This window comes from Rhineura floridana, chromosome 6 (genome assembly GCF_030035675.1).
Source record: "Rhineura floridana isolate rRhiFlo1 chromosome 6, rRhiFlo1.hap2, whole genome shotgun sequence".
In the NCBI taxonomy this organism is placed as follows: Eukaryota; Metazoa; Chordata; class Lepidosauria; order Squamata; family Rhineuridae; genus Rhineura; species Rhineura floridana.
Genome location: NC_084485.1, coordinates 4,939,238 through 5,010,119, shown reverse-complemented (window position 1 = coordinate 5,010,119; position 70,882 = coordinate 4,939,238). Strand labels below are relative to the sequence as shown.

General features: G+C 48.2%; 2 protein-coding genes across 4 annotated transcripts; both read right to left on the bottom strand.

Annotated features, from left to right (window-relative positions):
* Positions 1 to 31,676: 31,676 nt before the first annotated feature.
* On the bottom strand, positions 31,677 to 33,677 carry FOXS1 (forkhead box S1). The gene has a single exon (XM_061630192.1). It carries the CDS (start codon positions 33,335 to 33,337, stop codon positions 31,886 to 31,888), a length of 1,452 nt encoding a protein of 483 aa, XP_061486176.1. The 5' UTR covers positions 33,338 to 33,677; the 3' UTR covers positions 31,677 to 31,885.
* Positions 33,678 to 35,977: 2,300 nt separating this feature from the next.
* On the bottom strand, positions 35,978 to 66,006 carry LOC133386977 (interferon regulatory factor 4-like). Of its 3 annotated transcripts, XM_061630824.1 has the most exons (9): positions 65,405 to 66,004; positions 64,886 to 65,111; positions 58,597 to 58,676; positions 54,237 to 54,351; positions 50,192 to 50,308; positions 45,908 to 46,303; positions 42,112 to 42,230; positions 41,145 to 41,323; positions 35,978 to 36,912 (listed from the first exon to the last, which is right to left on the bottom strand). In XM_061630824.1, the coding sequence occupies exons 1-8, from the start codon at positions 65,621 to 65,623 to the stop codon at positions 41,186 to 41,188; spliced, it is 1,410 nt and encodes a 469-aa protein (XP_061486808.1). In that variant the 5' UTR covers positions 65,624 to 66,004; the 3' UTR covers positions 35,978 to 36,912; positions 41,145 to 41,185. The 3 variants fall into 3 exon arrangements, with proteins under 3 accessions (XP_061486808.1, XP_061486807.1, XP_061486809.1); XM_061630823.1 differs by having other exon boundaries at positions 35,978 to 41,323; XM_061630825.1 differs by lacking the exon at positions 50,192 to 50,308 and having other exon boundaries at positions 35,978 to 41,323; positions 65,405 to 66,006.
* Between the last annotated feature and the right edge of the window lie 4,876 nt (positions 66,007 to 70,882).

Genomic DNA, 70,882 nt, shown 5'->3' with positions numbered 1-70,882 from the left:
GCTACAAGCTTGTGTCTTCAGTTTCCTCAAGGACCCCCGGTCCAGCGAACCTCAAAATTCCCCATCAGTTTTACAGTGGTTCCAATCCAATCTCCAAGGTCATTTTCAGAGAATTGCATTGGGTGATTGTCTTTTGGCCCCCTGGCAGTTGTGCTGTAGGGTGCCGCAGGGTACCATCTTGTCCCCCATGCTGTTTAACATCTATATGAAGCTCTTGGGAGCGGTCATCAGGAGATTTGGGGTGAGGTGTCAGCAGTATGCTGATGATACCCAGCTCTATTTATCTGTAATGTCTGAATTGGGAGAGGCCATGCAAGCCCTGGACCGCTGCCTGGACTCGGTAGTGGGCTGGATGAGGGCCAATAAACTGAGTCTGAATCCTAGCAAGATGGAGGCACTGTGGGTTGGTGGTTCCTGAGTTCAGATCATTGGTCAGTTGCCTGTTTTGGATGGGATCGAACTCCCTCTGAAAGAGCAGGTCCATAGTCTGGGGGTGCTCCTGGATCCATCTTTGTTGCTAGAGGCCCAGGTGACCTCAGTGGCTAGGAGTGCCTTTTACCAGCTTCGGCTGGTAAGACAGCTGCAGACGTTTCTGGACAGGGATAGCCTGACCACTGTTGTCCATGCACTGGTAAAATCCAGGCTGGATTACTGTAATGCGCTCTATGTGGAGCTGCCCTTGAGGTTGGTCTGGCAGTTGCAGCTGGTGCATAATGCGGCGTCGAGACTGCTCACTGGGGCAGGGTATCACCAGCATGTCACCCCATTGCTGAAAGAATTGCACTGGCTGCCCATTTGCTACCGGGCCAAGTTCAAGGTTCTGGTTTTGGCATACAAAGCCCTGTGCTGCTTGGGACCAGGATATCTGAAAGTCCGTCTTATCCTTTTTATACCCAGTTGATTACTGCACTCTGCAGGTGAGGGCCTCCTGCAGATACCATTTTGCAGAGCTTGGAAAAGTTACTTTTTTGAACTACAACTCCCATCAGCCCCAGCCAGCATGGCCACTGGATTGGGCTGATGGGAGATATAGTTCAAAAAAGTAACTTTTCCAAGCTCTGCTTATCAGGAGGTCCGTTCTCCACAATATAGGAAACAGACCTTTAGTGTGGCAGCACCCACCCTGTGGAATTCCCTACCCTTCAATATTAGACAGGCACCATCTCTGCGATCTTTTCGGCGCCTATTCAACACCTTCCTCTTTCAACAAGCCTTTTAAGTTGAGACCTTATCCCAGTCTGTGTCTGTGTTGGAATTCCTTTTAAATATATTTTTAAACCTTAAAAAAAAGAATATATGTTTTTAACCTTTTTTTTAAGAAAGATGTTTTGAAAGCTTTTTTAAAAAAATGTTTTTAAAGTTGTTTTGTTTTAATGTATTTTAAAGTCTGTTTTGTGATGTTTGATGTGTTTTTGGTGCTTTTGTTTGCCTCCCTGGGCTCCTGCTGGGAGGAAGGGCGGGATATAAATCAAATAATAAAAATATTAATAATAAGGAAGTGACCTTTTTCCTTGTAATCCCCAGCTTTGCCCATATTCCATGAGATGATTGAAAGAAGTGTGAAAATCTCTTTTTCAACAGTTCACTGGATTGGGGAAGCAAACTCTCCTGAAAAGTGTGTGTATGTTTTAGAGGGGCAGAAATTTCTCCAAAAATTTTGGGAGGGGGTTTCCTCTTACTTTCTTGAACCTTACAAGGTGGCCAAGGTTTACAGAGGTAGCATTGCCTCTCAATGCCAGTTACTGGGACTCAGAAGTTGCGCTCAGATCCTGCACCAGGCTGGTGGCTGCATGTCAGTGGGGCAGTGGAATCCGCTCTGGGAAGCACCTTGCAGAGCTCCCAGAAAGTTTGGACTAAAACCCAGAGCGGATTCCACTGCCTCATTGACATGGAGTCGCCACTGTCCTGCACACAGGCTTCCCATAGGCATCTGACTTCCCACTGTGAGGACAGGATTCAGGACTAGATGGTCCTTTGCTCTCATGCAGCCTCCAGGCTCTTTATACATGCTTCATTTTTTCTTTCCTTTTAAAGCTTTTTTTAAAGGCCCGCAGTGCTCACAGAGGTGCAGAGCTCTCTCTCTCTCTCTCCTGCTTCATGCAGGCTGCATTTCTTGAAATAACTTGGGAGCAACACCATTGTCACTCTTGCATCATGTCGCTCTCAAAGCATTCTGGGAAAGTGTGGCTGGTGGGAAGCAGCACAAGGCTCTCCTCCCATTTTCATGCTGCCTGCATTTCCTGGTGCGATCCAGGCAGAGAAAAAATTATTTATTTAATTTATTTATATCCTGTTCTTCCTCCCAGCAGGAGCCCAGGGCGGCAAACAAAAAACACTTTAAAACATTATAAAAACAGAGTTTAAAATACATTAAAACAAAACATCTTTAAAAACATTTTTAAAAAGCTTCCAAGACATATATTTTTAAAGGGTTAATAACATACTGTTGTTTTTGTAAAAAAGAAGACGGTTTAAAAACATATTATATATTTATTTATTAATTATTTTATTTCTATCCCGCCCTTCTTCCCAGCAGGAGCTCAGGGGGGCAAACAAAAGCACTAAAAACTTTAAAACATCATAAAAACAAACTTTAAAATACATTAAAACAAAACATCTTTAAAAACTTTTTTTTAAAAAGCTTTCAAAACATCTTGTAAGATTAAAAACATTTTAGAAAAGGTTTAAGAACATATTAAAAAGCAATTTCAACACAGACACAGACTGGGATAAGGTCTCAACTTAAAACGCTTGTTGAAAGAGGAAGGTCTTCAATTGGCACCGATAAGATAACAGAGATGATGCCTGTCTAATATTTAAGGGGAGGGAATTTCACAGGGTAGGTGCTGCCACACTAAAGGTCCATTTCCTATGTTGTGCAGAATGAACCTCCTGATAAGATGGTATCTGCAGAAGGCCCTCACCCGCAGAGTGCAGTGATCGACTGGGTATATAAGGGATAAGACGGTCCTTCAGGTATCCTGGTCCCAAGCTGTATAGGGCTTTGTACACCAAGACTAGAACCTTGACCTTGGAGAAATATTTCCCCTGGTAAGCAAGATTTTGGAGAATTTTCTCTCTTCCCCTCCCTCCAAAGAAAGCAGCAGAAAATCTGGAGCCATTTTTGCAGCAGGAGGGAGCAATCTAGAGGAATGAAGGGAAGAACTTTGGTGCTCAAGTCTGCTGGAGGCCCAGCTGTGCACTGAGCAAGCCTTCTGTCTTTGCAAAACCTGTTTGCTCCTGCCACACACTATGCTCAGTGGGCAATCGGAGAAAAGATCTGCAGCCATGTGAAGGGGGGGGAGCCGTGTGTGTGTGTGTGTGTGTGTGAGGACTACATCACTATTGCAAGGCACTGGTTGGCTGGCATCTTGTTGCAATGATAACAGCCCCAACTCAAGGGACTGTTTAAACCTCAGTCCAGGACAAGATTGGCTGCCAAGGAACTTCATCACAGACAGAAATGTCTTGGCAGCCATTCTCAGAAAAAGGCTTAAGTGCTCGGGCACTTTTAAGTTCAGAAAGAAAAAAAGATAGCTTGGGCTGACGTGGTGGGAGACATAACAAAATTTTGCATGGCTCAAAGAGAGAGATTCCCCGTCTCCCTTCCTCATAATGATAGGACTTACCCAATGAAATTAGCCAGCGTTAGGCTCAAGCCAGGCAACCTGATATACTTTCTCAGGCATTGCATAACTCACCTGTGGAACCCGTGGTCACAAGGTGTGGTGATGGCCAGGAGCTTAAATGGCGTGAAAAGGAGGTTAGACAAATCCATAGCGGAGCAGAGGTCTCCCGGTGTCCCTGTGCCAGGATAACTGAAAAATACCAGTTGCTTGGGAATAGAGAAGGGCGATGCCAGCTCTGCTTCTGGCTTTCCTAGTAGCACCTGGTTGGCCACACTGGATGCTAGACCAGACGAGCCTCACAATTATGCTGAGGAATGTTTCGTTATTAAACATTTTAATAAGTCTTTTAAACAGGCCAAATGCCTTATACCAGCCTTTGTCGACCTGGTCCCCTCCAGATGTGTCAGACTACAGCTCCCATCAGCAGTGTTGTGCTGTCTGGGGCTGATGGGAGTTGCAGTCCAAAACAGCTGGAGGGCACTGTGATGCCCCTGTAAATGTTGTACAGTAATTATGGCAAGTGTCAGTTTTGTAGGGTAAATGTGGTAAGTAGAGTGAGTGAGATGGGGGAGAGGAGTACATGTTGAGGAATGCTGAGCTGTGATTGGCTGAGTGTCTGAGTGGTTGAAGGTATAAATGACAGAATGACAGTTGGAGGTGGATTGGTTTGTGGTTCTGGGATTTGGAGGGGTGGATTTGCGTTTAGGCAGGCAGTGAGGCGGGTTTTAGGACTAAGAGATATAAACAGAAAACTATTATATGTAACCACATGCATGTTGACTGAACTAAAAGTAATCTTGTTTATTCCTTGTGTTATTAAATAAATAGTTTTGGTTTAACAACATGCCTGATCCTTGGCTGGGATATTGCAGGCCAGAAGGGTGGGCAGAGCAAATACCAAAGCTGGGAACAGTATTTATGGTGGCAGCGGGGAAGGGATCGCGTAACAGCAGCAGGTATCCAAAGCAACCCAGGACTGTGATCTTTGAAGGCAGAAAGATACAGGGGGGGGGTGGCCTGCAAGTGCACCCAGACACTACGTTGCAATCTGTGGAGGAGACTATGGCACAGTCTCTGGGCAGTATTGCGTTACAAAGTGTCAGGTGGTGGCGCCTAGTGGTGGGATCGTGAGGGACCTGTGATGGGGCCAGTGTGAGAGATCCATTACCAGACCAGACCCAGGGTAGGGGCCTGACAGGTACCAGCTGGAAGAAAGCTAGTTTACAATGTTTTATCTCAGCCACATGCACACCATACATTTATTCCACTATTATTCCACTTTAAGCAGTCATGGCTTCCTCCAAAGAATCCTGGGAAGTGCAGTTTGTGAAGGGTGCTGAGAGTTGCTAGGAGACTCCTGTTCTCCTCACAGAGCTCCAGTGGCTAAACGGTCAGCCCCTCTTCCCAGAGAACTCTGGTAATTGCAGGTCTGTGAGGGGAACAGGGGTCTCCTAACAACTCTCAGCACCCTTCACAAACTTCCAAGGATTCTTTGTGGGAAGCCACGACTGTTTAAAATGGAGTAATAGTGGAATAACTGTATGGTGTGAATGTGGGCCTTGTCTAACCCATCTTCTCTGAGAGGTGGGAAACTCAGGCCTGCGTTTATACGGCAAAGGTGTAGCGACACCACAGGGTCCTAACTGAGACACAAGAGTTATCCCCTCTGCCGTGGGAGCTGTGTTTAGGGGCTTGGGGCAGGGGAGGATCTCTTTAACAAAAAATCAATTGGAAAAGCCATGACATTATTATTTATTTATTACATTTATACCCCACCTTTCTTTTCATGATAGAAACCCAAGGCGGCTTATATATGGTTCCCAGGTGGTCTCCCATCCAGGCACTGACTGGATCTGACCGTGCTTAGCTTCAGGAGGGTACTGGCCTCATGTGCCTTCAGACCATAGCCTGGGCCTGACATAAGGTTGTGGTGCACATAAATACTCCAAAGTTTCCTCTGAAGGAGGAAGCAACCTTTGAGGCTCGCAACATTGAGTGGCTGCACCAGTCACATCATTTGAGACGAGCTCTGGTGGAACATCTCAGTGGTGCTGTAAATTGCTTGGCAAACTTGGAAAAAAGTGAGAAATCTCATCTACATAGGAGAAACAAAGGCTTCTCAGTGGGGGATGAGCAGGTTGGCTGGTTTTGCACACCCATATATATGAGCAAGTTAGAAAGCAGGAAGTTGCCTTCTACTGAGGCAGATCATCTAGCTCAGTACCATTGGCGGCTGGTGGCTCCATGTCAGTGGGGCGTGGAATCTGCTCTGGGAAGCACCTTGGACAGCTCTTTGAAAGTTTGGACTGAATCCCAGAGGGGATTCCACTGATCCACTGACATTGCAACCACCAGCCACCACTGCTCAGTACTGTCTACACTGGCTATTAGTAGCCACTCTCAAGGGTCTGAGACATGGATCTTTCATAGCCCTATGTGGAGATGCTGGGAATTTAACCTGGGGCCTTCTACCACTGTGTTATGGGCCTTCAGAGACAAGCATTAACTCAGGAATCAGAGTAAGCAAGATTATGAATGGGGGATTGTATGGGCCAGCTGCTGTAGCCAGACAGAGACCAGGGAGCTTCTCTATTCTCCTGCTGCTGTTGTTTCAGTCAGCTGTGCTATTTGCAGCTTGCACAGAAGAACCTTGTGGGGAGCTCCAGCAGGTGAGTTCAAGGAGGGTGAGCCTCCTAGATTTTCTTCCTGCATGGCAAGCACACATACCCCCTTCCATCTGATCAATACAGGAGTTATTTAGTGCTCTTTCCAGCCTGGGAATGTCCTGGAAGCCGAATCGCCGAGGCAACTGACCACCGTTCCATGTCACTCCAGAGGTGATTCTTAACCTGGAGGCAAGGAGGCACCTGCAATGCTGAAATGGGTCTAGAAGGTTGATTTGGTTTGGCTCATGTTTTAATGTGAAGCTACCTAATTTGTACTTCCCAAACCAATGCACGGACCTGCTCTTCAAAATCTGCACTTTTCTGAAGTTTGCAATGCAGTTCTCTCACCCAAACGAAAAAGAATAAAAATGCAGATATCAATAAAAATAACAAACAAAAATGTTATGGGGAAATTGCTTGCAAAAATGTGTGTGTTGGGAGAAAAAGAGACTAAAATGCCGCTGAAAATAATACGTAATCGCAAACTGATGCAAAAATGTTGGGAAAACAAGGAACTCAGAGAAGCAAAATTGACAAATTCTTCCATCCCTAGATTCTTCTTGTCTGGTCTTTGACTGTAATAAACTTTTACTTGCTTACTTACCTAGATTCTTCTTCCTATCTACGGATGGAAGAATCTGTCAATATTGTCAGAAAGTGTGGGGGGGGGAGGGAGAGTGGTGCATTTTAAATGTTGCTATTTATAACCTATTTGAATATGCCATCTTTCCTTTGGAAAATGTCTGTAGCTCAGTGGTAGAGCACCGCCTTGCCATGCAAAAGGTCCCAGGTTCAGTCCCCGCCATCTCCAGGCAGAGATTGCTGCCTGAAACCCTTGAAAGCCACTGCCAGCCAGTGTAAACAGTACAGAATTAGATGGACCACTGGTCTGACTTGGTACCAAGCGGCTTCCTATGTTCCTCCAAAGAGCTCAGGGTGCATCCCATTTTGAGCTCAAAACAACCCTGTGAGGTAAGGTTAAACTGAGAGAGAGCAAGCAGGGGGCTGAATGTCATCCAGGATGATTTGTGGCAGAGCAAGGATTTCAATCGAGGTCCTGCTGATATAGGGCCAACAGCGTGTATGGGCTGAACCGTCTCTTTCTGAGGAGCGTAAAGTTCCTGCTGGTGGGTGCGTGGGTGGTGTAGAGGAGGCACATAGTTTTACTGCTGCGCTGACCTCTTTGCCCTTTTCCACATCCTCCCCATTTCCAGCCCTCTGTGACTCAGGCACCTTTGCAGAGGAGCAAAATACTTAAAAAAAAAAAAACCCAAACACATCAACGTTACCCAGTCCCTCTGAATGGTGCCGGCACAGTCAGACTTGGCGCCCTGACCAGGCCTGTCACTTTCAACATATTTCAGACTCCCTTTCACTGACATTGGCAAAAAGAAAGTCTCTCTTTCCACACACTCCCCCATCAGATTCCAACTGAGGAAGGAAAGTGAGTCAGGGACCAACCTGGCCTTGCTGGCAGCATTTCCCAGGCCGGACAGGGACTGTCCAAGACGAAGACCCAACCAGACGCCAAGTCTGGCAAGGAAGGGCCACCGAGACGTTGGCTCTGCATGGGGACAAGCGATGATGCCAGCAGATGCTTCATGGTACCAATGTGCTAGAGATGAAGCACTAGAAGAGGGGAGGCCATCTAGGGCAATGCTTGGGTGGGGGCGGTGGTTTTGCTTCAGCAGAGACATACCTGCCAGCTTTTGGAAAATCCAAAGGGAGAACAATTATAAGCTCCAAGCCAGAGAAGATATTCCGATAATTGCATGATTGAGATCCCATCCTGAAGTGTATTGTCTCATGCATGCCCCAAAGTGGGAAGTCAATTTTGGGACCACCAGCTTGGATGGCTTTGAAAGAGGATTAGACAAATGCTTGGAGGAGAAGGCCAGCAATGGCTATGCTCTGCCTCAAGTGCTGGGAGTCACAAGTGGGCAGAGTGCTGTGGGGTCCAGGTCCTGCTTGTGGGCTTCCCATAACCATCTGGCTGGCCACTGTGAGACCAGGATGATGGACTATAGATGGGCCTCTGGCCTGAGCTAGCAGGGCTCTTATGTTTTTATGAGTCTGGTCTGGGGACAAAGCACAGCATATTAAAATTTATATAAATAAAAAAAGTTCCAGGGCAGCTTTGCAATGTCAATTTCCTTATGAGAAGAAAGTACTGGATATTTAATGGCATTTTCTAACTTTTAAAAATGCAAGCATGAAGAGTACCATTAAGGAGGTATTATATGGGCTGCAGAAACAAGCACACAGGAGGCTGTCCGACATTGGCAGCAACTTCTGTTCTAACAAAGGAAGAGTAGAAAGGCTGCAGGTGCCAAACAGTCCCAAAAAGGGCTGCTTCCCACTCACTACCCCCTTGGGCAAAATTCAAACATTCAGGTCTCTTGGTCTATTGGAAAACCAGCTTCACAAGTTTTTCCCATTTGGCAGACAGTACTGACTGTCTAGAGAGCAATTGGGATCTGTTGCTGCTTTGATCACCCATTAGGTTACATTAATTACTAGTGTTAGGGCAACATAGCTAAGTCCGTGCTTGTCTTCTGCAATGCCCTTTTCAGGGTGTGGCTTGACTCACTCACTTGAGTTATCTGAGCTGAATCTTTCCAGCAGCAGTCCTCTCCTTGCAGCCTGGACCGCGTAGGGCTGGAAAAAGATGACCCTGGAGCTTCAAGCCAAGAGCTTTCGTTCCCTATCAGCTCTTTGTTAATGTGGCACAAACCAGAGACTGAGTGAAAAAATCAACCCGTCTTCACAGGCACAGGCCCCTCTGGGTGGGATGCCACCTTAAGAAACCTGCTGCTCAGAAACCTTTCCCCCTCTCCAGCTCAGTGCAACTGGCACCCAGGTAGCGCTGCAGGGTTGCACAGCCGCGACGTGAGGTTGCTAAGTAAGTGGCAGGCACAGAGCGATGTGCTCCACGGTGCCAGCAAACTTATTCCATCTCACTTTGAGCCGAGGGAGTTTCCTCCCAGACCATTTCCTGCTGACAGCCCCTGACCAGTTCCTGTCGGTGACCACCCTGCGGCCCTGGCTGGGAATCAGAGCTACAGCATCTGGTTTGAATTACCCCGAAAGCTGCTGACGTCTCCTTCCTGTCTGGTTCCCAGGAGTTTGGCTCTGCCCGAAATTCTGTCGCCCACCTTCAGGGCTGGGTGTGGGGAGAGGAGGAAGGGGAATGAGGCTGGATCTGGAGAGAGACAAGAGTTTCAGAAACCAGCAGACAGGCATGGCTGGTGAGATAAATCAAGGAGAAGGAGGCCACCCGCCCTGAGTTAATTCCTTTGCCCTTCCCAGGGCTGGCCAATTCTTTCGTTAGGCTGGGCACATCTTGGGGTTGCTTTTGCTCGCCTCCGTCCCGACCTACTTCCCCATGGGAGTTTCCCAGCCCACTAAAGTGGCTTTTGGTTTTTGATTCACATCTTTCAGACATGTGGTAATTCTGGCTGCCAGGCTGGCTCCAGGCTAAAAATGGCCCCCTGGCTGGCCGCAGTGGAGGCCAGGAGGACAAACAGCCTTCAAGCCGGCCCTGAGAGATGAGGCAGAGGCCAAGTGCAGTGCTCTCTTGCTGGAACCGCAAGAGACTCAGACTGGAGAGAGGGCTGAATTCATCCCCCAACAATGTGCAGCATAATGACAAAATAATGAGTGCATCTGAGCTGGTTAGGTGAACATCTCTCTCACTTGCAATCTGAAGAGGGCTTTAGTGGAGATTCCTTTTCACCCAGCAGATGGGGCAGCTTGTCAGGGTGCCACAGGTCAGAGTGCCAGCACTTTTGCAACAGGGAGGGTTCATAGCTCAGTGGTGGAGCTGGGCCAGTTGAAAGTGTCAAGTAGCAGGTGGTGAGTGAGAGCCCTGTTTGCCCAAGACCCTGGAGAAGATAAGAAGAGATCAAAAGCCTATCAAGTCCAGCATCCTGTTCTCGTGGTGGCCATGCAGATGTCTCTCGGAAGAAGCCCACAAGCAGGGCTTGAGTGCAATAGCCCTCTCTCACTTGGGATCCCCAGTGAAAGGCACTCAGAGGCACCCTGTCTCTGACAGTGGAGGTAATATATAGCCACTGATAGCCTTATCCTCCATGAATTTGTCTAACCCCCTTTAAAGTTGCCCACAGAGGGGGACAACACTACATCTTGTGGCAGGCAGTTCCATAGTTTGTAACTATGCACTATGGGCAGAAGTACTTCCTTTTTTCTGTCCTGAAAAATATCCCAACATGTGGCTTCTTTGGAGGAGCTCATCAGGTCCTAGTATGAAGGAGGGGGAAGAATGCATTTATGGGTGCCTCCAGACAGAAACTTAATATTGCAAAGGGGCTGTTCAGATATCCCAAATGGGTTGCTGGCAACATTTTTTTTTAATTAAAAAATTTAAATCAAAAAACAATTTTAATTGGATTTGTCCTGAACCCCCTGCCAATTAATTTGAGGTCACCAAGAAAGGAAAGTTTGACTAGGCACATCCTGGTTTACAGGGGCGAGTACGCCACACAAGATTGAGCGAACACACTCTGAAGTGTGTCCTTTGAGCACTCACATGGTGCCAAAAGCACTGTGAAGCTGGAAGTGGAGGACGCCAAGCTCAATTTTTTGAGGGGGGGGGGAAGGCAGAACCAAGGCATATTGCCTCTTTTAAAGTACATCTGCACATGTGTGTGTGTTATGTGCCTTCAAGTCGATTACGACTTATGGCGACCCTATGAATCAGTGACCTCCAAAAGCATTTGTTACAAACCACCCTGTTCAGATTTTGTAAGTTCAGGCCTGTGGCTTCCTTTATGGAATCAACCCATCCCTGGTTTGGCCTTCCTCTTTTTCTATTCCCTGCTGTTTTTCCCAGCATTATGGTCTTTTCTCGTGAATCATGTCTTCTCATTAAGTGCCCAAAGTATGATAACCTCAGTTTCATCATTTTAGCTCCTAGTGTTTAATTTGTTCTAACACCCAATTATTTGTCTTTTTCGCAGTCCATGGTACCTGCAAAGCTCTCCTCCAACACCACATTTCAAAGGAGTTTATTTTTCTCTTATCTGCTTTTTTCACTGTCCAACTTTCACATCCATACATGGAGATCGGGAATACCATGGCCTGTATGATCCTGACTTTAGTGTTCAGTGATACATCTTTGCATTTGAGGACCTTTTCTAGTTCTCTCATACCTGCCCTTCCCAATCCTAGCCTTCTTCTGATTTCTTGACTATTATCTCCATTTTGGTTAATGACTGTGCCAAGCTATTGATAATCCTTGACAAGTTCAATGTCCTCCTTATCAACTCTGAAGTTACATAAATCTTCTGTTGTCTCCACATGTGCACATACCCTAAGTTTAAAAGCGGGAATAGGATTCACAGTTTGAAAAAGGTTGGCTTACAGTCAAACAAGATGTAACATGGGATGCTCCTAGAATGTCTCCTATCAGTTTTTTTAAAAAAATATTTTCACGCAGCTGCATCTGTGGGGAGGTGTATCTAAAATTGATTGGAGAAGCAGCAGGGGGGATGGATTAACCCTTTTGATGGGGGATGCTATCCTGATTGAAATTCTCCCTCCCGCCAGCTGCTTTTCTCCCTTCTGGTGAAAAGATACTGTCCATGACCTATTATCTTGCTTTCCTCCCCCCCCCCCCAATAAGAAAGCAGCCTGGGGAGAGGTTTGCTTTTCTGAGTCCATGGGGAAAGGGCTAAGCATATATGCTTCACCATTGTTCTGATCAAATTTGGAGCCCATCCACGGCTTCATTACAGGCTAAAGTGTCAAGAGACACTCCATACTCTCAAAAAAGAGGATCTTTGGGGGCTGGTTCACATCTGTGTGTTCTAGGGAAGGTGAACAGAGGGCACCTTTATTTATTTGATACAAGTGTTTGCATACCGCCCTCTTACAAAGCATCAGGGCAGTGTACAGCAACATAAATTTTTAAGAAATCACAATAATTAAAATGACTGGCTACTCAAGAGACATTTTAAGCAACTGTCTGTTTATTATTATTATTATTATTATTATTATTATTATTTAATTTGCATCCCGCCCTTCCTCCCAGCAGGAGCCCAGGGCGGCAAACAAGGCAGTAAAAACACTTTAAAACATCATAAAAACAACTCTTAAAATACATTAAGACAAAACAGCGTTAAAAACATTTTAAAAACTTTTTTTAAAGGGTTAAAAACATTATTAAAAAACATATTAAGCAATTCTGACACAGACTGGGATAGCTCTCAACTTAAAAGGCTTGTTGAAAAAGAAAAGTCTTCAAAAGGTGCCGAAAAGATAGCAGAGATGGCGCCTGCTTAATATTCAGAGGGAGGGAATTCCACAGGGTAGGTGCTTTTGACCTCTTTACATGACTTATTTATTGAGCATTCATCCTAATTTGTTTGCAGGGAGATTAAACAATATTACATAAGAACATAAGAACATAAGAAGAGCCTGCTGGATCAGGCCAGTGGCCCATCTAGTCCAGCATCCTGTTCTCACAGTGGCCAACCAGGTGCCTGGGGGAAGCCCGCAAGCAGGACCCGAGTGCAAGAACACTCTCCCCTCCTGAGGCTTCCGGCAACTGGTTTTCAGAAGCATGCTGCCTCTGACTAGGGTGGCAGAGCACAGCCATCACGGCTAGTAGCCATTGATAGCCCTGTCCTCCATGAATTTGTCTAATCTTCTTTTAAAGCCGTCCAAGCTGGTGGCCATTACTGCATCTTGTGGGAGCAAATTCCATAGTTTAACTATGCGCTGAGTAAAGAAGTACTTCCTTTTGTCTGTCCTGAATCTTCCAACATTCAGCTTCTTTGAATGTCCACGAGTTCTAGTATGATGAGAGAGGGAGAAGAACTTTTCTCTATCCACTTTCTCAATGCCATGCATAATTTTATACACTTCTATCATGTCTCCTCTGACCCGCCTTTTCTCTAAACTAAAAAGCCCCAAATGCTGCAACCTTTCCTCGTAAGGGAGTCGCTCCATCCCCTTGATCATTCTGGTTGCCCTCTTCTGAACCTTTTCCAACTCTAGAATATCCTTTTTGAGATGAGGCGACCAGAACTGTACACAGTATTCCAAATGCGGCCGCACCATAGATTTATACAATGGCATTATGATATCGGCTGTTTTATTTTCAATACCTTTCCTAATTATTGCTAGCATGGAATTTGCCTTTTTCACAGCTGCCGCACACTGGGTCGACATTTTCATCGTGCTGTCCACTACAACCCCGAGGTCTCTCTCCTGGTCGGTCACCGCCAGTTCAGACCCCATGAGCGTATATGTGAAATTAAGATTTTTTGCTCCAATATGCATAATTTTACACTTGTTTATATTGAATTGCATTTGCCATTTTTCTGCCCATTCACTCAGTTTGGAGAGGTCTTTTTGGAGCTCTTCGCAATCCCTTTTTGTTTTAACAACCCTGAACAATTTAGTGTCATCAGCAAACTTGGCCACTTCACTGCTCACTCCTAATTCTAGGTCATTAATGAACAAGTTGAAAAGTACAGGTCCCAATACCGATCCTTGAGGGACTCCACTTTCTACAGCCCTCCATTGGGAGAACTGTCTGTTTATTCCTACTCTCTGCTTTCTGCTTCTTAACCAATTTCTTATCCACAAGAGGACCTCTCCTCTTATTCCATGACTGCTAAGCTTCCTCAGAAGCCTTTGGTGAGGTACCTTGTCAAACGCTTTTTGAAAGTCTAAGTACACTATGTCCACTGGATCACCTCTATCTATATGCTTGTTGACACTCTCAAAGAATTCTAATAGGTTACTGAGACAGGACTTTCCCTTGCAGAAGCCATGCTGGCTCTGCTTCAGCAAGGCTTGTTCTTCTATGTGCTTAGTTAATCTAGCTTTAATAATACTTTCTACCAGTTTTCCAGGGACAGAAGTTAAGCTAACTGGCCTGTAATTTCCGGGATCCCCTCTGGATCCCTTTTTGAAGATTGGCGTTACATTTGCCACTTTCCAGTCCTCAGGCACGGAGGAGGACCCGAGGGACAAGTTACATATTTTAGTTAGCAGATCAGCAATTTCACCTTTGAGTTCTTTGAGAACTCTCGGGTGGATGCCATCCGGGCCCGGTGATTTGTCAGTTTTTATATTGTCCATTAAGCTTAGAACTTCCTCTCTCGTTACCACTATTTGTCTCAGTTCCTCAGAATCCCTTCCTGCAAATGTTAGTTCAGGTTCAGGGATCTGCCCTATATCTTCCACTGTGAAGACAGATGCAAAGAATTCATTTAGCTTCTCTGCAATCTCCTTATCGTTCTTTAGTACACCTTTGACTCCCTTATCATCCAAGGGTCCAATTGTCTCCCTAGATGGTCTCCTGCTTTGAATGTATTTATAGAATTTTTTGTTGTTGGTTTTTATGTTCTTAGCGATGTGCTCCTCAAATTCTTTTTTAGCATCCCTTATTGTCTTCTTGCATTTCTTTTGCCAGAGTTTGTGTTCTTTTTTATTTTCTTCATTTGGACAAGACTTCCATTTTTTGAAGGAAGACTTTTTGCCTCTAAGAGCTTCCTTGACTTTGCTTGTTAACCATGCTGGCATCTTCTTGGCCCTGGCGGTACCTTTTCTGGTCTGCGGTATGCACTCCAGTTGAGCTTCTAATATAGTGTTTTTAAACAACTTCCAAGCATTTTCGAGTGATGTGACCCTCTGGACTTTGTTTTTCAGCTTTCTTTTTACCAATCCCCTCATTTTTGTGAAGTTTCCTCTTTTGAAGTCAAATGTGACCGTGTTGGATTTTCTTGGCAATTGGCCAGTTACATGTATGTTTAATTTAATAGCACTGTGGTCACTGCTCCCAATCGGTTCAACAACACTTACATCTTGCACCAGGTCCCGGTCCCCACTGAGGATTAAGTCCAGGGTTGCCGTTCCTCTGGTCGGTTCCATGACCATATTGGCTATGCATTCATTCTGATTTGTTTACCAGTAGGTGAGATGATGTCGTATCAAAGCAAGTAAGATCCAACACTTTCTGGTGTCAATTTCCTTATTGGGAAAAAGCCTGATCTTTTGGGGAAAGACCTCCAATAATCCCAATCAACTGTAACTGTGCAACCTGAATTTGCCAGTAAGTGATTGAATCCCACCCACATATAGCGACAGTCTGGAAGTGCCCTGAGTGAGAAGATTGCACAGAATAATAGGAGAAACATTTGCCCTTCTGTCCCTCTGCAACATTATCCATTTCTGTATCCTCTCCTTTTGCTCTTCTCAAGTACACCTTAAGCACCAGGACTGGTGAGAGGCAGTGGGGGACTGGGAACTGGCGCTTTGATCCCCACTGCTGCTGCTGATCTTGGCCCACCACCACCGTTTGTAGCTGCAAATGCCCTTTGCTGGCTCCTGGGCCAGACCCAGTGTGGAACCTCAGCCTTGTTTTGTCCAGTCGCAGGAAGAACTTTTGCAAGATCCTGTTCTGTGCAGGCACTCATCCAGACCACCCATCAAGAGGAACAGGGAAGAGGTGGGTGGGCAGGAACAGGAGCCAAAGACTGCGGATGCATTGAAGAGATGCCTGAGACTGCCGGTCTGCACGTGTGATTTCCATGTAAGGTGTCTCTGGGTGTGCGTGTGTGTGTGTCATTTTCTTCCTCCCTGTGGCTGGCACATTATTAGTGGTGCCGTTGAGCAGTCGGGTACAGAATCCTGGCTAAAGGCTCCTTAGCCTTGCTATAAGAACACCCTCATAAGCTATAAGGCAGCATGGGGCACAGGGCTGCTTTTTCCTGCAAAGTCAACTTGGCAGCAATAGCCTGCACTTCAGCCTTGTATCAGTTTGATCATTGTGGCTCCCCCAATGGATTCTGCATGAGGTATCCCTTTGCCCCCAGCCCCTAAACACAACTCTCAGGCCATGATGGCTAGGGCTGATAGGGCTTGTAGTCCAAAATCCCTGGCAGGCAAATCCTGCACACAGGGTTGAGCTGGAGCTAGATCAAGCTCTGCTGGTAGATCTCTGGCTGATGTGCAGCAGACTGGCAAGTTTCTGACTCTCAATTGTTTAATGATAGCAACGATGACGAAAGACTTTCCCACCTAAATTAGGCTGCTGAAATGAAGGAAACTAAACAGGAATTGAGTTTTGTGCAAAAAGACTGTGGCCTGTGTTCTGTTCTTGAAAAAAACATTCCTAGGTTCAGAATGTGCCAAGGCACCCTTTAATTCTAACTTTATGCCTTTTGCACTTAACTCTGGTAGGCAGATTTTGGGGTTCTAGTGAAAAAACTCCCCCTTTAGGATGCACACCTTAAAGTGGTGAGGGGGTTTGAGAGTATTGAAGAAGCTGAGAGCAATGCCGTCAGGAGTCTAGACCAAGAGGCTAGACTCCTAGCAGGGGCACCCAAGGTGGAAGGGTCAAAGCTGAGACACCAGACTAAGATGCATCCAAAATCAGAGGGAGGCAATGATAAACCACCTCTGAATACTTCTTACCATGAAAACCCTATGAACAGAGTATCCAAAATGCAACGTGGTGTTGGAAGAGAGCTTTGCGCATACCATGGACTGCGAAAAAGACAAATAATTGGGTGTTAGAACAAATTAAACCAGAACTATCACTAGAAGCTAAAAAGATGAAACTGAAGTTATCGTACTTTGGACACATCATGAGAAGACATGATTCACCAGAAAAGACAATAATGCTGGAAAAAATAGAAGGGGGTAGAAAAAGAGGAAGGCCAAACCAGGGATGGGTTGATTCCATAAAGGAAGCCACAGGCCTGAACTTACAAAATCTGAACAGGGTGGTTTGTACTAAATGCTTTTGGAGGTCACTGATTCATGGGGTCGCCATAAGTCATAATCGACTTGAAGGCACATAACAACAAAGTAAAAAAACTATATAGAACCGAGAAGCCTGAGGTCTGCCCTCTCCTGCTGTATAAGATGTCATTGACACTGATGGCACAGATTACTGCTACTACTACGACTCCTACTACTATGCTGAGTTACCAATGTTTCAGTTGGCCTCCGTACCTGCGCCTTTAACAGTAGTTTGCTCTGACATTAGCCAACAATAGCACTCAGAAATGGCTCCCCTCCTGCAGCATATCAAGTTGCTGTTGAAGAAACAAGAGCAGGCCGGGCCACATTTTCTTCTGGCTAGTTGGCAACCCTACATGTAAGAAAGAACAGAGTCAAGGAAGAATAATCCAAAATGAGCTGCAGGCACTAAAATAAATATTGAATAACCATAAGATAAAATAAACACAACTGCTAACAATAAAGCACTCCTATGACCTCATAGACTGCGTGGACCACAAAAAAGACAAGTAATTGGGTGTTAGAACAAATTAAACCAGAACTGTCACTAGAAGCTAAAAAGATGAAACTGAGGTTATCATACTTTGGACACATAATGGGAAGACATGATTCACCAGAAAAGACAATAATGCTGGGAAAAACAGAAGGGAGTAGAAAAAGAGGAAGGCCAAACCAGAGATGGATCGATTCCATAAAGGAAGCCACAGACCTGAACTTACAAGATCTGAACAGGGTGGTTAGATGCTGTTGGAGGTCGCTGATTCATAGGGTCGCCATAAGTCAGGATCAACCATTTTAAGTCCACAGGTTTCCTGTCTGCTCCCGGATTTTGCATGTTTCTTGTTCTCGCCTTCCGAACCCCCCAAAGCCTTGTTCCTCTTCCTGCTTTTATTTTCTGACACTTCCTTTTCTGCGGGATTCATGATTCTTTATGATTCATTAGAAAAGACCATAACGCTGGGGAAAACAGAAGGGAGTAGAAAAAGAGGAAGGCCAAACAAGAGATGGATTGATTCCATCAAGGAAGCCACAGACCTGAACTTACAAGATCTGAACAAGGTGGTTCATGACAGATGCTCTTCGAGGTCGCTGATTCATGGGGTCACCATAAGTCGTAACAGACTTGAAGGCACATAACAACAACAAAGAACAAATTAAACCAGAACTGTCACTAGAAGCTAAAATGATGAAACTGAGGTTATATTTTGGACACATCATGAGAAGACATGATTCACTAGAAAAGAAAATAATGCTGGGAAAAACAGAAAGGAGAAGAAAAAGAGGAAGGCCAAACAAGAGATGGATTGATTCCATAAAGGAAGCCACAGACCTGAACTTACAAGATCTGAACAGGGTGGTTCATGACAGATGCTCTTGGAAGATGCTGATTCATAGGGTCACCATAAGTCGTAATAGACTTGAAGGCACATAACAACAACAAAGAACAAATTAAATCAGAACTGTCACTAGAAGCTAAAATGATGAAACTGAGGTTATCATACTTTGGACACATCATGAGAAGACAGGATTCATTAGAACAGACAATAATGCTAGGAAAAACAGAAAGGAGAAGAAAAAGAGGAAGGCCAAAGAAGAGATGGATTGACTCCATCAAGGAAGCCACAGACCTGAACTTACAAGATCTGAACTGGGTGGTTCATGACAGATGCTCTTGGAGGTCGCTGATTCATGGGGTCGCCATAAGTCGTGGTCGACTTGGAGGCACATCACGACAAATGTCCCCATAAGGCACATGCCGATTTAAAAAGTGCTCCTGGAGTTGGTTATTTTATAGTTATTCAATATTTTAGTTTCTGTAACCCATTTTTGATCATTCTTCCTTAGTTCCATTCTTAAATTGAGTTTTGTTAATGGAAAATCAAACCTGTGTGTGTGTGTGTGTTTGTGTTGACTCTGCATGTAAGTTCAGTATCTTTATGTCACAATTCCAAGGGCTAATGGAGGCATGGACTTGTAAGGCGGTAGAGTCCTTATGGGCCACAGCCTTCGTCCACCAGCTTTCCTCCCTCAGTTTCACAGGAGGAACTGCTTGCATGAAACTATCTCAGAGAGAGAGAGAGAGAGAGGAAGACTTACCATGTTAGAGCGAATATTAGCCTGTAATGTGCACTGCTCCTTCAGTTGCAGAACAAACTTCTCCTATTTGCATTTCGATCTGTTTGGCTGTTGCAAAAGGAGTAAAAGAGCTTTCCCTATGCCAAGGTTGCCCCTCCGCCCCCCTCCTGAAGCAAGGCTCCCCTTCCCCTAAGAGGAATCTGGCCTCTCCCACGAGCCCATCCGGTGGTGGCCTAATGCAGGGGTTCCCAAACTCCCCCCCCCCACAGATCACTTGAAAATTCCTAAGAGTCTTGGCGGACCACTTAATGATTTTTCTGCCTGTTGTAGCCATTGTAATGCACTGTGCTAGATAATGTATAATCTTTAATTGTTTTGCTTTTTTTCTTCCTGTATAATATTTTTGTAAGCATCGTGCCACGTGCATCTGTGCAGCCACAAGCCTGGGCAGAAGCATTCGTGTGTAGCACGATGCTGTGAGGTGGGGGTGGGCAGTGGTGGTGCCACCACTCAGTTGACGCATCCGATGGGGGTGGCAGTGGTGGACGAGTCACCTGGTGGTGGTGCTGCTGCTGTCCACGGCAAGCAGGTGAGTGAGCGAGTAGAGCAGAGGCAAGTGAGGTGTCTGGCAGTGGCTGGGCCTGGCTGAGCCTGGCCCTTGGTGGGTAGGTTGGTGGACGGCATCCATGGGGGGAGGGGAAGACCTATGGGGCTAGGGAGGGAGACACATGGGGAGGGAGGGGGACCCATGAGAGGAGGGCTGGTGACCTGTGGGGGGAGGGAGGGAGGGACTGAGCACTGGAGACTCATGAGGGGGAAGAGTGCTGGCAACCCGGGCGGGGGTGCACTGGCAACAGGAGGCAAGTTTGGTGAGTGAAACTAGCAGGGGCAAAGCCCCTAGTATTTCATATTCACACACCACGGACCACCTGAATGACATTTACCAAGCAATGGTGATCCACAGACCACAGTCTGGGAACTCTTGATTTGCTTTAAACATTTTAAGGTGCATTGCATCGGTGCTGGACACTGAGAATATGCACATAATTATGATAGGTCATGGTGGTGTGTGTGAGGATTATGGATGGCAAGGATGCCTGGGTGTGGATTGGTCTGTGTGGGTGCGTGCACAGCATGCAGTCTCCAGAACTGCATCTCCTTGTAGGATCTTTGGCAGGGAAGGCCAGACCACCCATGGCAGGGATGGAAGAAAAGGAAATCTGCGCAGCCCTTTGTCAGTGCAACATTTTCCTTATATGAATGAAAATATCAGGTCCTGCATGTGCGCCTCCCATTTGGGCATCTGGCTGGCCACTGTGAGAAGAGGAGGCTGGACTAGATTGGCCCCCTGTTGGCCGGATCCAGCAGCCAGGCTCTTCTTATGAATGGTAGCCATTCACTTATTTTGGAAAAAGCAAAGGAGTTCCTTTTGGGAAGGAGGCTGCACTCTCTGCCCTGGAGACCCACTGAGAATCTAACCTATTCCACTGTGTGCAAAGTCTTTTTGTTATGGTAATAGTCCCAAATGAGGGACTAATGGTTGTGACCGGAAAGACAGCTGGCAATCTGTGTGTGAAGGAGAAACCCATCAGTCTGGGGGAGATGCTGGGGGGGGGGAGGGAGCGGGGTGTGTATGAATGTGTGTGTGTGAGAGAGATCTGCAGTTTGACACACAGAGAAAGAGAGAAGCAAATTGAGGGCTTCTCGGTTTAAGCTGTTTATTGAGCACTCATCCTGGTTCGCTTGCACAAGGCTTAGGTGGTCTTTGCTCTGATTTGTTTATGAGGAGGTTGCATGGCAATGAGTGTTGGTCCTGCATTCTCCTTGATTTGCTTGCACATTGTGTACACATCTTCATTTGTTCATCCCACACTTTTCAATGGATTTCTCTGTCACTTTCGAAACCACAAAAAGTCTGATTCTTAATCCACTTTACATGCGCAAACCTAAAGCTCTGGTATGTGATGATAATGATGATTGTTAGATTTGTTCGTTGCTTGAAGGTCTCCAGGTGACTTACAACACTGTCAAAGACAAAAACAAATATATGGTACTACAAAACAATAAATCCCCCACCCCCACCCCAGACACTATGGGAAGCTTTGGCAGAACACTAAGAACAAAACAAGATCATCTCACTCTATCAGTGCCTGGGAAAAGAGGCAAGTCTTCACCTGGCGCTGAAAAGATATCAATGAAGCCACCAGACGGAACTCGCTGGGGAATATACAGTATTCCATAGATAGGAAGCCACAACTGAAAAGGCCCTCCCTTGGAGCCTCCCTCAGGGGGGGACCGAGAAGGGACTCAGGCCGAGATCAAAGGGTCTGGTAGTTCATACTGGGAGAGGTATTCCAAAAGACATGAAAGTAAAGGTGTGGATAGTGCATGATAATGATGATGATGATGCAACCCTAACATATAAGCCATAGGACCCAGCTAGAGTTGCCAGGTTCCTGGCCTGATCCTGTATCTTTAGGAGAAGAGAAAGTCAGCCAAATGCAGGTGTTCTTGCAACTCTGTAATGGGAAAAACCACAAGGCGGAATTCTCCCTTCGTTCTGCACAACTTTGAAAGATGCAGAAGACCTCTTGGAGGCTGGGCCTGGCAACCAAGAGGTCTTCTGTATCTTTAAATGTTGTGGAGGGGGAGAGGGAGAATTCCACCTTGTGGCTTTTCCCATTACAGTGTTGCAAGAACACCTGCACTTGGCTGACTTTCTCTTCTCCTAAAGACACAGGGTCAGTCTCAGGCCCTGAACGTGGCAATCCTAGTCTGTATATATCAGCCAGTGGCACTTGATTGGCCCTCTGGTGTCCCCTGATTCCCCAGGCCAGGAGGATTATGCCAGAGGAGCTCACTACTTAGACCAGCTGCTCGCTTGTGTCTTTTGATCTGTTCGCTCCCAGGCTGAGCCCCTTGTTATGGCTATGAAATAATAATCCATACAGCCTCAGAGAGCTTTACACTGGAGCACATTCAAAAACAGGAATGTTAAGTGATGGCTGACCTATTGCACAGGAGCATAGAAAGGTGCCTTGTATCAAGTCAGACCACTGGTCCATTCAGCTTAGTAATGTCTACACTGACTGGCAGTAGCCCTTTAGGGTTTCAGACCTGGAGTCCCTCCCAGCCGCACCTGAGGACTGACCCCGAGACCTTCTGCATGCACAGCAGATAGTCTGCCACTCAGCTACACACCTTTCCATGTTCTTGCAGGCCAAATCCTCCAGGCTGAGGGTTAAGATGTCAGGAAACAGGCCCTCCCAAGACAAGCTTAGGGATATATAAAAATTAGCTTTTGAAAAACCAAGGAGGTCTGAAGTCAAGAAGGATGCCCCGCTTAGCAGCAACAGCCCAAAGTTGGTCTGCACAGCTCCATGATACACAAGGGCCTGTGCCTAACAGGTAATAAGCACCCCACATGCCACATGTACAGCTGGTATAGCACAGTGGGGAGGAGAGCCTGGCTGGGAGTCCAGAGTCTGTGAGTTCCAATCCCTGCTCGTGTCTCCTGGGTGTCAAGGGCCAGCTAAAGATCACCCCACAGGGAGTGGCTCAGGGGTGACGTGCCCTACCACCTGTGCAGCTGTGGGCAAGCTGCAGTGTCCCAAGGAGCCCAGTTGCCCCCCAGCTGGCAGTTGCAGACAAGGAAGGGGCTGGCTTGTGCAGCTGTGGCAAGCTGGGCAGGCCCTAGCCAGCTGGGGAGGACTAGCCTCAGACGGAGGCAATGGGAAACCCCCTCTGAATACCATTTACCATGAAATCCCTATTCATAGGGTCACCATCAGTCGGGATCGACTGGAAGGCAGTCCATGTCCATTTTTCATGCCACACCTACACTGTCCTCCCTCACGCCTGCCTTCCCACCCTCCTGGATCTGGGTTCCTCTCTGCCGCCACATTTTTCCTTCCAGCACAGCCCGGCTCCCCGAGGAGGAATCGTGTTCTCTCCCTTTATCTCATGCTGCGTGAGAGTTCCCGTCCCTGGGAGCAGCGAGGCAGGCAGCTGCGTTTTGGAGACAGCGTTCCCAGCCCCGGCTCTGGAGCTGGTGCAAGGGCTGACTGAGGCTCCGGCTGGGTCTGTGGGAACCAGACATCCCCGGGCACAGTTCATCCGGGCTGGCTTCCTTCAGTGCCCCCGGGGACTGTGGGAAGGAGGGGAGCCGAGGCCAAATGTTCCCTGTGCTGCAGACGGCTTTTCAGACGCCAGCATGATGTATGTCCCAAAATATTGTTTTTCACCGAAGACTCAGGCGTGGGGAAGAAGAGGGTGCAGAGGGACTGATAGCATGAGGACTTGGACCCAAGTTTGGTCCTCGCTGGCCTGACGATGTATCAAGTAACGTGTCCTGTGGCATACTGGGACAAGCTGCGGTTTGGCAGCAGAGAGCGTGTGGGAAGGAGAGAGGAGATGCGATAGGATGGGATGGAACAATGCAAAATTGCTTGGGTTCCTGAGTCAGGACAAGCACCATCCAACCCTATTGCTGTCTTCCTTTCAGGATCTGCAATCTGCAGTGGACAAACTGCAGCCTGTCTCCCACCATGGCCAGGCCCTGGTATCCGAGTCCCAGCCTATAGTTGATGGCAAGCAGGTTGTTGGCCTAGCCAGTGACTGCGCCTGAGCAGGAGGTTTTGGCCCACTGTCAGCTAAGCGGCCCTTGGAGTTGCAGTGTGGGCTTGAATCCTGACTCCAAACCCCCACTGCCCCACTCAGCTGTGGGCTCCCTGTTCTCCCTCAGCTCTTCACCTGTGCAATGGGAATAACTGTCACCTCCCTCGCAAGACTGTTGTGAAGATGACTGGGACGAGGCCTGTCCACAATGCATCATGCAGAATACAACTGCTATGCAAACAGGAACACAGGATTCGGCCTTATAATGAGCCAGGCCCTGGGTCCACCTAGCTCAGTACACTGGCTGGTAGTGGCTTTCTCAGGTTTCAGGCAGGGGGCATTCCCAGACCTAACTGGAGGTGTTGGGGATTGAACCTGCAGCCTTCTGACTGCTAGGCAGATGCTCTGAGTTATGGCCAGCTCATTAATCACTCTCCCCAGGCACAAAACGCGTGGCATTGTGGGGCCTTGTGTCAGATGTGCTCTGAACCAATTACCTAGCGAGGTAGTGGGCTCTCCGACACTGGAGGCCTTCAAGAGGCAGCTGGACAGCCATCTGTCGGGAATGCTTTGATTTGGATTCCTGCATGGAGCAGGGGGTTGGACTGGATGGCCTTACAGGCCCCTTCCAACTCTACTGTTCTATGATTCTATGATACCCTTGCACCGCCTTCACACACTGCCCCCAACCCTGTCCCAAGGCCCAAGTTGTTAAAACAAGAACATAAAAAGAGCCTGCTGGATGAGACCAGCAGCCCATCAAGTCCAGCATCCTGTTCTCACAGTGGCCGACTAGTTGCCCATGGGAAGCCCACAAGCAGGGCCTGAGTGGAAAGAGCACTCTCCCCTCTTGCAGTTTCCAGCAACTGGCATTTAGAAGCATATTGCCTTCGTCTCTGGGGGCAGAGCACAGCCATCATGACAAGCAGCCATTGATAGCCTTTCCCTCTGCGAATGTGTATAACCCTCTTTTAAAGCCATCCAAGTTGGTTGTGGGCGAGAGTTCCACGGTTTAACTATGTGCCGCGTGAAGAAGTACTCCCTTTCATCTGTCCTGAATCTTCCAACATTCAGCTTCATTGGATGTCCACAGGTTCTAGTGTTGAGAGGGAGAAAAACTTTTCGCTATCCACTTTCTCCATGCTGTGCAGAATTTTATACACTTCTATCATGTCTCCTCTGACCCACCTTTTCTCTAAACTAAAAAGCCCCAAATGCTGCAACCTTTCCTCATAGGGGAGTCGCTCCATCCCCTTGATCATTCTGGTCACCCTTTTCCAGCTCTGCAATATCCTTTTTGAGGGGAGGTGACCAGAACTGCACACAGTATTCCCAATGCAGCCGCACCATAGACTTATATAATGGTGTCATGATATTGGCAGTTTTATTTTCAATAACTTTCCTAACGATCCCTAGCACGGGATTTGCCAACTAATTCTAGTTGCGTCTCCATCTTCCTTCTCCCTGCTAACTTCTACAAAGGCAACACTGAGAGCGAGGGAAAGGGGGCAGCCCCAGGCATTGCCACCCCCTGGAATGGATGTGAAGTGACAAGGCAAGAAGGTGTGTGTGTGTGTGTGGGCTGGCTGGCAACAGACCAAGATTGATGGGGGAGTGCCTCATTTGCTCTCTTCCACTGGAGCCCTTGTGCATCCATCCAGCTTTTGGACTGAACACATCACAGGAGTCTTAAAGCGTCTTCAGCCCCCCATCGCCTGCCCTGCACCTTGCCAAACGGCTGAAGGGAGCCAAGCAACTCCATAACTTGAGGACTCCAAGCAGCATTGTGTTCAGCTGATTAGTGCACATGCATAAGCTGTCAGCCAAAACCCAGACGACCGCAAGGCTCTCAGAGGGCCTGCTGCCACTCTGTACATGTGCACTCTCCAAGCTTTGCCTGAGAACAAAAACAGACAGTCTAATGTATGTATAACACCCCAATCTGTAACTAAAACTAATGCCCGAGTTTGCTTTTTTCCTCCTCCTACCCTACCCCTTTTCCTTTTGTGTTGTGTGTAAGCAATGTAAAAATGCTTTAAAGACGAAATCCGCACTCGAAGGATCACCACATGACTGACCCATCCGCTATTGCAACAGTTGTGAAGGCTTTTTCCCGTGGGATGTATTTGGTGACCTAGCAGTAGCTCGTACTGTGCTGGCTTCTGAGCCAGATATGATAATAAACTGGACTTTCCATTTAAAAGAAAAAACACAAAACACCATCATTAAAGAGACCTTAGGTAATCAATTGTACGTGTCAATTACTTGATTCATTAATGGGACTGAGCCTGCAAACATTTGCACATGAGAGAAAAAAAGTCATTCTAAAGGGGTGGGTGGGAAGCACTCTGATATTTTCAGAAGTTGCCCCCTTGTTTTATAGCACTTGTCATCTTAGATCAGTAGCCAATGTGGTGCCCACCAGATGTTGTTGACTACAACTCCCATAAGCTCCAGCCAGCATGGCCGATGATCAGGGATGATGAGAGTTGTAGTCCCAAACAACTGGAGGGCACCATGTTGGCTACCTCTGTCTTAGACAAGCATTCCTTGTTCTCTCTCATAGTGTTTAAAATCTCTAAATTGCATTACCCTCTTCAGATTTTTTTTTAATTGGCTGCTTGATTAACTGGGGCAACTTTTTAGGTTGTGTACACACCATGCATTTAAAGCACATCATTCCCCCAAAGAATCCTGGGAACTGTAGTTTGTTAAGGGTGCTGGAATTGTACCTCTGTCCATTAACCTAAAGAAATCAGCAGTGTCCATTTCAACCTGGAATTCCTGGTTTGTGTAGACAGGAATTCAGAGCGATAAGAAAATCCAGTAAAACACATTTAACCATTTGCCTGAACGTGTGAACAATGTAGCCGTGGACAGGAGGCAGGGTTGGGCACGCAAGCCCCCCCTTCCGTGTTCCCATGTGCGTCATGCAGTCCCTGACCGACCATGCTGAGCAGCGAGGCCTGTAGGAGGCTGTTGCTTAGGAGGCATTCACCACATTACATTCAGTGAGCGTATAACATGAGTACCTGTGTACACAAGCAGTTCAGCTGCCTACCTATACAGTTATTCCGATGTATGAGTGTGCAGTCTGTGCACCTCTGTACACAATCATGAGCTGTAGAGATCACCAAGTGTACACTCTTTCACACCAACATTTGTACGTGTGGAGACAGCTTGCAGCTGCGTTTAGTGTAATGTGTGAACTTGATCAGGGTCCCTGATTGCACAGTGTTCTACTAGGTACCACATTTTAAGAGACGATACTGACGAAACTGGAACTTCCTTTTTCATGAATGGATATCTCTCCCCCCCCACTTTTCTGAGTTCCCTTTTAGAACTAATTTTTTTAATGTGGCTGGGAGTAATGGATGGGGTGCAATGTAGTGAACAGTGGCTGCTGGTGGCTCCATGTCAGTGGGACAGCGGAATCCACTCCGGGTTTTAGTCCCCTCTAAAGTTCAGACTAAAACCAGGAGTGGACTCCACTGACTCACTGACATGGAGCCAACAGCTAGGTAGGGAAAGTTAGGGTAATGTTGTATTTAGAGAGAAAAAAGGAGGGTGACCAGGATGGCGAGGGGTCAGGAAACCAAATCTTACAAGGAACAGGGCATGTTCAGCCTAGAGAAGGTTGGGGGTGTGTGCGAGTGGAAATGATAGCTGTCTTCAAGTATCTGATAGGTTGTCATGTGGAAGATGGAGTAGACTTGCTCTCTGTTGCTTCAGGGGGTCAGGACTAAAACTGATAGGTGGAAATCTGCAGAAAAGCAGATTTAGGCTAAACATGTAGGAGGCGCTTCCTAATGGTGCAAGCTGTTTGGCATGGAACAGGTGGCCTCAGGAGGTGTTGGGCTCTCCTTTACTCGAAACATTTCAGCAGAAGCTGGCTACCTACCTGTCAGGGGTGCTCTGCTTGTGTCCTGCATTGCAGATCCTGCACTGAGCAGGGGTTGGACTAGATGACCTCTAGGGTACCTTCCAACTCTCTGATTCTTTTCAGGATAACCACCAAGGGGCAATCATCCGGATGTAAAGGAACCCTTTGGTACGTAGAAACCTCACATATATCCCTGGGAAATTAACCTCCTTTATTTACCACGTTTGTTTCAGCTGCCCTCCGAGAAGCTCAGTGCAGCTCGAATAAGGTCATCCTCATTTTATCCTCTCCACCATCCTGTGAGTTAAGTTAGGCCGAGTGAGCGTGCGTGGGGCAAGGCCACCCTGTGAGCTTTGCACTTGAGCCAGGATTTGAACTCGGGGCTCCACCAGCCACAACACTCCTTCCATCCACACTTGTAGAGGAATAACAAGGTTGCACACCCACTCCTGTTTACTCTGCATCCAGTATGCTCCCACTACTCGTTTGGGAAGCAGTGTACACACACCAACACAGGCCAGATCCATCTTGTAGCTCTCCTGTCGTTTCTTATGAAGTAACTGTGTTTGGACATGTTTCCTCCCAAGCTGTGTTTTAAGCTCGTAACACCGTCAGGGGCAGTGAAGGGTGCAGCGCCCCATTCTGCCTCCTCTAAGGCTGGGTGGGCTTCTGCATTGCTCAAAGTTGCAAACCTGAGATTTTGCTTCCAATGCAGTGCCCCAGGCTGGCCCTCAACAAGGCCTCCCTTTCACCCAGGCGATGGACTCCATTCAGGCTGATCGATACTGCTGAACAAACAGTCCACGGAAACGGGGGGGGGGGATTTGTTTCCTGCCATTTGCTCCAAACGTCTGGCAACCCAGATGCCAATGGACAACTGGACCAAACGGCAGCATTTTCTGAGTCACCCGCTCTCTTTGGGGCACCGTCGGGGCTAGCCCTGTACCCTTTTTGTTTGGCTTTTACTGCCCCTGTGCATTTCACAGCAGCCTGAACCTCGGAAATTAAAACATTTTCCTTGGCATGGACTAGGGAAAGTTTTATCTTCTGTCAGTGTGCCATGGAGAGCAAGGGATCGGGGCCAGAGTGGAAAATGTAGCAGCTCTCTAAGCCGGGGTGAAAACCTCCCTCCCTCCAAATTAAGAGCTGCATTCCTTGGGTGGGGGGGATCTGTCGGGGGTCACATAAGGGTAGCGGGCTGGAGGAAGTAGTGGTGGAGCCAGGGCCAACAGTGGGCAAGGCATCCCCTTTGATTTCTGCCACCCCCTTTATTTTCTCATGCCCTTTCTGCCACCCCATTCTCTCTCTCTCTGCCATCCATCCTGTTTTTCCTCTGCTTAACACCCGGAGTGCAATTAGGGCAAACAGGCTGCCCCCACTCCATAACAGGGTTACCACCTGACCTGTCAAAAGAGCAGCCTGCCTACTCCTGTGCCTTTAACAGCAGTTTGCTCTCCAAGAGTTGGCATTCAATGGTAGTCACGGCATGGAGATGATGAGTTTCATTGATCAGCTGCTTTATACAACAAAAAGTCTCACAGTGACTGGACAAAATTTTTTAAAAAATCACCTGCTGATTGCCCGTCTGTTAAAAGCGTAAGGGTAGGGACTGGTAGATGAGGCTGCAAGCCAGTGCATGTCTACTCAGAAGTAAGCTCTATGGGGTTCAATGGGACTTACTCCCAGGTAAGTGCATATTGGATTGCAGCCTAAACTGGCAATCCTAACTCATATAGAATTTTAACATGGGAGGAGTGTTACTGCGGTCTACACCCGCAAGGCTGCTGGTATCCGTGTCCTTTGCAGCAACCCTTTGCCAATTTGTGAATCATTTTCCATCCCCTCCTTCCTACATCTTCTTCAAGGTTCGTGTTTTGCACCTCTTCAGTGCTGGAGCCTAACAAAACTGGGCACTTCTAGACAACCTATTTATTGAGCATTCATGCTGATTTATCTGTGGGGGAGGCTAGGCACCGCTGTGTCAAAGCAAGAGTTATCCCACTGCCCACTGCTTTTCTCCTTCACTTCCCTTATCGCAAAACACTCCAGCCTTTTGGGAAAGCGGGTTTCTTGCGCAAGACCTCACAATCAGCTTTACCTCTGCAGCCTGAATTTATTTATTTATTTATGATTTGATTTATATCCCACCCTTCCTCCCAGTAGAAACCCAGGCGGCAATTTGCCAGTATGTGACTGAATCCCACCCGAAAACAGGGGCAGTCTGGAAGAACTCTTGGCAAGTGATTGGGAAAACACACTGGGAAGTGTGAGATAACATTTGCTCTGATGCAACTTCGTCTAATCTCCCCGCAAACACATCAGAACGAATGCTCCTTAAATAGCCAGCGCTGTCTAATCTCCCTGTGAACACATCACAATGAATGCTCAGTAAACAGGTGCCCTTTAAGCGCCCTAGGTATTTGCACTGGATCAGAACTAGACTTACTGTAATGCTAAGAAGTCCAGGGTAATTTTTGTTTCTGTTGGGGAGGTACTGCACGCCCTTAGGTACGAGATTTGCAGAGGCATCCTCCCTCACTGCTTAAAAATGCAAGCACAGGATACAGCTCTAAAAATTAAAAAGCGAGTTGGCAGATCTCTCTGGGGAGCCTGTTTTATGTGGGGCCAGTAGTAGTGGCTTTTGGACCAAATACCAGCTAGTCCCAAGGGGTTGCTCTGCTCCCCTCCCCCCCAGCTACAGTACACACAGTTGCCAACCCAAAAGAATGCCGGCTCAAGAGTGAACAAAGGCTACAGATATTGCTGCTAACTTCTGCTTGCCAACATCCTGGACCCTCTTGGGCCATGCGTCTGATTTGAAAGATATACAGGCTGCCTTTTCCTCAAGGAAAGCGCTTAAAAATAGCACAACATAAGGGCAAAGATGTATTGCAAGGAAATACTACTATTTTTAAAATGAAGTTAAAAGAGACGGACCCTCTAGGGTGGTTGCGTAAGGGTCAGAATGTCAGAATGGGGCTGGGGACACGCAGGTTTAATCCTCGCTCAGCCATGAACCTCATGGGGTGACCTCAGGCCAGTCAATCTTTTTAACCCTAACCTACCTCACAAGGTTGTTGTGAGGGGAAAAAAAGGGTGGGGAAAATACATCTGTCACCTTGAGCTCCCTGGAGGAAAGGGGGCAATTAGCAAGGGTATAAATGCAAAATAAAACAACATGAAAATAACCAGAGGGTTGTATTCAACTAGGTCCTACTCAGAAAAGACCCATTGAAATGAATGAATCTACATCTGTCATGTCCATTAACTTCACTGGGTTTATTCTGAGTAGGAGTAGCTCTGCCTACCATCCAGAATAGCCTTTCTGCACTGACAGGGGGTCACATTCACAGTAGCGCTAAGGCAAATGGTCCGTCAGCACATAGATTTCTCCTTGTGCAATGGAACGTTCTTCCCCTCTCCTCCCCCCATGCGCCCCCTAAATCTGAGCAGATGTGGGGATAGCGCGGGGTGCATGCAGGGGGAGGAAAAGGGGGGACAGTATCATTGTGCGAGCAGAAGTTATGCCCAATTACTTAGTTGAATACTGTCCATTCTTGCTAAGTAAGTGGCAAGGGTGCCAATAAGCATGTGCACAGTACTACCTTCTCAAGGGTCCCATCTTTTGTTTCACCATTTTAAACAAAATCTTACAAAAAGAAAGAACAAAACACCCCGTTTTTACTTTCTTGGAGACAAATTCCCAGCCGGCAACTGTGTCTGTATCAAAAGGATCCACAGAAGGGAGGACCAGCTGGGTGCCGAGGCCACTCCATGCTGAAAGTGTGAGCCAGCAAAGCTAGCTGCGGACCAGGATGCAACGTGGTGCTTAAAGATGGAATCAGCCGAGGCTGGTTTGCAGGAGTTGCTCATGCCCTGGAAGCTTTGAGTTCACACGCCCCAGCCCTGCCACAAACCACATGCCCAAATCAGGGCAGACTCCTGCCCCCCCCTGGACAACCCTTTGCTCGCTTCCCACCCAGGACCACCGACAAATGGACTCTGCTTTGAGGAGTGGAATGTGCGTTTATTCCGCTAGCCAATTTTAAAAAAAGGTTTCAGATGGGAGGGCTTGTTTTTGCGGGTGGCGCCTGCCATTTCCCATCCCTCTTGGCTCTGCCAGGCAGGAGTCAGTCACTTATGTGGGTGTTGAACCCCTGCCCTCCAGCAGGTTAAGTGATGGGCATGGAGGACGGTTCAGTCTGCTCCCCCAGGCACACCCCCATCCAGCCCCGTCATTCAAAGAAGAACATGCCAGGTGTCCGGTAGAGACAGTGGGGGAGCCCCAGCTGGTAGCCGCTCCCTCCTTGGAGGGAGAAGGGCCCCCCAGCCCAGGCTTCCTGATCCCCTTGAAGCTGCATGAAGGGGGGCGGCTGGACGGGGGCCGAAGGGGTGGACGCCGTGGACGCCGTCAAGAGGTGTTCCAAAGCTGTGCTGCACCCGTGCTCGTTGACACAGAAGTTCAAAGCCTGCAGGCGGCACTGGTAGTTCCCGCTCAGGGAATCGGGGCCAGAGTAGCCAAAGACGGGCAACACCGATGGCTTGGGGTAGCCCTCGCCTTCAAGGCTGGGCAGGCAACCTGGGGATGGCTGGCGGCTGCAGGGCCGGGAGGATTTGCTGGGCCCCAGGAAGTTTGGGAAGGACGGGGTCAACTGGCCGAATACTGGGGCCACTTCCTTCCCTTCTTGCCCGCTCTTGGAAGGCTCCTGCGGTGTCTTGGGGGCGCCCTGGCGAATCTCCTTGACGTCTGTGCTTGGCTGGGTGGTCAGCTGTGCTATCTGGCCGCCCAGCTGAGCGCCCTGCACGAGAGGGGTGGCTTCCAAGTCCTCAAGAGCAGCCTCCTTCACCTGGGCACAATCCAGGAGGGCCGGGTAGCAGGGCTCCTGGTCGTACTGTCCAGGTTTGGACCCAGACAGGCCCTGTGGCGGATGCAGGGACAGCTGCCGAGGCCTCGGCGTGTAGACCTTGGCACAAGCCAGGCCTCCAGAGTCCAGATGTTCATGGCAAGGGAGGGCTGGGCCACCGCTGCTTTGGCCAGCGACGGCAGGGGCCTCCAAGGGCCAGGATTTCTCCGTGCCCAACGTCACTTGGCAGGAGCTCTGGAGCAGGCTCAAAGACATACCGCTTTCTGTCTTGATTGTCTTCCCTGAGAAAATCTGGCTAGCCAGCTTGGGCAGACCTTTGGGCTGTTTTCTGGGGCCCTCCATGCCCGCCGGGGCCCGCGCTGGGCCTCGCTTGCGGGTGAACCGCCGGCGCCGGCGCAGAAAGCTGCCGTTCTCGAACATGTTGTAGCAGTCGGGGTCCAGGGTCCAATAGTTCCCCTTGCCGGGCTTCTTGTCGTCGCGGGGCACCTTGACGAAGCACTCGTTGAGCGACAGGTTGTGGCGGATGCTGTTCTGCCAGCCCTGCTTGTTGTCCCGGTAGTAGGCAAAGCGGGCCATGATGTAGCGGTAGATGCCGTTCAAGGTGATCCTCTTCTCCGGGGTGCTCTGGATGGCCATGGTGATCAGGGCGATGTAGCTGTAGGGGGGCTTGGTGCCTTCCACGGCCGGCTGCGTGCGAAGGCCCGGCAGAGGCGCCGGTACCGTGTACCTGGAGAGCCCCATGGCCAACCGGCTGCCTCCTTCAGGCTCGCAGAGGGGAGGCAGGGTGGAGCGAGGAGCTGGCCGGGGATATTCGCGCTGCATCCCTCCTCCCTCCAGCAAGCTGCCGGCTCTGTGGAGTTCCCGGGAAACTCTGTCCCGCTGCTTGGTTTAAAGCTCTGCCGTGGTCCAGCCTCTCTCGCCTGCAGAAGGCCAAGCCAAGGGCTGAGCAGCTCCACCTTCTGCCCACAGAGACACAGAGGAGGGGCGACAAGCATCAGCACCTCCTGCTCCTTCTCAAGCGGGCAGCCAGGCAGCCAGGCCCCCCCCCCCAGCATTGTCGCCGCAGGAGGAAACGCCACCTCAGCCAGCAGCCCAGAGCCGTTCCCAGACAGAGCTGGTGGGGGCCAGCTGAGGACGGAAGAGGTGAGGATGACACAGAAGCTGCAGTTCAGTCCAAGGAGCCTTTTCCTCAAACAGCAACAACCAGGAACACTAGGCTGGTTGCAATCAGTGCTACTACCCAAAGGGCATTTGATGTCAACAACCACGGCTGGATCTGCCAGAGGGCTTGCCGGACAAGTAATTGCTATTTTTGCTCAGGATTCCGTGCAGACATCTCTGTTGTGGGACAATCACACTTTCCCTTCACTCAATCGCATAGGGCTTATGCTGAAGCAAGGAGTGTCCTCCTCCTTATGACCTGAGCAGTGTGTTGGAGTGCAATGGCCAGTGATGGAGTGGACACAGGGTTCCACTCGGGTTCTGACTACTGTGGAACAAGGGCTTCTTATGACTTGGAAACTCTGCTTGTATTAAACACACCCTAAAAGCACGTTAGTCTTTTTTGCAGCTATACCACGCTGCTGGCTCATGCCTGGTATGTGATTGACTACAATCCTGAGATCCTTTTCAGATGTACAACTGCTAAGCCAGATATGTACTACTGCTAAGCCACATCATATACCTGTATGACTGCCCAAAGGCAGAACTTTGTCTTTGATTCTTTTGAATTTCATTTTTCTCATCAATTTCTTGAGGAATAGCCATGTTAGTTTGTGGCAGAAAAAACAACCAAGAGTCTGAAACAGGGGTGGGAAACATTTTCAGGGCCCACATCTCCTTCTAGGCAACCTCCCAGGGGCCACAGGCCAGCAGCAGTTGGGGGCCAGAGGCAAAAGTGGGTGGAGCAATGAATGTAAATTTTACCTTTAGCTACAGACTCACACACCCCTCTCTGCCCTCCATCAAGGCAAGCCAAGAGGCATGATCAAGAAGTCAAGGGTGCATCACAGCCACGCAAAACCACTCAAGGAGGGTGTGTCCTATGGGAGGGGGTGTGGCCTGGGGGGAGGCCTGGAGGGGGCACATTTCCTTCTGACCTCACTTTTCTGCATTCCTCTCACCCTGTTCGTATAATGTCTGCCCATTCAGGATTATGCTTGTGCATGTGATGAAGCGGGTTCTAGTCGACTCATGTATGCCACGATAAATTCATTAGTCTTTTAAGGTGCCTTAAGACTCTTTTGACATTTTGCTACGCAGACATTTTGCTGCCTGAAATAAACTTTCCAAATAACACCACTCCAATAGTATGTGTATGTATACGTGTGCGCGCACATGCGTACTCCCACCCACATTAAACTAAAGGTATGTTTCCTGAGAAGTCCCTCTGTGGTCAGTGGAGTTTACTCCCAAGCAGATGTATCTAGGACTGCAGCCATAATTATGGACCACTTGCCGCTTTTAAAATGGTACCCCAGAATGGGCTGCCTCATAAGAGGGCCGGGATCTCTTCTCGATCGTCCCAGAGTGCAGGACACAGAATAATGAGCTCAAGTTGCAGGAAGCCAGATTTTGACTGGACATCAGGAAAAACTTCCTAACTATTAGAGCCACACGACAATGGAAACAATGACCTAGAGAAGTAGTGGGCTCTCCGACACTGGAGGCCTTCAAGAGGCAGCTGGACAGCCATCTGTCAGGAATGCTTTGATTTGGATTCCTGCATTGAGCAGGGGGTTGGACTCGATGGCCTTGTAGGCCCCTTCCAACTCTACGATTCTATGAAAAGAAGAGCCTGGCTGCTGGATCAGGCCAAAGGGGGCCCATCTAGTCCAGCATCCTGTTCTCCTCACAGTGCCCAACCAGATGCCCCCAAGGAAAGCCCACAAGCAGGACCTTAGTGCAAGAGCACTCTCCCCTCTGGTTTCCGGCAACTGGTTTTCAGAGGCTTACTGCTTCTAGTAGGGGAGGCAGAACATCGCAACTGTGGCTAGTAGGCATAGAATCATAGAACAGTAGAGTTGGAAGGGTCCTATAAGGCCATCAAGTCCAACCCACTGCTCAGTGAAAAGCCATGGAAAGCCTACACCTCACCATGCCTGATGTCAGGGCCAGATGACAACAGTCCCTTCATGGAGGGTGTTTTGGAGCGTTATTGTTTCCAGTGTTAACGTTACTCTACAAAGCATTAAGAGCCAGCGTGGCATAGTGGTTAGAGTGTTGGACTACGACCTAGGAAACCAGGGTTCGAATCCCCACACAGCCATGAAGCTCACTGGGTGACCTTGGGGCAGTCACTGCCTCTCAGCCTCATGAAAACCCTATTCATAGGGTTGCCGTAAGTCGGAATCGACTTGAAGGCAGTACATATTTTTACAAAGCATTATCTGCATTGATGGCGCTTGATAACTAAGCAGCAATAATTGTACCAACACTGTTTAATGAACATTTAAACGGCTGTATTTTATTTTATATATAAAAAAGTCATTTAAAATACTTCATCATTATTGTCATTAACTTCAAGCCTCTTGAAATGGAGATGCAGTCGCTGAAAATTATCATTTTAAAAGGGTGAACCCTGAGAGACCAAACCTGCCCCCCTCTGCACACAAACAGCCGGCTTCTCATTTTCTGCGTCCTCATCTTTTGATAGCTTTTTGTGGCTTTAAGAAGGATTCCCTCCGAGACAACCATGAACCACTCAGATATGTGCCAAGTACAAATAATGCAAACACACAGTGTACAAAATTCAAATAACTTCAAGAAGATAACAGGTAAAATACAATCAAAACTATATCAGAGAAGGCTCTGTATGTACAGGCGGCTGAACGAAAACCATCAAGCTCAGTATTGTCTGCACTGACTGGCAGCAGCTCTCCAGGGTTGCCCAGCCCTAACTGGAGATATCGGGGATTGAACCCAGGACCTTTTGCATGCAAAGCAGACTGAGGTACGTCCCTTCCCCAAAAAAGAATTCCAGAGGCTCATCGGGTAGCTGCCAGTCACCTAGCCTGTTTCAGGAGTTCTTATGCGGGATCCCATTTGGACACAAAATTTTGGAAATCCACACAACACAGAAGAGCACTCAAAGTCCTGCAGCGTCACAGTTCTGGTTGAGCTCTTTCTCAGAGCTTCACAAGACACTTTCTGGGATTAAACCCTTTTATTAAATCCTGAGAGTCACAATGGAAAGCGTCCTCAAAGAATTCCTCCACAGATTCACATGTGCAAGTTTCAGTGACTGATAATTCCTAAAGAGTCTGGAGCTGACTGGCGCCCTCCAATAGGTTTGGATTACAACTCCTGTCAGCTGGCCTGGAGAGTCACAGCCCTGAGTGTCTTCCTGCAAAGACCCAAATCTTCAGCTTCGCCTGATTATCTAGTGTGTGCCATCGCTGCAAACAAGTGAAAGAAATTTAAACTTGGGTACTTTAAGACTTAATGTTTGGGTTTAAAAAACCTTGAAAGGCTAATTGCTCCTGGCATCACAGAAGTATTCATCTCGCACACTCCCACCTCGAGGTGGCAGATGCCTCTAAGGCAATATGCCCTTCATCCCCAGAGATCTACCATAGCTGGGTAAATCTGTATAAATCTACTAAATAATAATCTCTTTTCATGTCATGCACTCACCCAGTCCGGTGCCACAATGCACATCAAACACCTTCCAGGAGAAACAGAACCCAAACGCACAAAACAGAATGGAGGCTCTGCCACACAGCCCAGCTGGCTTTAAGCCACCATTCCTTCAATCAGGTTTGCAATGCAAATGTAAATAGGCCTTGTCCAGACTGTTCATTTGCATTACAAATGCTTCCCTACAGGAACAACCACTGGGAGGAAGACACAAGGTGATTTAAGCCTCAGGCCCTATTCCTATATACTATGTGCTATTTGGGGATGTGAAAGTTGGACAGTGAAAAAAGCGGCTAAGAGAAAAATCAACTCAGTTGGAGGAGAGCTTTGTGCATACCATGGACCACGAAAACAACAACAGATAATTGGGTGTTAGAACAAATTCAACCAGAACTATCACTAGAAGCTAAAATGATGAAACTCAGGTTATCATTCTTTGGACCAGCCTTTCCCAACCAGTGTGCCTCCAGATGTTGTTGGACCGCAATTCCCATCTTTCCTGACCATTGGCAATGCTGGCTGAGGCTGATGGGAGTTGTGGTCCAACAACATCTGGAGGCACACTGGTTGGGAAAGGCTGCTTTGGACACATAATGAGAAGGCAGGATTCACTAAAAAAGACAATAATGCTGGGAAAAACAGAAGGGAGTAGAAAAAGAGGAAGGCCAAACAAGAGATGGATTGATTCCATAAAGGAAGCCTCAGACCTGAACTTACAAGGTCTGAACAGGGTGGTTCATGACAGATGCTATTAGAGGTCGCTGATTCAAAGGGTCTCCATAAGTCGAAATCGACTTGAAGGCACATAACAACAACAATTTGGGGATGGGAAGTCTGGATGTTGATTCTGAAGTGGGGCTCAACCCACTGGGAGGTTTCAGTGGTTTTTTTTAAATTCAATCTGAAAGTTGAGAAATCAAGGTAACCACGAGGACCAAAGATGATACTGTCTTTGTTAAATGGGATCCTGGCTCCCTCTAGTGGCAAATGCAAGAAATGAACTTTAGCCCAAAGTCAGCTGCCTATTTGTTTACGCCAGCCTTCACCAACCTGGTGCTCTCCATACTTTTTGTACTACAACTCCTATCAGCCCCAGCCACCCCAGCCATATATAGAGCTGCTATTAAAGGCACAAGAGCAGGCTAGGCCATATTTCTGTCCACTCAGTCACCAAACTCAGCTGTGTTACAACAATCCTGTGTCTGGCCGTCTCTCCTGCCTAGGCCTGCAATTCTGGAAGGCAGCAACAGGTATGCGCAGGAACCCTGTGAGGGCTGTTAGCTGAGGGCTTGCCAGATTGCAGTCCAGAGATTCACCCAGGGTGCTTCCAGATGACTTGCTGATTGAGCGGCCATCCCAATTTATTTGCAGGGAGGTTAGATGATGTTGCACCTCACACTTTCCAGTGCATTTCCCCATCGCTCTCATATATCAAAAAAAGGCCAGTATTTTGGGGAAGTGGGTTTGTTGTAAAAGGCCTCCCACTCCACGGTAATTCTGCAATCTGAATTTGCCATTATGTGATTGAATCCCATCTAGGGTTGCCAGATTCAGGGCCTGAGACTGATCCTGTATCTTTAGGAGAAGAGAAAGTCAGCCAAGTGCAGGTGTTGTTGCAACATTGTAATGGGAAAAACCACAAGGTGGAATTCTCCCTTCCCCCTGCACAACTTTTAAAGATACAGAAGACCTCTTGGAGACCAGGCCTGGCAACCAAGAGGTCTTCTGTATCTTTAAAAGTTGCAAAATGCAAAAAAGAACAGAGCTCCTCGGCTTTTAATTGTTCTGGGAAAGAGAGAAGGATTTCAGTGAGTGAGACTTGCCATGCTCTACCTTTAAAGGTCAAAACAAGCACTTTGAACTGGGCCTAGAAACAAAATGGTAGCCAGACCCAGAGTTAAATGTTCATGCCTTCCTGTTCCAGTTAGAAATCTAGTCACTGGGCTAGCCCAGTCAGCAATCTTTAACAGCAATGTGACGGGCAGAATTCAACAGCCAAAGCTTTACAACATTTTTTCCAGCTTCCATTCCATTCCTCTTTCTCACCCCCATTGCCTGCTATACCTATCCAGATAATAAATACTGCTGAGTGATTTTTGACTGCCCAGCAATACCATAGCAGAATGCAGAAAAGCCAGCTGCCTTTCTGATTGGGCAAGTCCAACCCAAGCCACTGCAAGAGCTCTTAAAGACACACACAAAGGCATCTGGTGTGATCTGCTGCCTAGCACACCTGCTGCAGAAGTCACTGTGGTAAAGGTGGGGAAAAAATCAGGCTTCCACCTGTCAGAAGCAGCTCACTGGGTGGGGCACAGGCATGACATTAGCTTTTTGGCAAGTGGATCACTGTTGCTTACCGGAATGGAGAGGAAGGGGAAAGGCTGCATTGCGCAGGGGGCTGGACTTGATGGCCTTGGAGGCCCCTTCCAACTCTACTATTCTATGATTCTAAGGTCCGTGCAATGTAAACGTACCAGCAGAAGCACTGGATTGGCTCCACCACTGGTGCACTTGCATCATCCCACCCTTTCCCTTCTTCATCTCACCTGCCAGGAAGGTAGCAGAGCAGCTCCGCCCCACCTGGCAAGCTGCTTCTGTCATCCGTGAAATGTTGAAGGAGTTTCATGTATTGCCCAAAAGCATTAGACTATGCCAGGGAAATGACGGCATCCCTCAGTTAGGATGCATGAGAGCCACTTCACTCCAAGATCAAGCTTACTCCCCTCCTCCCAATCTGTTGCGTCATTGCAAGCGTGGATTTATTGACAGCTCCAATCCTGTGCAAATGTGCCAGGGATTAAGGCCCCCTGCATTCAGTAGGATTCACTGCTGAGGGAATGTGCAGCAGACTGGGCAATTAGACTGTATCCTGACCTTTCCTTTGAACTCAGGTTGGTTTACAACATTTTTAAAAAAATAAATGCAACAAAGAATGACGCTCACTTGAGTGACTCCTAAACACAGTTCACTAGAAAAGACAATAATGCTGGGAAAAACAGCAGGGAGTAGAAAAAGAGGAAGGCCAAACAAGAGATGGATTGATTCCATAAAGGAAGCCTCAGACCACAGGGTGGTTCATGACAGGTGCTGTTGGAGGTCGCTGATTCATAGGGTTGCCATAAGTCGTAGTCGACTTGAAGGCACATAACAACAACAACAACAAAGACACAGTTGTAAAACAGAGGGGTAGGGTCAACCCAGATTGTTAAATGCCTCATGTTCTAACGTAGGGTTCGTTCTCACAATCAGGAGATGAGATGGGCCATTTAAGGGGGCCAGTTATACAATGCCAAAACAGGGAATTTGCATCCCCCCAAAACAGGGCACCAATCTGCATGAAACTTGCATATGATAATTTGTGGGCATAGATGGAAGTTTAGAAATAATGGCTATAATTTAAACAGAAATGCCGCCTATCGTGCAGGAGGCACCAAGTGACTTGTGTGCCCGCTCAGTCTGCTGACCCGTTGTTGATGTGCGACTCCTCCTCCTCTCCCCTCTTAGGGTTCCTTAAACCAGAATGGGGTTGGACAGCCCTCAAACAGAGAACATCTTCAAACAGAGGAGTGTCCTCTGTAACGCATGGCACACGGTCACCTGGGCCCGTTTGTGTCTCAACTGGACCACTTGAGGGTTCGCAGGATGGAATATCCCCCCAAAAAGAATCCCAATAAGAAGTGTGGGAAAGAGAAAATTAGACTAGAACTCTCCTCTGTGTAATCATATATATCAAATGTGAGCCTCCTTCTGCATTGAAATGTTACAGTGAGGGAACATCACCTATCGTTTGTAAAAATGAGGCCTAACACGAACCCTCTATTCCCACAGGTTTTTCAGCACATGCTGGTCAGGCACTCTTGGGTCAGCACACAAGAGCACCCAAGTCACAATGGGTGCACAGCGAGCACTCAGGGTAGGGGCACCCGGGAGACGTCCAGTGCCAAGGAAGCTAAGCTTTCTCCACCTCTGCTGGATGAACGATAATACTTGCCAGCCCTCCCACGCAAGGACACCACTTCCCTTCCGGCAGAATCAAGGCAGGCCCAGCTGTTTCAGGATCTGGATGATATTCCTGGGGGCATCCAAATTGCACACCTGAGAGTCCTGGAGTGAGCGTGGCCCCAGCTGCTGGGCGTGGAGACAGAGATGGTGAGCAAACGCCGGCTCCACCTGGGGACCAAGAATGGGTGAGTCACAAGCAGGAAGAGGTTCGTTCTTGTTGCTTGGCTTCAAGTGGGGCGGGGGCGGGGAAAGGAGCCTCGACACCCTCTGACACTTCCGCAGAGTGGAACTCCTTTCTTTTCTACAGCCCGTATGGCAGGGTCATAAAACACTGAAAGGGGGGGGAACAGGCCCAATTTCTCATAAAAATTGGGAAGAATGGTGTCTGTACATTTTGCCTCGCATCTGAGGTTCTACAAATGCTGCTTTTTCTTAAAAAAAAAGTATTTAATTAATGCATCCCTTCAGTGCAAGGATGACCACTAGTGCAACGGAATGTCCCCCCCCCTCCTCTCCCTATAAGCACCCCGTACCCTCCCTAAATCTGCTCTGGAGGATTGGAGGAACTCCCAGAACAGTCTTAGGGGGTGCGAGGGGGGAAGTCCTCAGTCCCAGGGGAAGTCCTGGTCCCAGGCTATGGTCTGAAGGCACATGAGGCCAGCACCCTGCTGAAGCCAAACAGGATCAGGTCAGGTCAGTGCCTGGATGGGAGACCGCCTGGGAACCTTATGTAAGCCGCTTTGGGCATCTCTCATGAAAAGAAAGGTGGGGTATGAATGTAAAAAATAAATAAATAAGTCCTGTTGCATAAAAAACAAGCCTTGCGCTGACAGGACCCTGATTATACTGGATACAACCCCAGGGCAATGTTTTTTACACCCACCCCTTACCCCCCTTCTGTGCATCCCCTGGTCCAAATCAGGAGCATCACCCTCTGTGATTACCAGAATACATACACGGGCCATGATGAACTTGTGGAGCTTCTGGTTGGGGGCAGCGGGGTACTCTTCTCCAAAGCAGAAGTGGATCTGGTACTGAGGCAGCGGCCCTCCATGGATCAGGTAACCCTTTAACTCTGCGTAGGGCACAAAAGATTCTAGTTGTGACTTAAGGATCTCTGAACCGGAGGTGGGGAGCCTTTCCCAGCTGGAAGCACCTTGGGCAGTTTGGACTAAGACCCGGAGCAGAGTCCACTGCCCCACTGACATGAAAACACCAGCCGCCACTGCTCACAGGCAATCATTTTTGGGGTGTGTGTGTGTTTGTACATGCCAGTGGTGGTGGCTGTAGTGGAATGGGGAGGAGCAGTGGCCCGCATTACGTGGAACAAGCACACAAAAACCTTCAAAGAGAAGCCTTTCGCTGTTAGTGCCTTCAGAAGCGGCCGCTGCTACTGCCTTGCTCAACAGAGGCACAGAGATGGTTATCGCTTCAGTTGATGAGGCAATTCCCACACAGACATTACAGTGACAAGGCAAAAACACACCCACCCTCCCCAAAACGCCTTTGCTTCTTCCTCTCTCCACCAGCTATAATTACACAAGGAAGGCCCTTTTGCCCTGGCCTCCTCGCAGTGGTATCGTGGCAGAAATGGCATTCCAAGTGACATAACAGCCCTCTCTAGGCCTTCGTAAAGGGCATTTGTTTTTCTTAACGGCTGGTGGCTGTTCACTTACGGGCATCGCTCAGCTGCTTGGTAGGTGTGGAAAGAAACAGTTTAGTAATTGGACAAAGCAAAGGAGGCCGGCTTCCCCCCACCCCTTTCCCTCCGAGGTACAGAGGGAGGGGAGCTGGGAGCTCCGAGAGTGAGCTACACCCTTCTGGGGGAGACACTGTATGCTCATACCAATGTGGTATCAAAGAACCTCTGCAGGATCTAGAGAGGACGTTTTTGAATGTAGACTAGCCCAGGAGGGCCGCATCCTGCATGCTGTGTCTGCATTTGTAATTTGCAAGGACCACATGAACCTTACACAGCTCTCTCTTCAGTCTCCAGAGGCTGCCCCTGGAACTCCCCACCAGTTCTTAAAGTGAAAAGCAATATTGTCTGCATAAGAGGGGGTGGTGCATGATCTCTGTAAAGAAAAAAAAAAAAGCAGTCCATTTTCTGCACCACAGCAAAGCTGAGGAGAGCTGCATTCTGCAACCTGCAAACTGAGCGCTTATCAGTGTATTTTGCATAACTGACTGCTTCAGCCAGTCTTGGACAGACATCCAGAATTGTGCACTGTGGTCCAGCTTCAACGCTGGAAATCCTACCCAACACCTCGCCGCCGCCCCCCACTTTCTGCCAAGCATTGTCCATGCTTTCAAAGCTCATCTGAAGACTTAAGGACTAGAAGCCTACTTTTTTCAAAAACAGCAAATGCTGGCATATTCCAGATGCTGAATGCTAAGCTCGGAGCCACAGCTGGGCCTGTGCTGCACTTGTGCAGAACCACAGAATATGTCATGAGCTTGCTGTCTATAGGCAGTGATGAATTTTTAGGAGAGGTACTAGGGCTGACTCCCATTCCCTGCTGCCTAAGCCAAGAAATAGAATTAGACTGTGACAACTTAAGGCAGAACTATACATTACGGGGGCGAGGGGGGCGGGGAGGGAAAGGGACATGGAATGCATAAGAGGTGTGTTCTGAAATAAAAAAACAACCTAGCTAGAGGAAACTTGCAGGGAGCATGCATCAGCAAGCGAATGAGAGCGTGCAGAGTGTGTTAAAACGCCACCTTCCTGCCAATTCTTCCGTGCAGGTGCACTTTCACAGGAACATCGGGAGTTACTGTATTTATACTGCCTTAAACCAAACCATGAGAGCCAGTGTGGCCTAGTGGTTAGAGTGTTGGACTACGACCTGGGAGACCAGGGTTTGAATCCCCACACAGCCGTGAAGCTGACTGGGTGACCTTGGGCCAGTCACTGCCTCTCCGCCTCAGAGGAAGGCAATGGTGAACTCCCTCTGAATACCACTTACCATGAAAACCCTATTCATAGGGTTGCCGTAAGTCGGAATCGACTTGAAGGCAGTCCATTTCTGTTTTTCATACCAAACCACTGGTCCATCTAGTTCTGCATCATCTACACGGATTGGCAGCGGATCCCCACAGTTTCAGACAGGGGACATTTCCCGCTCCACTTGAAGAAGCTGGTGATTGAAGTTGGGACCTCCTGGATGCCAAGCAGAAGCTCCGCCACTGAGCCACAGCCCCTTCACATCTTAGCAAATATGGGGCTGGGAACATGCATTTGCTGAAATAAATATGTAGTTCCGTCCTTAACCTGAAGGAATAAGACTGCACATTCTCAGAGACACTGAGGCTAAGGTTAGACACTGGGGACGGAAAAGCTCCAAGGCTGTTTGTGTACAGGCATAAACAAAAGAAGGGATGAACAGGCCACTGATGGAGCAAGGAAATGTAAATATACTGCCTTTGAGTCAATTCTGACTTGTGGCGACCCTATGAATAGGGTTTTCATGGTAAGAGGTATTCAGAGGGGGTTTACCATTGCCTTCCTCTGAGAGGCAGTGACTGGCCCAAGGTCACCCAGTCAGCTTCATGGCTGTGTGAGGATTCGAACCCTGGCCTCCCAGGTCGTAGTCCAACACTCTAACCACTACGCCACGCTGGCTCTTCTATAGCATTGAAAATGAACTGCCTTCAAGTCGATCCCGACTTATGGCGACCCTACGAATAGGGATTTCACGGCAAGCGGTATTCAGAGGTGGTTTCCCATTGCCGTTCTGAGGCTGAGAGGCAGTGACTGGCCCAAGGTCACCCAGCAAGCTTCATGGCTATGTGGGGATTTGAACCCTGGACTTCCGGGTCACAGTCCAACACCTTAACCACTACACCACACTGGAGCAAGGAAGGCTGTTGAAAAAGCTGAGCCACATAGCTCCATTCCAGAAATATTTCTGCCCAAGTCAACTCCCGGAGCTCCAACCTCAGCTGGAGAAGGGCCGTACTCAGCGGTAGAGCCTCTGCCTGGCACGCAAAAGGTTCATGGCTCAGTCCCTGGCATCGCCAAGAACAGCTGGGAATGTCCCCTGCATGAAACCCCGGAGAGCCACTGCCGGTCAGTGTGGACAATAATGAGCTCGAAGGACCAACAGTTTGACTCAGGATAAGGGTCCAATGTCTGGGGAAGGGCCGTCACTCAGCGGCACAGCACCTGCTTCGCATGCAGAAGGTCCCAGGTTCAAATCTGTGGAATCCCCTCCTCTTAAATATTAGACAGGCACCATCTCTGTTATCTTTTCAGTGCCTAATGAAGACCTTCCTCTTTCAACAAGCCTTTTAAGTAGAGACCTCATCCCAGTCTGCGTCTGTGTTGGAATTGCTTTTTCAGATGTTCTTAAACTTTCTTTTAAAAATGTTTTTAATCTTAGAAGATGTTTGGAAAGCTTTTTTAAAAGAAACGTTTTTAAAGATGTTTTGTTTTAAAGTTTGTTTTTATGATGTTTTAAAGTTTTTTGTGCTTTTGTTTGCTGCCCAGGGCTCCTGCTGGGAGGAAGGGCAGGATAGAAATGAAATAATAAATAAAATAAATAAATAAATCCTGATGGCATCTCCAGGGAGGGCTCAGAGAGACCCCTGCCTGAAACCCAAGAGAGCCGCTGCTGGTTGCTGTACAGAGTGGGAAAGACCAATGGTCTGGCTCATTTCAGGCTGCCACCTATGTTCTTAGCTGGCTAGGGTAGAACTGCGTAGTCACCCTCCAAATAAGCCGGGGGGGGGGCAGAAGCATGTACTCACGGTGGAGGAATTCCTGCATGTCCAACAGCTTGTAGGTTTTCTCCCTCTCCAGTTTGTTGGGCTGGTTGTCGTTAGGTGCCAGCGGCCCCTTCCAATACACCCGGCCTTGGCACTGGCGTTTCATGAAGACCCCTTCAGGGGCCACCCAGAGCAGGACGCCACGGTGCAGGTGAGGCAGGAGCCGTTGCAAGATGCCCACCGCTCTGGCTCCCTGGCTGCTCCCAGCCAAGACGTCCGTGGAGGGAAACTGGATCTGCTCCATGCTGTTTGGACCATAAAGGCGCTCGTTGTCGGCTGGCACTGGGCAGTAGGTGATCCGGCAGCCCTCCGCCGTCTTTGTGGTGGCCTCCTTCACCAGCACATCGCAATAGTAGAGGCGGACGTGCAGCCAGCAGTCTAGAGAGCAAAAGGGGACGTGAGTATCCACACACAACCATCCTCCCAGCCAGACGTTACGCCTGTAGAGTCTGTTGCAGCAAAAATAAGAGAGTCTTACAGAGGAACATGTCTGCCTACTGGCCATGCAGCCATCCTCTGTGGTCTGGGTGGGGCATGAGAGGGCCTTTTCTGTGGTGGGCTCTAGGCTGTGGAATGGCCTCCTGTCCGATGCGCCTCTTGTGCCATCAGTGTATGCTTTTGGAAGACTGGCCAAGACACATCTCTTTAGCCTGGCCTTTGGTTGAGGGGCTGTCCTCACTCCGCCTGCACAGCTGCGCAGTTTTTAATGATTTCATTATAATTGGTTTTAATTGTGGTATTTTTGTAAACTGCCCTCAGACCATTCAGTGACAGGGAAAAATGATAAACAAAGTATGCTCCATGAGTGTGGATAGTGAATCACTGAATAAAATCATAGAATCATAGAGTTGGAAGGGGCCCATAAGGCCATCGAGTCCAGCCCCCTGCTCAATGCAGGAATCCAAATTAGAGCATACCCGATGGGTGGCAGTCCAGCTGCCTCTTGAAGGCCTCCAGTGTCGGAGAGCCCACCACATCCCTAGGTCATTGGCTCCATTGTTGTACCATTCTAACAGTTAGGACGTTTTTCCTGATGTTCAGCTGAAATCTGGCTTCCTGCAACTTGAGCCCACTATTCTGTGTCCTGCACTCTGAAGAGATCCTGGCTCTCCTCTATGTGGCAACCTTTCAAGTATTTGAAGAGTGCTATCGTATCTTCCCTCAGTCTTCTCAAGGCTAAACATGCCCAGTTCTTTCAGTTGCTCTACATAGAGCTTTGTTTCCAGTCCCCTGATCATCCTCGCCCTTTTCTGAACTTGGTCCAATTTGCCTGCACTCTTCTTAAAGTGCGATGTCCAGAACTGGATGCAGTACTCAAAGTGCCTAACCAGTGCCAAATAGAGGGGAACCAATACTTCACACGATTTGGAAACTATACTTCTGTTAATGCAGCCTAAATTAGTATTTGCCTTTTTTGCAGCCACATCACAATGTTGGCTGATATTCAGCTTGTGATCAACAACAATCCCAAGATCCTTCTCGCATGCAATACTGCTGAGCCAAGTATCCCCTATCTTATGACTATGCATTAGGTTTCTTTTTCCTAGGTTTAGAACTTTGCACTTATCCCTGTTAAATTGTGTTGTTTTCAGCCCACAGCTCCAGCCTATCAAGATCCCTTTGAATTTGTTTCTGTCTTCCAAGGTATTAGCTATCCCTCCCAGTTTTGTATCATCTGCAGATCTGATAAGCATTCCATGCACCTCCTCATCCATTAATAAAAGTGTTGAAGAGCACAAAAATGGTGAAGGTGGTATGTATGTGTATGTTTTTAAAGTTGTTTTGTTTTAATGTATTTTAAGGTCTGTTTTTATGAAGTTTTAAAGTGTTTTTAGTGCTTTAGTTTGCCGCCCTGGGCTCCTGCTGGGAGAAAGGGCGGGATACAAATCAAATAATAAATAAATAAATAATATGTGTGAACTGCTTCACTGCCTGTACACTGATTTGTAACACTCTTTAATAAAAAAGATTTATCAATACGGAAAGAGTGAAAAATGAGCTTGGCTGTCCTGATTAGCAATGAATGGACCCCTTGCTAAGTTCTTATCTGGCAAATTTGATAGCAATCAGAGACACAACAAAAGGGCTTGGGTGTTCCTGTTTGGTTCTAGCCTTTGGAATATGACACCTATCAGGGTTTGGGGGAAGGTCAGAGAAAGAGCTGCGACTTGGTTCTCAGAAAGGGCCTCTAGACCGTCACTATTTTGCAGGAGGGATTCACGTGCATCTGTCATCCTAGTGCAACAAATTCACTTAAAAAAAAAACCCCAAACTTTTGGCAGTCGGGAAGGCAGGGAATGATTGAAAGATTAACAGGAAGGGGAGTGAACACCCTGCCAGCAACTCGGGTTGAATGCTCAATAAAGACCAGACATAGGGTAGAGAGACATGCTTACTGTTCTGCCAGTTCCAATGCATCTCTATCCCTGTTTTCTGACAACGGGGGCACACAACGCTAGCCAAGCCCCACCCCTTTCCCCTGTAAAACCTGGTGGGAGCCGCTTGGAGTGTGTTTTTTATTTAATCCTGCTTCAAACAGATTTTGCAGCTGATTGGCGGATCAGCCCGTTCCCCCTCCAGGTGTGGCCAATGGAAACGTTTTGCATTTGTCACCCCCCAAAAAAGGCATGAGACAGGAGGAAAGGGGAAGGGAAGAAGGGAAAGGGAGAGGCATGACAGTGAACCACAACTTCCAGAGTTCTGGGTGGGGGAAGAGGAGCAGCAGCTAAACCTAGTTTCAGTTCAAAGAGCTGCTTTTCATTTCACCTGCCTATGAGCTCGGCAGGAAATGTATTGGGGTCGAGGCCAAATAACCTTGGTTTGAGAGCCACTCTCCCTTCATCCTACCAGTGCTGCACATGTGGCAAGAAAAGGGAGTACAGGAAGTTGCCTTAAAGATACAATACAGCACTATCTACATTGACCGGCAGTGGGTTTCAGAGAGGAGACTTTCCCCGCACTACCGGGAGACGCCATTGGGGATTGGACCCGGGACCTTCTGCATGCAAAGCAGATGTTCCACCACTGAGCTGCGGCCCTTCCCCTACAGGACATACAGGGGCCAGAGGGTTCCATGGGATGCATCCTGGAAACATTTGATAAATGGTTCTTCCAATGGTGGCTGGTGCCCACTGTGACAGGTAGGGTGGAAGGCAAGGAGACTAGTGACACATTCACACCATACTTTTATTCCATAATTATTCTCCTTTAAACAGTCATGGCTCACCCCTCCCCAGAGAATCCTGGGAGATGTAGCTTGTTATGCTTGCTGAGAGAAGTTATGAGACCCTTTCACAGAGCTATGACTCCCAGAGTGGGTTTGTTGGAAGTGGGGCAAGAGCAACTCCTGTTTGGGTTCTTTTACTTGTATTCCAGAAGGAAGACAGAGTTCGGGTCCTCCAGCTGGGTAGGCTTGCCCACCTTTACCTGTGCTGTTCTCTACCTAACTTCCTTCCCTTGTCAACTGATACGCTCAGGGAAGCTGACCTGCCCCTCCTTCCTTTGTCTTCTTCTTCCACTGTCCGACAGAGAGGAGACACTTTTGTCTTTGCTTCTCTCTCCTGAGCCAGGAGGGCAACACACAAGTCTGGGCATTGTGCCTCCAATTTAGTTAGTTAGTTAGAACTAGGCATGCCATTCCTATCTACTAGGTATTTCTATACATAGAGTAGCTTTTCTTATTTTGCTAAGTCTTAAGTCTCAGTGATCTCACTGCAGGGTAAAAGCCTGCTTTCTTAGGTAAACACACATGCAGCTCAGACCACTGAGAATCTCTGCATATACAAATTTCCATTACAGGGTTAACAGTCAGTCCCTCGTTCCGGAGACCTCTGGGAATTGTAGCTCTGTGAGGGAATGGGGGGGGGGTCTCCTAACAACTCGCAGCACCCTTCACAAATTACACTTCCCAGGATTCTGTGGGGGAGGCCATGACTGTTTAAAGTGGAATAACAGTGGAATAAATGCATAGTGTGGATGTGGCCTAACAGGAGGTGCAGCCATGACCAATGACAAGCAGAGCCATGCTCTGATTGGTTGTAAGGAGGCAGGCATGTGGGGGCTGGCTGATGGCAGACTGAAGTTGCTGGGGTTCTCCCTCTCCGGTACTGAGCACTCTGGAGGGGGGACGGGAAGAATTCTTGCGGGGTGGGGTGAGAAAGGGGGTTCAGTTAGAAGGGAAGCAGTTGGCTCGACAGCCAGACCCCTGTGCGATGGAGAAGGTGGCTAGCGTCCTCCTGTTGGGAACGCTCCTTCTTCCTTTCCTACCTGAGTTGATGTTTTGATTCTCAGTGTACTGTGGGTCTGGACTGATGAAGCAAGGACTCGGACGGCAGAGAAACTGGGCTGGGCTCCAGCCACAGAAATACCCTTTCACCTGGTAACCTGGCAAAGGAAGCCGAACAAAGCAGAGCTTTTACATTCACTCACTGCTGCTACGAGATGTGAAACACATGGCTGCATCACAACGGTTTCTTTCCTTGCGTTTGCATTTTTATCCCACCTGCACAGTTCCTCAAAGTATGTCAGCACCGATGGTGTACGCTGCCCTTGGCAGAGTTTCGCCCAGAAAAAATAAAATAAAATGAAGGCAGGTGCCTGCCCCAAGAAGCGTGCAGTTTTGATATCCTGCGTTATCTCGTGGGCTCTGTTGGAAGTGGGGCAAGAGCAACTCCTGCCTGGGTTCTCTTTTTGTATTCCAGAAGGAAGAGTTAGGGTCCTCCAGCTGGCTACGCTTGCCTACCTTTACCTGTGCTCTTCTCTACCTAACTTCCTTCCCTTGTAAACTGATATGCTCAGGGAAGCTTATCTACCCCTCCTTTCTTTGTCTTTTTCTTCAACTGTCCGAGGAGAGAGGAGACATCTTTGTCTTTGCTCTCTCTCCTGAGCCATGAGGACAACTCCCAAACCCTCCAACTAGTTAGTTAGAACTAGGTATGCCGTTCCTATCTACTATGTATTTCTATAAATCGAGTAGCTTTTCTTATTTTACTAACTCTTAAGTCTCAGTGATCTAAATGCAGGGTAAAAGCCTGCTTTCTTAGGTAAATACACACACGGGCACACACACAGCTCAGACCGCTGACGATCTCTGCATCTACAAATTTCCATAACAGGCTCTGAGTGGCTGACAGCCGTTTTGTCATCAAAAACCAACAGGAGAAGATGTGGCCGGAGGAAAACAGACAGGAGTTGCCACGAATGAATTAGAACAGTTGCAGTCGTGTATATTTAAACTTGGTTATAGTTGAGGATGAGGTTGAAGGGGTTTAGCCAAAGATGAGGTCTGAGGAGGGATCTGGCGTCACATACGTATGGGAAGGGGCCCCAGTGTTCCCTTTTGTCCCCCATGCTTCTGAACATCAACACCAGCCTTCCCCAACATGTTGCTCTCCATGTTTTAGACAACAACTCTCATCAGCCCCAGCTAGCACACATGCGGTTGGATTTCCTCCTGAAGGAAGAGCCTGTAGGTCAGCGGTCATAGAATAAATGGAATAGTAGAGTTGGAAAATTAAATTAAATTAAATTTATTGGATTTCTTAGTCACCCATCTGGCTGGCTAACCAGTCACTCTGGGCGACGTACAAAATAAACAAAATTACATAAAATGACACATCAGTACAATAACATTAAAATCTAAAAGCAATGATGTTAAAATCTAGCCCACCCCAAAGGCCCGCCTCAAGGTCTTCACGGCTCAGCAGAAACTCATTGTAGAGGGGGACTGGCGGAGATCATTTGGAAGGGAGTTCCATAGGGTGGGGGCCACAATTGAAAAAGCCCTTTCTCTAGTCCTCACCAGTCTAGCTGTTGTGACTGGTGGTATAGAGAGAAGGTCTTTTGAGGCTGATCTTGTTAGGCGGCATAGCTGATGATGCTGGAGGCGCTCCTTCAGATAGGCTGGGCCGAAACTGTGTAGGGATTTAAAGGTCAAAACCAACACCTTGAATTGGGCCCAGCAAGCAACTGGTAACCAGTGCAACTCTTTTAGCACTGGAGTTATGTGATCTCACTGGCGGCTGCCTTTAATCAGGCGCGCAGCTGCATTCTGTACCAGTTGCAGCTTCCGGACCGTTTTCAAGGGTAGCCCTACTCAGAGTCCATTACAGTAGTCAAGGCAAGAGGAGGCCAGGGCATGTACCACTGATGGGAGCAGATGATTGGGAAGGTAGGAGCGCAGCCTTTGTATCAGATGGAGTTGATACAGTGCTGCCTGGCTTACAGCCGAAACCTGAGCTTCCATGGATAGTTGGGAGTCAAGAATGACCCAGAGGCTGCGGACCTGGTCTTTTGGGGCAGTTGTACCCCACTGAGCACCAGGTCCAAATCCCCTAGCCTTCCCTTGTCTCCCACGAACAGTACCTCAGTTTTGTCAGGGTTCAGCTTCAGCTTATTCCTTCCCATCCAGCCACTCAACGACTCCAGACACTTGAACAGGGTTTCTACAGCCAACCTCGGTGAAGATTTAAATGAGAGATAGAGCTGCGTGTCATCTGCATATTGGTGACACTGCAGCCCCAATCTCCTGATGATAGCCCCCAGCGGCTTTATATAGATGTTAAATAGCATCGGGGAGAGGATGGAGCCCTGCGGCACCCCACAGGTGAGAGGCCAAGGGTCCGAAAACTCATCCCCCAGTGCTATTCACTGGTACCTATCAGAAAGGAAGGAACGGAACCACTGCAAAACAGTGCCCCCTATGCCTAACCCCTCTAATCGGTCCAAAAGGATACCGTGGTCAACGGTATCAAAGGCTGCTGAGAGATCCAGGAGGACGAGGAAGGTGCATTCACCCCTATCCAACACTCTCCTCATATCATCCACCAAGGCTGTTTCAAGGGGTCTATAAGGTCATCAAGTCCAACCCCCTGCTCAATGCAGGAATCCAAATCAAAGCATTCCAAACAGATGGCTGTCCAGCTTCGTCAGGAATGCCTCCAGTGTCGGAGAGCCCACCACCTCTCTAGGTAATTGGTTCCATTGTTGTATGGCTCTAACAGTTAGGAATTTGTTCCTGATGTCCAGTCGAAATCTGGCTTCCTGCCACTTGAGCCCATTATTCCGTGTCCTGCACTCTGGAACGATCGAAAAGAGATCCCGGCCCTCCTCTGTGTGATGACCTTTCATGTACTTTCATGTACGAAAGGTCAGTCATCTCTGTTGTGGGCTCAATCCCAGGTCCAATCCCCAATGGTATCTCCAGGTAGGGCTGGGAGAGACTCTGGCCTGAAACCCTGGAGAGCCACTGCCAGTCAGTGTGGACAACGCTGAGTTAGATGGACCAATGGTCTGACTCAGAATTAAGGCAGATTCCTATGTACTTGCACACCGCTGCAGGGGCCTGGCCAGCAAGGTGTGGGGGGTGGACTTTTGAGAGTTTCCATGTGAACAGCCTTTTAGAGCAACTGCAAAATGGCTCCGTTTGAGAAGCAGGCTTCGACGTCAAGACTAGTCCCTAGGGCAGCCTTTCCTGACCTCTGAGTCCCCAAATATTGTTGGACTGCAATTCCCATCAGCCCCTGCAACCAGCATGGCCAATGGTGGGAATGATGGGAGTTGTAGTCCAGCAACATCTGGGGGACCCAAAGGTTGGGAAAGGCTACCCTAGTGACTTCTCCTAAGGTAGCAGATGAAGTTGTTGTTGTTATTATTATTATTATTATTATTATTATTATTATTATTATTATTATTATTATTATTATTATTATTATTATTTGATTCATATCGCACCCTTCCTCTCGGCAGGAGCCCAGGGCAGCAAACAAAAGCACTAAAAACATTAAAACATCATAAAAACAAACTTTAAAACACATTAAAACAAAACATATTCAAAACTGTTACTTAAAAAAACCATCAAAACATCTCCTAAGACTAAAAACATTTTTAAAAAGAAGGTTTAAGAACATACTAAAAAGCAATTTCAAAACAGATGCAAACTGGGATAGGTCTCTACCTAAAAAGCTTGTTGAAAGAGGAAGGTCTTCAATAGGTGCCAAAAAGATAACAGAGATGGAAATACATAAGAACATCAGAAAGTCTTGGCTGCTGGATCAGCCCAAAAAGCCCATATAGGCTAGCACCCTGTTCTCACAGTGGCCAACCAGATGGCCCAATGGAAACCCCACAAGCCTCCTCCTCCTCTTGTGATTCCCAGCAACTGGTATTCAGGGACATACTGCCCCCAACAGCGCAGGAAGAACAGGGCCATCGATCCAGTGTCAGGACGAAACAGTCCCCAGGACTAGCAAGGCCTGCTCAAAATAGCACCCACCTTTGCAGATGGGCATGCAAAGAAGCCCTTCCCCCTTACCTTGGTGCTCTCCATGGTTTGGCTTCTGGGGGGCCTGGGATGGCACCGGAGAGGTCTGAAGGGTCTCCCCTGGCTCATCCTTGCAGGCCAGCCCTGAATCTGAAGGTGCCCTGGCCTAGGGAGAAAGGAAATACAGCACGTGAAACTCAGAAGGAATAATCAAGGCACAACCGTCCAGGGCTTGGGACTGTAAATGGGCTGCGGGGTAGAGTTGCACTGGGACTTTCTACGTTCTGATGTATTGAGTAGGAAGCACCATAGCTCAGAGTTGTAGCGCATGCCCTTTAAATGCCCAAGCTCCCAGCTCTTATCATTTTCATCCATCCACCAGGGAGGTGGCGGCTAAGGTCCTGGGACAGATCTAAAGCAGCCTTCGCCAACCTAGTGTCCTCCAGATGTTTTGGACTACTGCTCCCATCAGCCCCAGCCAGTGTTGCAGAGTAGCGAAATTAGGCACTTGAGCATCTGAGTGACCTTCGTGTGTTAAAACCAATAAAACCAATGTCACAATAATTGATTTTAGTTGGAAGTGGGGCAAGAGAAACTCCTGTTTTGTTCTTTTGTTCGTGCTCCAGAAGGGAGATAGAGCTAGGGTCCTCCAGATGGACAGGCTTGTTTACCTTTTACATGTGATGCTCTGACTGACTTCCTTCTGTCACTAGACTGATAAGTCTTTAGGGAAGCTTACCTGCCCCTCCTCCTTAAGAACATAAGAAGAGCCTGCTGGATCAGGCCAGTGGCCCATCTAGTCCAGCATCCTGTTCTCACAGTGGCCAACCAGGTGCCTGGGGGAAGCCCGCAAGCAGGACCCGAGTGCAAGAACACTCTCCCCTCCTGAGGCTTCCGGCAACTGGTTTTCAGAAGCATGCTGCCTCTGACTAGGGTGGCAGAGCACAGCCATCATGGCTAGTAGCCATTGATAGCCCTGTCCTCCATGAATTTGTCTAATCTTCTTTTAAAGCCATCCAAGCTGGTGGCCATTACTGCATCTTGTGGGAGCAAATTCCGCCCTTTCATCTCTTCTCCCAGGAGAGAGGAGACATTCCTTTGTCTCTGCTCTCTCTCCAAGCCATGAAGCTAACTCCTGCACCTGGGCCTTATGCCTCCAACTTAGTTGGTTAGTTAGAACTTGGTTTGCTTTTCTATCTACTTATGTATTTCTATAAACAAAGTAGCTTTTCTTATTTTACTAAGTCTCAAGTCTGAGTGATGCTGGTGCAGGGTAAAAGCCTGCTTTCTTAGGCAAACGCACGCACACGCTGGCACACTCGCATTTCAACATCTGCTGTTACTCTGCTGCTGTGGTGTTGCTTTAAACTAAATTTAGCAACACAAAACACACAGCCAACAATTTTGAGTTTCAGCGTTTCAAAATAAAATATCATACAGAATGAAATTACAATGTACCATTTCTAATTCAGTAATATGGGAGCATTGGTCAGGGCTCTGATTACTTTTGCAAGGCACTATACATTTATATAATCTGCATAGGGGTAAAAGCAGCATTTCTGAAGCAAAAAGCGTATTTTTTGTGTTTTTAAGCAATGCGCAGATTTGTCATAGCAGGAATCATCTTAAGAAGAGGCATTTCATTCTGTGTGAGAGAAAAGGGAAAATGTTTTTTTAACATGCTGCCTGATTAATCAATCAATCGATCAATCAATTGATCAATCTAACTGATTAATAGATTAGACATTGCAGGCTGAGGATAAAGCAGCCTCAGGTATGAAGCCAAATCAGCTTAAATGGCTTACAAGAGTCACTAAAATGCAATGAATCACAGAATCATAGAACAGTAGAGTTGGAAGGGGCCTATACGGCCATCCAGTCCAACCTCCTGCTCAACGCAGGAATCCAACTTAAACCATCCCTGACAGATGGCTATCTAGCTGCCTCTTGAAGGCCTCCAGTGCTGGACAGCCCACCACCTCCCTAGGTCATTCGTCCCACTGTCGTATGGCTCTAACAGTTACGAAGTTTTTCCTGATGTCCGGTCGAAATCTGGCTTCCTGCAACTTGAGCCCATTATTCCGTGTCCTGCACTTTGGGATGATCGAGAAGAGATCCTGGCCCTCCTCTGTGTGGCAACCTTTCAAGCACTTGGAAGAGTGCTAGCATATCTCCCCTCAGTTTTCTCTTCTCCAGGCTTAACATGCCCAGTTCTTTCAGTCTGTCCTCATAGGGCTTTGTTTCCAGTCCCCTGATCATCCTTGTTGCCCTCCTCTGAACCCGTTCCAGGTTGTCTGCATCCTTCTTAAGAACATAAGAACATAAGAAGAGCCTGCTGGATCAGGCCAGTGGCCCATCTAGTCCAGCATCCTGTTCTCACAGTGGCCAACCAGGTGCCTGGGGAAAGCCCGCAAGCAGGACCCGAGTGCAAGAACACTCTCCCCTCCTGAGGCTTCCGGCAACTGGTTTTCAGAAGCATGCTGCCTCTGACTAGGGTGGCACAGCACAGCCATCATGGCTAGTAGCCATTGATAGCCCTGTCCTCCATGAATTTGTCTAATCTTCTTTTAATGCCATCCAAGCTGGTGGCCATTACTGCATCTTGTGGGAGCAAATTCCATAGTTTAACTATGCGCTGAGTAAAGAAGTACTTCCTTTTGTCTGTCCTGAATCTTCCAACATTCAGCTTCTTTGAATGTCCACGAGTTCTAGTATTATGAGAGAGGGAGAAGAACTTTTCTCTATCCACTTTCTCAATGCCATGCATAATTTTATACACTTCTATCACTTTACACTTCTTGAAGTGCGGAGACTAGAAATGGATGCAGTACTCAAGATGAGGCCTAACCAGTGCTGAATAGAGGGCTTTTTCCCTGTTTTGGGTGGCAGTGGGATCTGGTATACAGTGGCAGCGGGTGGCTCCATGTCGGCGTGGCAGTGAAATCCGCTGAGTTTCAGCCTGAACTTTCAAGAGCTGTCCAAGGTGCTGAATCACAGTTCTTGAAAATTCAGACTAAAACCTGGAGCAGATCCCACTGCCCCATGGACATGCAGCCACCATGCACCACTGTTGGCATTCCTCCATACAAGAAGTGTGCGCGCACCCAGGATGCCAGCCAAGCCTCACCAGTGGGGTGCACACCTCCACTTACACTCTGCCTCTCACATGGCCAGCGCCTTGACTTATGCAACTTCAGGTGGCTGAGTGGCTTGGATGGCTGAACCAGCTACGGATCAGGGGCCATCCTCACCTCTGCGATAGAGACTATGGATGGCCTTGAGGCAGTTGCCATTTTTCAGGACAGGTTATTTCTCCTTAATAAACCCATTCGTGTTTTTTTTTAAATGCACACCACATTGCAGATATTATTATTATAATTACTACTACTACAGTTGGGTGTTAGAACAAATTAAACCACAACTGCCACTACAAGCTAAAATGATGAAACTGAGGTTATCATACTTTGGACACATCATGAGAAGACAGGATTCACTAGAAAAGATAATAATGCTTGGAAAAACAGAAGGGAGTAGAAAAAGAGGAAGGCCAAACAAGAGAGGGATTGACTCCATAAAGGAAGCCACAGACCTGAACTTACAAGATCTGAACAGGGTGGTTCACGACAGATGCTCTTGGAGTTCACTGATTCATAGGGTCGCCATAAGTCGTGATTGACATGAATGCACATAACAACAACAAAAACTACTACAATTACAGGAACAGTATTCTGGATTTTTATGGACTGTACGAATTTTTTTTTATTTATCTGCATTTCGCTTTGTAATTTTATGGAGCAAAGCAGGTAAGCAGACAAACTTCAGAGGCACTGAGTGTCTATAACAGGTTTCCCCAACCTGGTGTCCTCCAGATGTTTTGGACTACAGCTCCCAGACAGCACAGCTGGGGGGCACCGGCTGCAGGGAAGCCTGGCCTATGCAGTTAAAATAACTTGAAACAAACCCAAAAACTATAAAAAAGATATTGAAGCGAAACAGCAGTTACAACTTACAGCAACCATTAAGTGTTGCTGCAAATGCAGATCCTCCTGGGTTGGTAACAAATCTGGGTATGGGGATTCTACAGGAAGCACCCTACACTAAATTAAACCACTGGTCCTTTTAGCTCAATACTGTCTGCTCAGACTGGCAGCTGCTCTCCAGGGCTTCAGACGGGAACCTCTCCTAGCTCTGCCTGGGGATGCTGGGCTTGACCCTTCTTCATGCAAGGCTTGCGCTCTACCACCGAGCGATCGGTTCTTCCACGAGCCAAAAAGGCTGCTGATTGCTCCCCATTCTAACATCAAATTGCTGATCTTCCAGGCCACATTAAATTACCTGGGTGTTTTTTTTTAATACGGATCCCTATGTACAATGTGGGCATGACCCAGGACTGTGCCAGGAGTGCCCTTACCTTCTTTGGTTTCCCATCTGCTCGGGTCTCTTGATGTGCCGACATCGAGGGCTCGCTTGGCTCTTTGCCATTTTCCTTATCTGCAGAGACAGCAAAGCACTCTTTAGCACTCGATAACATTTATTTGTGATTCTGCTGTCTGTTAGGCACTGCACATTTTACAGCAGAGACGGATCTGTTGTTGGCCCCTGGGAAAGTTCCTTAATTAGTTAGCAATTTTGACACGGCCCTTTAGGGGCAAAGTAGTTGCTTTAATTTAGTTTCACTTTCCTTTCTGTTTGTCTGCAACGGTGCAATATGCTCCGGCAGAAACCTCGTCGAGCAAAAAGGGCTGGTTTGGCGTAAATAAAGTTCTCAATGACTGGTCTCCTAGGGATTCCTGGCATTATTATAGTACAGACCATGGAAACGGGGCAGTACCCGTTCAAATCTCCATCAGGCCTCCATTTTCTCCCGTTCCTGCAGCCGCATCTGCATTACACATTTAAAGCAATATTATACTCACTTTAACCATCATGGCTTCCCCCAGAGAATCCTGGGCACCGTAGTTTGGTGAGGGTGCTCGGAGGCCGTTTGGAGAGCCCTGTTTCCCTTGCAGAGCTACTGGTTTAACAATCAACCCCCCTCTTCCCAGAGAACTCTGGGAATTGTAGGTCGGGGGGGGGATAGGGGTCTCCAACAACTCACAGCACTCTTAATAAACTACAGTGAGAAAGTGGATAGAGAAAAGTTCTTCTCCCTCTCTCATAATACTAGAACTCGTGGACATTCAAAGAAGCTGAATGTTGGAAGATTCAGGACAGACAAAAGGAAGTACTTCTTTACTCAGCGCATAGTTAAACTATGGAATTTGCTCCCACAAGATGCAGTAATGGCCACCAGCTTGGACGGCTTTAAAAGAAGATTAGACAAATTCATGGAGGACAGGGCTATCAATGGCTACTAGCCACGATGGCTGTGCTCTGCCACCCTAGTCAGAGGCAGCATGCTTCTGAAAACCAGTTGCCGGAAGCCTCAGGAGGGGAGAGTGTTCTTGCACTCGGGTCCTGCTTGCGGGCTTCCCCCAGGCACCTGGTTGGCCACTGTGAGAACAGGATGCTGGACTAGACTGGCCTGATCCAGCAGGCTCTTCTTATGTTCTTATGGTGCAGACAGGGCCACTATCTAGATTGTAAGCCCATTGGGGCAGGACACGTCCCCTAACCCCTTCATTTTTTGTTGAGAGTCATGTACATTATCTACATCTGTAGATACAGTAAGGATGAGCCAGGGAGAATCCAGTAGCAGTGGAAGATCAATTCAGGTGTGGCTACAGAGAGGCAGGGCTTTTGTTAAGGAACCTCCCCCTCAGAACACAGCAGGGTTGGTCTCTAGGGCATCCTTTACTGAGACACAATTTTATTCCTCACCTAAAACTGGAGGCCCAAAGTGCTCACTTTTACAACGCAAGAGAGTAACCAACTACCCTCTGATGAGTCCACCCCATGCGCTTCTGCATGAGTTGCTGTTCTGAGCCTGCCTCTTGTCCAGAAGGCAGAAAGACCAGAGCGGCAGTGTGGGGCCTTCTGTGTATGTGTGTGTGTGGGGGATGGTGGTTGTGGCTCATAGGAGCTTTTCAGAGTTGAATTATTTTATCTCCTATGGGCCCCGTAGCAGTTTCCATGTGGCAGCATTCTAGAAAACAATTTGGGAGTTAATGAGGCAGGACTTTCTGTGGATCTTCTTAAGACCAAGTATTCCTGATTCACATTTTTAAAAAATCAATTCAGCAACACAATAATGGCTCTAATGCGTCAGACAAATGGTCTATTCCCCAGCTTCTTTTGAGCTGGAATCGACCATGGCTTACCCTAGAAGCCATTTCAATAATAAAGAGCTCTCTTTCTTTGCAGGAACAAGTTGATTATTATTGCCTATTCTTAATGTTTTTATCCATTTCCAAGTTCCCCCTGGAAAAGAAAGCCAACTCCCACCTGTGACCCTCTGGCACAACCCCTAGTGTCCGGCTCAGTCCTGGCTGGCTGGCTAAGCAGGGTGTCTTCCGTGAACTTACGAAGAACCACAGGTGGCGACGACACAATTTTTGGCTGGCCAGTCAAAGTGTGTGGACCCTTGATGGAGTAAAACGGAAATGTACTGCCTTCAAGTCGATTCCGACTTATGGCGACCCTATGAATAGGGTTTTCATGAGGCTGAGAGGCACAGACTGGCCCAAGGTCACCCAGTGCGCTTCTTGGCTGTGTGGGGATTCGAACCCTGGTCTCCCAGGGCGTAGTCCAACACCTCAACCACTACGCCACACTGGCTCTTGATGGAGACAGGTCTCTAAATCTCATAGCTGGGCTCAACAGCCAACTACTTTTTCTCAAAGCCAGCAGAAGTATTGAAAAGAACCTTTGTGTACACACAGGGGTGTGGCTTCCCCCCCCCCGTTGCCCCCGCTGAGCAACTGCAGGAAGAATTGCCCCTCCCAACAAAGGTGCAGTGGCAGAGCTTGCAGGACAATGCTCCCACACAAGAACTGAGTTCCAATTCCCCTCTTTTTAAAGAAACTGAACACTGCCCCATCTTACCTTGAGAAGGGGCTATGGGGCTTACCCAATAGTCAGCACATGCGCAATTCAATTTAAGAAGCTTTAAAACAAATGCATTACTTAAGAACATACAAAGAGCTGGATCAAGTTGAGGGAGCACCTACTCCAGCAACCTGTCCTCACAGTGGCCAACTGAATGCTTGCAGGCTTCCCAGAACAGCGCAGCAACACCCTTCCTGCTTGCAACTCTCAGACACTGATATTCAGAGGAACATAGCCATCATGGCTGGTAGCCACCAATAGCCTTGTCCTCCATGAATTTGTCTAATCTTCTTTTGAAGCCATCCACGGTGGTGGCCATCACCGTCTCTTGCGGGAGCGAATCCCATGGCTGAGATATCATTTTGGCAGCAGAGTCAGAGTGAGCACACATGCAACGCAGTGCAAAGCACAGGAAGAACAATATGACCCATCACACAATGAGGAGCATTCTCCAGGTCCTGGGAAAAAACAACGAAGGAAAGGCTGCCATTTTCATGCCATGTTAGTGGGTGTGTAGAGCCTGGTCACTGTTGGGAGACAGGAGGCAGGACTAGATGGACCTTGGTCTGATCCTACACAGGCAGTATCTTATAGCTAAACAACTAGGATTGTGAAAGGTCTGATATGTTGGAAGTGGGGCAACAGCAACTCCTGTTTGGGTTCTTTCGTTTGTGTTCCAGAAGGAAGATAGAGTTCGGGTCCTCCAGCTGGCTAGGCTTGCCTACCTTTATCTGTGCTCTTCTCTACCTAACTTCCTTCCATTGTAAACTGATATGCTCAGGGAAGCGGATCTGCCCCTCCTTCCTTTCTTCTCTCCTTCAACTATCTGCGGAGAAAGGAGACATCTTTGTCTTTGCTCTCTCTCCTGAGCCATGAGGGCAATACCCATGACTGGGCATTATGCCTCCAACTTAGCTAGTTAGAAATAGTTATGCCTTTCCTGTCTCCTATGTATTTCTATGAATAAAGTAGCTTTTCCTATTTTACAAGTCTTAAGTCTCACTGATTCTAATGCAGGGTAAAAGCCTGCCACTTAGGTAAACGCACACACTGGCACACACGCATCTCAGACTGCTGATGATCTCTGCTTATTTATACAAATGTCCATAACATGAAAACTGTCCTTTGAAGAAAGGTTTAAAAAAATGGATATATTTAGCCTGGAGAAGATTGGGGGGGGGGAGAGAGATGACAGCTGAATTCATATACATGTTCTTCAATGCTGCAGAGGGCAGGCCCAGAACCAATGGGTGGAATTTGCAGAGAAGCAGATTTCAACTAAATATTAAGAGAAACATCCTAATGGCAAGAGTTAACCATAGACAATGGAACTGCCTACCTGAGGAGATGGTGGGCTCTCCTTCACTACATGTATTTAAGCTGAAGCTGAAAAGACGTCTGTCAGGGATTTTACAGTTGCATCCTGCCCTGCAGATCCTCCACTGACCAGGGGTTGGACTAGGTGACCTCCAGGATCCCTTCCAGCTCTTATGATTCTAATGCAGATTATTTACCCTTTACATAGGATGCTGCTTTGTACTAGGTCAGGCTCTTTGTCCATTTGGCCTGACCATCTTGACTGGCAGCAGCTCTCTGGCAGAGAAAAGTCCATTCCAGGAGTTCCCCAGCTTCCCCCATACACACAAACCACTTCAAAACTTCTGAGGGTCTTGGTAGACCACTGAACGATTTTTCTGCTTGTTGTGGCCATTGTAATGCACTGTGCTGGATGCGGCATGATTTTTAATTGCATTTTAATTGCTTCTCTTATTTCTTCTTTTGCATTTTATTATACTACAATTTGCGTTCTGCAGAATTCAAACTTATGCATATTGGAGCAAAAAATCTTAATTTCACATATACGCTCATGGGGTCTGAACTGGCGGTGACCGACCAGGAGAGAGACCTCGGGGTTGTAGTGGACAGCACGATGAAAATGTCGACCCAGTGTGCGGCAGCTGTGAAAAAGGCAAATTCCATGCTAGCGATAATTAGGAAAGGTATTGAAAATAAAACAGCCGATATCATCATGCCGTTGTATAAATCTATGGTGCGGCCGCATTTGGAATACTGTGTACAGTTCTGGTCGCCTCATCTCAAAAAGGATATTCTAGAGTTGGAAAAGGTTCAGAAGAGGGCAACCAGAATGATCAAGGGGATGGAGCGACTCCCTTATGAGGAAAGGTTGCAGCATTTGGGGCTTTTTAGTTTAGAGAAAAGGCGGGTCAGAGGAGACATGATAGAAGTGTATAAAATTATGCATGGCATTGAGAAAGTGGATAGAGAAAAGTTCTTCTCCCTCTCTCATCATACTAGAACTCGTGGACATTCAAAGAAGCTGAATGTTGGAAGATTCAGGACAGACAAAAGGAAGTACTTCTTTACTCAGCGCATAGTTAAACTATGGAATTTGCTCCCACAAGATGCAGTAATGGCCACCAGCTTGGATGGCTTTAAAAGAAGATTAGACAAATTCATGGAGGACAGGGCTATCAATGGCTACTAGCCATGATGGCTGTGCTGTGCCACCCTAGTCAGAGGCAGCATGCTTCTGAAAACCAGTTGCCGGAAGCCTCAGGAGGGGAGAGTGTTCTTGCACTCGGGTCCTGCTTGCGGGCTTCCCCCAGGCACCTGGTTGGCCACTGTGAGAACAGGATGCTGGACTAGATGGGCCACTGGCCTGATCCAGCAGGCTCTTCTTATGTTCTTATGTTCTTAAACTGTAACACATTAAAGATACAACAGAAGAGATAAAAGAAGTGACAAAATGCAATTAAAAATAAATACAAAAACTTAATGTGGACATGCCACAGACCACGTGAACCAAGCTCGCAGACCGCTGATGGTCCATGGGCCACAATTTGGAAACCCCTGGTCTATCCTGTCACCTGCTAATTTTAAAAAAAAGAGTTACAAAGGACTGACGCTGGGAACTTCTGCATGCAAAGTCTGGACTCTAGGAGCGATGAACCCTTCCCAAAGAAGAAGGGGCGGATCCTTGAGCTTCCCTTTTGCAGTGCCTCACACTACATTGCCAATGATAACAAGGTCCCAGGCGATGGTCTGAAGGCACTTGAGGCCAGCTCCCTGCTGAAGCTAAGCAGGGTCAGATCTGGTCAGTGCCTGGATGGGAGACCGCCTGGGAACCATATGTAAGCCACCTTGGATGTCTCTCATGAAAAGAAAGGTGGGGTATAAGTGAAATAAATAAATAAATAACAAGGCACAGGGTGAAAAGAAAACGCGTCACAACCTCACCATCATCCCCAGACGCTGGCAGGAAGCTATTCAGGCAGCGTGGACTTCGGCAATTGCTTCAGACTGAAGGACTCTGCAGCTTGCCCTCGGCTGCACAGGGGGCAAGGCACATAACCCCTGAGCCACTCACTGTGGGGTGATCTTTAGCTGGCCCCTGACACCCAGGAGACATGAGCAGGGATTTGAACTCACAGACTCTGGACTCCCAGCCAGGTTCTCCTCTCTGGGGAGGAGATCACCTTCATGAAATAAATAAATAAATAAACTGCCTAGAGAACTTCGGCTATGGGGCGGTATAGAAATAAAATAAATAAATAAATAAATAAATGAAATGCCATGGTGAATGTGTTGCTGGCACTCTGGCTAGTATGATTTGGTCTGCGGCTAGTGAAAAGGGCTTTTTTTTGGCAGGGGGCCCCTCTACTTTTTGCAGCAAGAGAAAAACACCACTCCACCTGCACTCTCCTGGGGCCTCAGATGGCCAGAGGTACCAGTTTCTTGGGATGCGTCCAAGATGACCTGGTACACCTTGTATGGCTCCGAGATGTCCAGGTGGCTCCGGCTGGGGACCTCCTTGAAGTCGGTGCTTTTGTTCAAGGCGCACCTTAGGCGGGTCTTCCAGACGGTGGGATCGGCCTTGTCCAACCCTTCGTGGTACTTGCCTTTGTAGATGGCCCAGGCCTGCAAAGAGAGGGAAAGAGGCGTTGGAGAGCGCGCGGGGAGAGTCAAGGGGAAATTGGCACATGGTCTGCAGGGCCTGGGATTTTGAAGGGCGCTCGGGAGCGCCTCCTAGTGTCCGGCTCCAAGGAACCCCCAGCCGGGAACGCAGCGGAGGGCGCACGGGGAAAAGCCCCGCTACCGGGAGTTACTTGGGGCGGCAAAAGGATTTGGGGGTGATGATTATGGAGCGCGCGAGAATGGCGACATCCCCAGGGGAGCTCCTTGATCCAGATGGGCGGGAAGCGCGCCGGTACCTTGAAGAGGGCGGCATCTTCTTGCTGCCGATAATCTTGCTTGGCCGCGTGTTTCCAGGGGATCCGGAAGAGGGTTTTCTCGTGGTTCTCCCAGCGCAGCCCCGGGTACCGGCCGCTCTCCACCTGGGCGATGAGCCATTCTTTCAGCCGCATGGGGGGCCCCGGGTCTGCCATGTCCTTCGCCCTAAGTCCGGGGGCCGGGCGGGATCTTCCTACCATAGACGCGCCGCCTCTATCCCGAACTTTGGCGCGCGGAAAGAGCCACCGGCGGAGGTCAGCGCCCTCCGTCCCGCACACGCAGCCCGCTGGTCTCCGAGTGCGGAGCGGCTCCGGTTCCCTCTCGCGTCGCTGCTTTCCTTCCCGCGGTAGCGCCGGGATCGGGCCCCACACACGGGCGGAGGGCGCGCTGCAGCAGGAGCCGCCCGAGGTGCCGTTGCGCCAAAGGCCGAAGAGGTGCCCCGGGGCCGCCACGCCGACCTGCCCGGACAAGCGCTTGGAGGCGAAACCGAAACTGCCGCCGCCGCCTTCACTTTCGCCGCCGCGGTCGCTTTCTTTCGGCTCCTCCTTCGGCGGCGGCGCTGCCTTGGAGAGGCTCGAACTGGGCTGGGAGCACAGAGGAGGGCCCTCCGCATCACCACCCCCGGCCTGCCCGCGTCCCTAGGATGGATTAGGCCGGGTGGGGGCCCAAGGAAGGGGGGGGAGCAGGGTGTGCCCAACGGAGTGACTTGTCAACATGTCCTTTAGGTGCAGATGCCGAAATGACACCGGCAGAAATCTGTCCGGGCGACAAGAAGCGGTTAGAACTCAGATTGGGAACTGGCCCGGGGGGGTGGGGGGGAGCTTCCAGGCGACTTGATTCCTGAGCATCTAACCTGATCTGAGGAGGTTGCCGCCGGCAAATGTTAGCCCACGCTTCCCACTCAATTTTCTCCTCCCTTTCCTTATCTCAAAAACAAAACAAAACAAAAAACACTGGGTTTTTGGGGGGAGGGGGGTTCCTTGTAGGAGACTTCCCAACCAGGTGTAAATTTGCAAACTTCACTTGCCAGGATGTGATTGAATCCTGCTCAGTAGCCTAGTGGCAAATTCAGAAGTGCAAGATCTCTTCATTATAGTCACAACCTCCCCCCCCCTTTTTTTTTTACTGCTGGGTTGAGAATGAGATCCTTCTTAATGTCTTATGGAATGATTTTTGTGACAGATGCGCTTGGCGCCAACACTGTTATCTTTTCAGTGCCAGGTCAAGACTTTCCTCTTCTCCCAGGCATTTTAGCATGTGTTTTTAAATTGTTTTTTTTAAAAAGTGTTTTTAAATTTGTATATTTGTTTTTAATGTTTTTAATTGTTGTAAACCACCCATAGAGCTTCAGCTATGGGGCGGTATACAAATGTAATAAATAATAATAATAATAATTCTCCCACAACAACAGAAGCCCCTAGGATCCAATCAGCATGAAAAGGGAGAGTGTTAGCTGCTGAAAAGAGTCTTCTCAGTGGCTGACTCACCTCCTTTCCCTCTGATTGGCTCCAATTAACAGGAAAGGACAAGGACGCATGTTAGAAAGCTCTTCCCCTTTCACACTGATTGGCTCATAAGATGCTGGAAACATAGGGACCCTGCTCCCAAAAAAGTAAAGGGTCTAAGACACACACACACACCCCAAGGCCTTGGACAACTACATCCCTGCTCACTCTAGAGAAGCCATGTGGGATATCAAGGAAATCAACTATGTTAGTTCTGTTTGTGGATATTAATGTAAGTAACACAGTAAAGCAATGACATCTTCATCTGCAACTCTGGACAAGGGGTGTTTCCAGACTGCAGCCATTCTTGGGTGGGATCCAATCGCATACTGGGAAATCCAGGCTGTGCAATAAAAGCTAATTGGGAGGTCTTGCACAACCACCCGCTTCCCCAAAAGATTGCCCTTTTTTTTTTTTTGCAATAAGGAAAGTGCATTGGATCATGTGGGATCTCACTTCACTTGCTTTGACGCAGATCTTCCTGCAAACACATCCGGAGGAACGCTCCATGAGTAGGGCGTCTGGAGGAAGCGCCCAGAATGCTTCTTTCTACAAGTTTGTGTGGTTTCCCTAACAGTGGGACAGAAATGTGTTATGCAAATTTGTATAGATATTAGCAGAGATTGTCAACAGTCTGTGATGCGTGTGTGCCAGTGTGTGCGTTTACTTAAGTGGCAGGCTTTTACCCTGCGTTAGGATCACTGAAGACTTAGTAAAATAGGAAAAGCTACTTCATTCACAGAAATACATAGTAGATGGGAAAGGCATACCTAGTTCTAACTAAGGTGGAGGCGCAAAGCCGAGACGTGGGAGTTGCCCTCATGGCTCAGGGAAGAGGCAGCAGAGACAAAGGTGTCTCCTCTCTCTTGGAAAGAGAAGAAAGAAAGGGTGGAAGAGGAGGGGCAGAGAAGCTTCCCTAACACATATCAGTCTAACGGAAGGCAGTCAGAGAGCATCACCAGTAAAGGTAGTCAAGCCTAACCGTCTGGAGGACCCTAACTCAATCTCCCTTCTGGAACATGAACAAAACAGGAGTTGCTCTTGCCCCACTTCCAACGCCCCTTCTCAACAAGCGTTGGTTCAGCCCATGAGGTTCATCTTGTCTCGCAGCTTGCAATGTCTGACTTTGCCCAACACCTTCGTGAGGGCGTCTGCAGTCATGTCTCCTGTTGGACAATGCTCCACCTTGAGTAGTCCTCTGCGGTAGGTATCTCTAGTGAAATGGTGCTTCATGTCAATGTGCTTGGTGCGTGAACTCACCCCTTCTGACTCTATGAGTCTGATGCATCCTTGGTTGTCCTCATGCGTCACAACAGGTCCAGGTATAGAGATGCCTAAGTCTTTAAACAGCTCAAGTAGCCTTTGCATATCCCACTAGTTTGGGATCTCAGGTAGCTGCTAGCTTCAGTTTCATGGTTGTAGTACCCTTTAGATATCTTGCCACTCTATTGCTTCCCAGTCCTTGGTTGGAGAGCTGGCTTCTCTACCACCACATCTGGCCTGGTAAAAGATGTTTTCTGATGGCTTGTCTTGTTTCTCTCAACGTTTCCTTTAGCATCTGGCTTTTTCTTGAATTTCCCCTTGTAGCCTGCAGCTTTCCTTTCTTGAGAAAGCTTGGTCAGTGTCCAAGTTTTACTTTTGTGTAGAGCTTCCAGCTCTTGCTTGGCTGCCTGCCTCCACCTCTCAGCTTCAGCTTTAGGTAAGTCTTCAATCTCTTCCCAGGTTTCTGGTTCTGGAAGTTCATCTCTCACGAGGTAAGCAAGTCTTTCTGGTGGTACACCTCTGTTGGTGCGTTCAGAGCTTCTGGGTGCTGCCGCTTCGGCTGCCCCTTCTGGCTCTGTTGCCTCTTCTGGCTCAGACTCCTTGCCTTCCTCTGCAGGTATATCATTGTTATACCTTCTGTGGTGGAAGAATAGCTCAGTTTCTTCTTCCATTTTGCTGTCATGTGTTTGGTGTGGTGCCCCTTCTGGTTGGTGTGCGCACTTTCTTTCATCAAAGTGGACACCTCTGCATACTTCAACTTCGCCAGTTTTGGGATCTATTACTCGGTATCCCTTATGCGTTGGAGAATGCCCAATGAATATTACTTCCCTGGCAGTGTTGTCAAGTTTTGATCTCTTTTGTTTCGGGATGTGCACAAAGGCCTTGCACCTGAATACACGAAGGTGAGACACGCTTGGTGTCCTATCATGCCATAGTTCAAATGGTGTTTTGTTGGTTGTAGATGCAGGAAGTCGGTTCTGCAGGTAGGTGGCAGTAACCGCTGCTGTGGCAACTGTGCATCTTCCAACAAGGAACGAATCATCTGTCCAAGAGTCCAGTTCATGTGTCCCACAACCCCATGTTGTTCTGGGTTGTAGATAACTGTAGTCTGGTGCTCTATGCCTTCCTCATGGAGAAAGTCTTGCATAGCCCTGGACACATATTCTCCTCCATTGTCAGATCTTATGATCTGTGGCTTTCTGCCAAATTTGTTGGACACAATCCTGACAGAGTCCTTCAATTTTTGAAGTACTTGACTTTTCTCTTTTAGCAGGTACATTGTAGTATACCTTGCGTAGTCATCTATAAGCCCAGCAGAGCTCTTCAGAATTGTCCGGGGGCTATTACATGCTGGCCCCAAGGATGTGGTAGAACCATCTGAGGCCTGCTGTAATGAATTTGCTAGGCACTTCCAGGATAAAATCTTTAGCATCCGCCAGGACTTAGACTCCAGTGTTATAGCAGGTGAATCAAGCGAGGTATCCAGAGCACAGCCTTGTCCTGATTTCTTGGATGAGTTTCAGTTGGTACAGCTTGAGGACGTTAACAAGGTGCTTGGACAGGTTCGTGCAACCACTTCTCTGCTGGATCCTTGCCCTTCTTGGCTAATAAAAGCTAGCAGGGATGGAACAGCCGGCTGGGCCAGGGAAGTGATTAATGCCTCTCTGCGAGAGGGGGTGGTCCCTGACTGCCTGAAAGAGGCAGTAGTGAGACCACTCCTGAAGAGACCCTCCCTGGACCCAGAAAATTTTAATAACTATAGGCCAGTGACAAATGTTCCATTCCTGGGCAAGGTCCTTGAACGAGTGGTTGTGGGCCAGCTCCGACACTCTTGGATGAGACCGATTATCTGGATCCATTTCAGTCAGGTTTCAGGCCTGGTTTTGGCACGGAAACAGCCTTGGTCGCCCTGTATGGTGACCTTTGTCAGGAGAGAGATGGAGAATATGACTCTTTTGATTCTCCTTGATCTCAGTGGTTTTCGATACCATCAACCGTGGTATCCTTCTGGGAAGACTAGCTGAGTTGGGAGTGGGAGGGACTCCATGATGGTGGTTCTGCTCCTACTTGGCGGGTCGGCTCCAGAAGGTGTGCTTGGGGAACATTGCTCAGCACCTGGACTCTGCAGTATGAGGTTCCACAGGGGTCAGTTCTGTCGTTGGGTGCGGTCATCCGGAGCTTTGGAGTGCGTTGCCATCAGTATGCTGATGACATGCAGCTCTATTTCTCCTTTTCATCCTCTTCAGGTGAGGCTGTCAATGTGCTGAACCGGTGTCTGGCTGCGACAATGGACTGGATGAGGGCTAATAAACCGAGGCTCAATCCAGACAAGACTGAGATGCTGTTAGTGGGTGGTTCTTTTGACCAGATGGTGGATGTCCAACCTGTCCTGGATGGGGTTGCACTTCCCCTGAAGGAGCAGGTTCGTAGCTTGGGGGTTCTCCTAGAACCATTTCTGTCACTTGAGGCTCAGGTAGCCTCGGTGGCACGGAGTGCCTTCTACCAACTTTGGTTGGTGGCCCAGCTACGCTCCTATCTGGACAGGGATAACCTGGCTTCAGTTGTCCATGCTCTGGTAACCTCCAAGTTAGATTACTGCAATGCACTCTACATGGGGCTGCCTTTGAAGACGGTTGGGAAACTGCAGCTTGTGCAAAATGCAGCAGCCAGATTAGTAACAGGGACCAGACT

Coding starts and splice junctions, on each gene's coding strand:
- FOXS1 (XM_061630192.1), bottom strand. CDS start 33,337: ATGCAGCGCGAATATCCCCGGCCAGCTCCTCGCTCCACCCTGCCTCCC.
- LOC133386977 (XM_061630823.1), bottom strand. CDS start 65,623: ATGGTAGGAAGATCCCGCCCGGCCCCCGGACTTAGGGCGAAGGACATG. Junction 50,309..54,236: donor AAACCATGGAGAGCACCAAG/GTAAGGGGGAAG, acceptor TTCCTTTGCCAG/GTTACCAGGTGAAAGGGTAT. Junction 46,304..50,191: donor GAATCAAAACATCAACTCAG/GTAGGAAAGGAA, acceptor TTTGCTCTCTAG/ACTGCTGGCTGCACGTCCGC.